Consider the following 72,089-nt stretch of genomic DNA (forward strand, 5'->3'; position numbering starts at 1 on the left):
ATTGGCAATAGTGATTTCGACTGTTGTGATATGATTAGCAAGCACATCTTATCAGGGGGAACACAGTAAGAGAGCAAGGCTCAAAGAGAACTATAACCGAAGGGCTATGCTATGTCACAGTAACAGGAACAGCTGACTAGTATAGGAGATTAACTCTCAGTACCAATTGCCTGCGCTGGTTCTCTGTTTTGGTTCTATGAGTTTCTTAAAATGTAGTTAGCATTTTTCCCTTGTGATAGACCTTATTCTTTTCACAGCTGTTCTCAATATATGTATCCTGGTTTTACTGACATAATGTTTTTAGAACTAAAGATTGAAATCATCCAAAAGGTAATAATGAGATGTATGGAACTACAACATGACTTACAGAGGTATAATTTTATTTCTATGTTTAAGAACTTGCACTGACAAGGAAGGAACCGGTATTTTTTTCCTTCTTCTTTCTACTTTAAGACAGGCTTTCTCTACGTAACTCTGCCTGTCCAGGAACTCACTAGGTAGAACAGGCTGGCCACCTGTAAGATTTATTTTTTATTAACTTGAGTATTTCTTATATACATTTCAAGGGTTATTCCCTTTCCCGGTTTCCAGGAAAACATCCCCCCCTCCCCTTCCTGATGGGTGTTCCCCTTCCCATCCTCCCCCCATTGCCACCCTCCCCCCAACAATCTAGTTCACTGGGGGTTCAGTCTTAGCAGGACCCAGGGCTTCCCCTTCCACTGGTGCTCATATTCATTGGTGCTGTATATTCATTGCTATCTATGAGGTCAGAGTCCAGGGTCAGTCCATGTATAGTCTTATGTAGTGGCTTAGTCCCTGGAAGCTCTGGTTGCTTGGCATTGTTGTACATATGGGGTCTCGAGCACCTTCATGCTCTTCCAGTCCTTTCTCTGATTCCTTCAACGGGGGTCCTATTCTCAGTTCAGTGGTTTGCTGCTGGCATTCGCTTCTGTGTTTCCTGTATTCTTGCTGTGTCTCTCAGGAGCGATCTGCATCCAGCTCCTGTCGGCCTGCACTTCTTTGCTTCATCCATCTTGTTTAATTGGATGGCTGTATATGTATGGGCCACATGTGGGGCAGGCTCTGAATGGGTGTTCCTTCTGCCTCTGCTTTAATCTTTGCCTCTCTATTCCTTGCCAAGGGTATTCTTGTTCCCCTTTTAAAGAAGGAGTGAAGCATTCACATTTTGATCATCCATCATGAGTTTCATTTCTTCTAGGCATCTAGGGTAATTCAAGCATTTGGACTAATAGCCACTTATCAATGAGTACATACCATGTGTGTTTTTCTGTGATTGGGTTAGCTCACTCAGGATGATATTTTCCAGTTCCAATCATTTGCCTACCAATTTCATAAAGTCATTGTTTTTGATAGCTGAGTAATATTCCATTGTGTAGATGTACCAGATTTTCTGTATCCATTCCTCTGTTGAAGGGCATCTGGGTTCTTTCCAGCTTCTGGCTATTATAAATAAGGCTGCGATGAACATAGTGGAGCACGTGTCTTTTTTATATGTTGGGGCATCTTCTGAGTATATGCCTAAGAGAGGTATAGCTGGAACCTCAGGCACTTCAATGTCCAATTTTCTGAGGAACCTCCAGACTGATTTCCAGAATGGTTGTACCAGTTTGCAATCCCACCAACAATGGAGGAGTGTTCCTCTTTCTCCACATCCTAGCCAGCATCTGCTGTCCCCTGAGTTTTTGAACTTAGCCATTCTCACTGGTGTGAGGTGAAATCTCAGGGTTGTTTTGATTTGCATTTCCCTTATGACTAAAGATGTTGAACATTTCTTTAGGTGTTTCTCAGCCATTCGGAATTCCTCAGCTGTGAATTCTTTGTTTAGCTCTGAACCCCATTTTTAATAGGGTTATTTGTCTCCCTGCGGTCTAACTTCTTGAGTTCTTTGTACATTTTGGATATAAGGCCTCTATCTGTTGTAGGATTGGTAAAGATCTTTTCCCAATCTGTTGGTTGCCGATTTGTCCTAACCACAGTGTCCTTTGCCTTACAGAAGCTTTGCAGTTTTATGAGATCCCATTTGTTGATTCTTGATCTTAGAGCATAAGCTGTTGGTGTTTTGTTCAGGAAATTTTTTCCAATTCCCATGTGCTCCAGATGCTTCCCTAGTTTTTCTTCTATTAGTTTGACTGTATCTGGTTTGATGTGGAGGTCCTTGATCCACTTGGACTTAAGCTTTGTACAGGGTGATAAGCATGGATCGATCTGCATTCTTCTACATGTTGACCTCCAGTTGAAACAGCACCATTTGCTGAAAATGCTATCTTTTTTCCATTGGATGGTTTTGGCTCCTTTGTCAAAAATCAAGTGCCCATAGGTGTGAGAGTTCATTTCTGGGTCTTCAATTCTGTTCTATTGGTCTATCTGTCTGTCTCTGTACCAATACCATGCATTTTTTATCACTATTGCTCTGTAATACTGCTTGAGTTCAGGGAAAGTGATTCCCCCTAAGTCCTTTTATTGTTGAGGATAGTTTTAGCTATCCTGGGTTTTTTGTTATTCCAGATGAATTTGCAAATTGTTCTGTCTAGCTCTTTGAAGAATTGGATTGGTATTTTGATGGGGATTGCATTGAATCTGTAGATCGCTTTTGGTAAAATGGCCATTTTTACTATATTAATCCAGCCAATCCATGAGCATGGGAGATCTTTCCATCTTCTGAGGTCTTCTTCAATTTCTTTCTTCAGAGTCTTGAAGTTCTTATTGTACAAATCTTTTACTAGCTTGGTTAAAGTCACACTGAGGTACTTTATATTATTTGGGTATATTATGAAGGGTGTCATTTCCCTATATTCTCTCTCGGCTTGTTTCTCTTTTGTGTAGAGGAAGGCTACTGATTTATTTGAGTTAATTTTATACCCAGCCACTTTGCTGAAGTTGTTTATCAGCTTTAGTAGTTCTCTGGTGGAACTTTTGGGATCACTTAAATATACTATCATATCATCTGCAAATAGTGATATTTTGACTACTTTTCGGATCTGTATCCCCTTGACCTCCTTTTGTTGTCTGATTGCTCTGGCAAGAACTTCAAGAACTATATTGAATAAGTAGGGAGAGAGTGGGCAGCCTTGTCTAGTCCCTGATTTTAGTGGGATTGCTTCAAGTTTCTCTCCATTTAGTTTAATGTTAGCAACTGGTTTGCTGTATATGGCTTTTACTATGTTCAGGTATGGGCCTTGAATTCCTATTCTTTCCAGGACTTTTATCATGAAGGGGTGTTGAATTTTGTCAAATGCTTTCTCAGCATCTAATGAAATGATCATGTGGTTTTGTTCTTTCAGTTTGTTTATATAATGGATCACGTTGATGGTTTTCCGTATATTAAACCATCCCTGCATGCCTGGGATGAAGCCTACTTGATCATGGTGGATGATTGTTTTGATGTGCTCTTGGATTCGGTTTGCCAGAATTTTATTGAGTATTTTTGCGTCTATATTCATAAGGGAAATTGGTCTGAAGTTCTCTTTCTTTGTTGGGTCTTTGTGTGGTTTAGGAATAAGAGTAATTGTGGCTTCATAGAAGGAATTCGGTAGTGCTCCATCCGCTTCCATTTTGTGGAATACTTTGGATAATATTGGTATGAGGGCTTCTATGAAGGTCTGATAGAATTCTGCACTAAACCCGTCTGGACCTGGGCTCTTTTTGGTTGGGAGACCTTTAATGACTGCTTCTATTTCCTCAGGAGTTATGTGGTTGTTTAACTGGTTTATCTGTTCCTGATTTAACTTCGGTACCTGGTATCTGTCTAGGAAATTGTCCATTTCCTGTAGATTTTCGAGTTTTGTTGAATATAGGCTTTTATAGTAAGATCTGATGATTTTTTGAATTTCCTCTGAATCTGTAGTTATGTCTCCCTTTTCATTTCTGATTTTTTTAATTTGGACACACTCTCTGGGTCCTCTCGTTAGTCTGGCTAAGGGTTTATCTATCTTGTTGATTTTCTCAAAGAACCAACTTTTGGTTCTGTTGATTCTTTCTATGGTGCTTTTTGTTTCTACTTGGTTGATTTCAGCTCTGAGTTTGATTATTTCCTGCCTTCTCCTCCTCCTGGGTGCATTTGCTTCTTTTTGTTCTAGAGCTGACATATGCTCTTTCCTGTTTCTTTCTGCAGGCACTCAGAGCTATGAGTTTTCCTCTTAGCACAGCTTTCATTGTGTCCCATAAGTTTGGGTATGTTGTATCTTCATTTTCATTAAATTCTAAAAAGTCTTTAATTTCTTTCTTTATTTCTTCCTTGACCAGGTTATCATTGAGTAGAGCATTGTACAATTTCCACGTATATGTGGGCATTCTTCCGTTATTGTTATTGAAGACCAGTTTTAGGCCGTGGTGGTCTGATAGCACGCATGGGATTATTTCTATCTTTCTGTACCTGTTGAGGCCCGTTTTTTGACCAATTATATGGTCAATTTTGGAGAAAGTACCATGAGGAGCTGAAAGAACGTATATCCTTTTGCTTTAGGATAGAATGTTCTATAAATATCTGTTAAGTCCATTTGGCTCATGACTTCTCTTAGTCTGTCTACGTCTCTGTGTAATTTCTGTTTCCATGATCTGTCCATTGATGAGAGTGGGGTGTTGAAACCTCCCACTATTATTGTATGAGGTGCAATGTCTGTTTTGAGCTTTAGTAAGGTTTCTTTTACGTATGTAGGGGCCCTTGTATTTGGGACATATATATTTAGGATTGAGAGTTCATCTTGGTGGATATTTCCTTTGATGAATATGAAGTGTCCTTCCTTATCTTTTTTGATGACTTTTAGTTGAAAATTGATTTTATTTGATATTAGAATGGCTACTCCAGCTTGCTTCTTCTGACCATTTGCTTGGAAAGTTATTTTCTAGCCTTTCACTCTGAGGTAGTGTCTGGCTTTGTCTCTGAGGTGTGTGTCCTGTAGGGAGCAGAATGCAGGGTCCACGTTGCATATCCAATTTGTTAATCTATGTCTTTTTATTGGGGAGTTGAGGCCATTGATGTTGAGAGATATTCAGGAATAGTGATTCTTGCTTCCTGTTATATTCATATTTGGATGTGAGGTTATGTTTGTGTGCTTCTCTTCTCTTTGTTTTGTTGCCAAGACGATTAGTTTCTTGCTTCTTCTAGGGTATAGCTTGCCTCCTTATGTTGGGCTTTACCATTTATTATCCTTTGTAGTGCTGGATTTGTAGAAAGATATTGTGTAAATTTGGTTTTGTCATGGAATATCTTGGTTTCTCCATCTATGTTAATTGAGAGTTTTGCTGGATACAGTAACCTGGGCTGGCATTTGTGTTCTCTTAGGGTCTGTATGACATCAGTCCAGGATCTTCTGGCCTTCATAGTTTCTGGCGAAAAGTCTGGTGTGATTCTGATAAGTCTGCCTTTATATGTTACTTGACCTTTCTCCCTTACTGCTTTTAATATTCTTTCTTTATTTTGTGCGTTTTGTGTTTTGACTATTATGTGATGGGAGGTGTTTCTTTTCTGGTCCAATCTATTTGGAGTTGTGTAGGCTTCTTGTATGCCTATGGGTATCTCTTTTTTTAGGTTAGGGAAGTTTTCTTCTATGATTTTGTTGAAGATTGTTACTGGTCCTTTGAGCTGGGAGTCTTCACTCTCTTCTATACCCATTATCCTTAGGTTTGATCTCCTCATTGAGTCCTGGAATTCCTGTATGTTTTGGACCAGTAGCTTTTTCTGCTTTACATTATCTTTGACAGTTGAGTCAATGATTTCTATGGAATCTTCTGCTCCTGAGATTCTCTCTTTCATCTCTTGTATTCTGTTGGTGAATCTTGTATCTACAGCTCCTTGTCTCTTCTTTTGGTTTTCTATATCCAGGGTTGTTTCCATGTGTTCTTTCTTGATTGCTTCTATTTCCATTTTTAATTCCTTCAACTGTTTGATTGTGTTTTCCTGGAATTCTTTCAGGGATTTTTGTGACTCCTCTCTATGGACTTCTACTTGTTTATTTATGTTTTCCTGGAATTCTTTCAGGGATTTTTGCGATTCCTCTCTGTAGGCTTCTACTTGTTTATTAATGATTTCCTGTGTTTCTCTAAGGGAGTTCTTCACATCTTTCTTGAAGTCCTCCAGCATCATGATCAAATATGATTTTAAATCTAGGTCTTGCTTTTCTGGTATGTTTGGATATTCAGTGTTTGGTTTGGTGGGAGAATTGGGCTCCGATGATGCCATGTAGTCTTGGTTTCTGTTGCTTGGGTTCCTGCGCTTGCCTCTCGCCATCAGATTATCTCTAGTGTTACTTTGTTCTGCTATTTCTGACAGTGGCTAGACTGTCCTATAAGCCTGTGTGTCAGGAGTGCTGTAGACTTGTTTTCCTGTTTTCTTTCAGCCAGTTATGGGGACAGAGTGTTCTGCTTTCGGGCGTGTAGTTTTTCCTATCTACAGGTCTTCAGCTGTTCCTGTGGGCCTGTGTCTGGAGTTCACCAGGCAGCTCACTTTCAGCAGAAAGTTGGTCTTACCTGTGGTCCCGAGGCTCAAGTTTGCTTGTGGGGTGTTGCTTATGAGCCCTCCAGGGCAGCAGCAACCAGGAAGATCTGCGCTGCCCTTTCCGGGAGCTTCCGTGCACCAGGGTTCCAGATGGCGTTTGGTGTTTTCCTCTGGCATCAGAGATGTGTGCATCGTGCAGTCTCTTCTGGTTTCCCAGGCATGTCTTCCTCTCTGAAGGTTTAGCTCTCCCTCCCACAGGATTTGGGCTCAGAGAACTATTTATCCGGTCTGTTCCTTCAGGTTCCGACAGTGTCTCAGGCACAGAGTCCTGCCGTTCCTGGGCTCTCCCCCACGGAAACCCAGAGGCCTTATACAATTTCCTCTTGGGACAGGGATGTGGGCAGGGGTGGGCAGTGTTGGTGGTCTCTTCTGCATGCAGCCTCAGGAGTGCCCACCTGACCAGGTGGTGAGGTCTTTCTCTCTCCCACGGGGTTTGGGAGCAGAGAGCTGCTGTGGGCCGGGATCCTCGGGTTTGGGACTCCCAGTCCACCTGTAAGATTTTAAAGATTTTTTAAATAGAATTCTTTTCAGGAAAAGCATTTTTGTCCTACTGACAACTCTATATGTACTCCAGTCTAAACATTTGCCATTTTGTTACTATAAGCCCTATCATACTTTCTAAATTAAGTAATTTTAAAGGGATGTATTTCGAACTTGATATATCAAGTTATATTTTATATAGATTAGGAAGATTTTATAAAATACTCTGCAAAAGAGATCATTATTTTTTTGTTTTTTTTTTTGTTTTTTTCAGTTTTTTTTAATTTATTTAATACTTAATAATAATTCTTTGGTTTCCGGGCAAACATCCCCCTTTCCCCTCCCCTTCCTTATGGGTGTTCCCCTCCCAACCCTCCCCCCATTTCCGCCCTCCTTCCAACAGTCTAGTTCACTGGGGGTTCAGTCTTAGCAGGACCCAGGGCTTCCCCTTCCACTGGTGCTCTTCCTAGGATATTCATTGCTACCTATGAGGTCAGAGTCCAGGGTCAGTCCATGCATAGTCTTTAGGTAGTGGCTTAGTCCCTGGAAGCTCTGGTTGCTTGGCAGTGTTGTACATATGGGGTCTTGAGACCCTTCAAGCTCTTCCAGTTCTGTCTCTGATTCCATCAACAGGGGTCCTATTCTCAGTTCAGTGGTTTGCTGCTGGCATTCGCCTCTGTATTTGCTGTATTCTGGCTGTGTTTCTCAGGAGAGATCTACATCCGGCTCCTGTCAGTCTGCACTACTTTGCTTCATCCATCTTGTCTAATTGGGTGGCTGTATATGTATGGGCCACATGTGGGGTAGGCTCTGAATGGGAGTTCCTTCAGTCTCTGTTTTATTCGTTGCCTCTCTCTTCCCTGCCAAGGGTATTCTTGTTCCCCTTTTAGAGAAGGAGTGAAGCATTCACATTTTGATCATCCGTCTTGAGTTTCATTTGTTCTAGGCATCTAGGGTAATTCAAGCATTTGGGCTAATAGCCACTTATCAGTGAGTGCATACCATGTATGTCTTTTTGTGTTTGGGTTAGCTCACTCAGGATGATATTTTCCAGTTCCAACCATTTGCCTACGAATTTCATAAAGCCGTTGTTTTTGATAGCTAAGTAATATTTCATTGTGTAGATGTACCAGATTTTCTGTATCCATTCCTCTGTTGAAGGGCATCTGGGTTCTTTCCAGCTTCTGGCTATTATAAATAAGGCTGCGATGAAAATAGTGGAGCACGTGTCTTTTTTATATGTTGGGGCATCTTCTGAGTATATGCCTAAGAGAGGTATAGCTGGAACCTCAGGCACTTCAATGTCCAATTTTCTGAGGAACCTCCAGACTGATTTCCAGAATGGTTGTACCAGTTTGCAATCCCACCAACAATGGAGGAGTGTTCCTCTTTCTCCACATCCTAGCCAGCATCTGCTGTCCCCTGAGTTTTTGAACTTAGCCATTCTCACTGGTGTGAGGTGAAATCTCAGGGTTGTTTTGATTTGCATTTCCCTTATGACTAAAGATGTTGAACATTTCTTTAGGTGTTTCTCAGCCATTCGGAATTCCTCAGCTGTGAATTCTTTGTTTAGCTCTGAACCCCATTTTTAATAGGGTTATTTGTCTCCCTGCGGTCTAACTTCTTGAGTTCTTTGTACATTTTGGATATAAGGCCTCTATCTGTTGTAGGATTGGTAAAGATCTTTTCCCAATCTGTTGGTTGCCGATTTGTCCTAACCACAGTGTCCTTTGCCTTACAGAAGCTTTGCAGTTTTATGAGATCCCATTTGTTGATTCTTGATCTTAGAGCATAAGCTGTTGGTGTTTTGTTCAGGAAATTTTTTCCAATTCCCATGTGCTCCAGATGCTTCCCTAGTTTTTCTTCTATTAGTTTGACTGTATCTGGTTTGATGTGGAGGTCCTTGATCCACTTGGACTTAAGCTTTGTACAGGGTGATAAGCATGGATCGATCTGCATTCTTCTACATGTTGACCTCCAGTTGAAACAGCACCATTTGCTGAAAATGCTATCTTTTTTCCATTGGATGGTTTTGGCTCCTTTGTCAAAAATCAAGTGCCCATAGGTGTGAGAGTTCATTTCTGGGTCTTCAATTCTGTTCTATTGGTCTATCTGTCTGTCTCTGTACCAATACCATGCATTTTTTATCACTATTGCTCTGTAATACTGCTTGAGTTCAGGGAAAGTGATTCCCCCTAAGTCCTTTTATTGTTGAGGATAGTTTTAGCTATCCTGGGTTTTTTGTTATTCCAGATGAATTTGCAAATTGTTCTGTCTAGCTCTTTGAAGAATTGGATTGGTATTTTGATGGGGATTGCATTGAATCTGTAGATCGCTTTTGGTAAAATGGCCATTTTTACTATATTAATCCAGCCAATCCATGAGCATGGGAGATCTTTCCATCTTCTGAGGTCTTCTTCAATTTCTTTCTTCAGAGTCTTGAAGTTCTTATTGTACAAATCTTTTACTAGCTTGGTTAAAGTCACACTGAGGTACTTTATATTATTTGGGTATATTATGAAGGGTGTCATTTCCCTATATTCTCTCTCGGCTTGTTTCTCTTTTGTGTAGAGGAAGGCTACTGATTTATTTGAGTTAATTTTATACCCAGCCACTTTGCTGAAGTTGTTTATCAGCTTTAGTAGTTCTCTGGTGGAACTTTTGGGATCACTTAAATATACTATCATATCATCTGCAAATAGTGATATTTTGACTACTTTTCGGATCTGTATCCCCTTGACCTCCTTTTGTTGTCTGATTGCTCTGGCAAGAACTTCAAGAACTATATTGAATAAGTAGGGAGAGAGTGGGCAGCCTTGTCTAGTCCCTGATTTTAGTGGGATTGCTTCAAGTTTCTCTCCATTTAGTTTAATGTTAGCAACTGGTTTGCTGTATATGGCTTTTACTATGTTCAGGTATGGGCCTTGAATTCCTATTCTTTCCAGGACTTTTATCATGAAGGGGTGTTGAATTTTGTCAAATGCTTTCTCAGCATCTAATGAAATGATCATGTGGTTTTGTTCTTTCAGTTTGTTTATATAATGGATCACGTTGATGGTTTTCCGTATATTAAACCATCCCTGCATGCCTGGGATGAAGCCTACTTGATCATGGTGGATGATTGTTTTGATGTGCTCTTGGATTCGGTTTGCCAGAATTTTATTGAGTATTTTTGCGTCTATATTCATAAGGGAAATTGGTCTGAAGTTCTCTTTCTTTGTTGGGTCTTTGTGTGGTTTAGGAATAAGAGTAATTGTGGCTTCATAGAAGGAATTCGGTAGTGCTCCATCCGCTTCCATTTTGTGGAATACTTTGGATAATATTGGTATGAGGGCTTCTATGAAGGTCTGATAGAATTCTGCACTAAACCCGTCTGGACCTGGGCTCTTTTTGGTTGGGAGACCTTTAATGACTGCTTCTATTTCCTCAGGAGTTATGTGGTTGTTTAACTGGTTTATCTGTTCCTGATTTAACTTCGGTACCTGGTATCTGTCTAGGAAATTGTCCATTTCCTGTAGATTTTCGAGTTTTGTTGAATATAGGCTTTTATAGTAAGATCTGATGATTTTTTGAATTTCCTCTGAATCTGTAGTTATGTCTCCCTTTTCATTTCTGATTTTTTTAATTTGGACACACTCTCTGGGTCCTCTCGTTAGTCTGGCTAAGGGTTTATCTATCTTGTTGATTTTCTCAAAGAACCAACTTTTGGTTCTGTTGATTCTTTCTATGGTGCTTTTTGTTTCTACTTGGTTGATTTCAGCTCTGAGTTTGATTATTTCCTGCCTTCTCCTCCTCCTGGGTGCATTTGCTTCTTTTTGTTCTAGAGCTGACATATGCTCTTTCCTGTTTCTTTCTGCAGGCACTCAGAGCTATGAGTTTTCCTCTTAGCACAGCTTTCATTGTGTCCCATAAGTTTGGGTATGTTGTATCTTCATTTTCATTAAATTCTAAAAAGTCTTTAATTTCTTTCTTTATTTCTTCCTTGACCAGGTTATCATTGAGTAGAGCATTGTACAATTTCCACGTATATGTGGGCATTCTTCCGTTATTGTTATTGAAGACCAGTTTTAGGCCGTGGTGGTCTGATAGCACGCATGGGATTATTTCTATCTTTCTGTACCTGTTGAGGCCCGTTTTTTGACCAATTATATGGTCAATTTTGGAGAAAGTACCATGAGGAGCTGAAAGAACGTATATCCTTTTGCTTTAGGATAGAATGTTCTATAAATATCTGTTAAGTCCATTTGGCTCATGACTTCTCTTAGTCTGTCTACGTCTCTGTGTAATTTCTGTTTCCATGATCTGTCCATTGATGAGAGTGGGGTGTTGAAACCTCCCACTATTATTGTATGAGGTGCAATGTCTGTTTTGAGCTTTAGTAAGGTTTCTTTTACGTATGTAGGGGCCCTTGTATTTGGGACATATATATTTAGGATTGAGAGTTCATCTTGGTGGATATTTCCTTTGATGAATATGAAGTGTCCTTCCTTATCTTTTTTGATGACTTTTAGTTGAAAATTGATTTTATTTGATATTAGAATGGCTACTCCAGCTTGCTTCTTCTGACCATTTGCTTGGAAAGTTATTTTCTAGCCTTTCACTCTGAGGTAGTGTCTGGCTTTGTCTCTGAGGTGTGTGTCCTGTAGGGAGCAGAATGCAGGGTCCACGTTGCATATCCAATTTGTTAATCTATGTCTTTTTATTGGGGAGTTGAGGCCATTGATGTTGAGAGATATTCAGGAATAGTGATTCTTGCTTCCTGTTATATTCATATTTGGATGTGAGGTTATGTTTGTGTGCTTCTCTTCTCTTTGTTTTGTTGCCAAGACGATTAGTTTCTTGCTTCTTCTAGGGTATAGCTTGCCTCCTTATGTTGGGCTTTACCATTTATTATCCTTTGTAGTGCTGGATTTGTAGAAAGATATTGTGTAAATTTGGTTTTGTCATGGAATATCTTGGTTTCTCCATCTATGTTAATTGAGAGTTTTGCTGGATACAGTAACCTGGGCTGGCATTTGTGTTCTCTTAGGGTCTGTATGACATCAGTCCAGGATCTTCTGGCCTTCATAGTTTCTGGCGAAAAGTCTGGTGTGATTCTGATAAGTCTGCCTTTATATGTTACTTGACCTTTCTCCCTTACTGCTTTTAATATTCTTTCTTTATTTTGTGCGTTTTGTGTTTTGACTATTATGTGATGGGAGGTGTTTCTTTTCTGGTCCAATCTATTTGGAGTTGTGTAGGCTTCTTGTATGCCTATGGGTATCTCTTTTTTTAGGTTAGGGAAGTTTTCTTCTATGATTTTGTTGAAGATTGTTACTGGTCCTTTGAGCTGGGAGTCTTCACTCTCTTCTATACCCATTATCCTTAGGTTTGATCTCCTCATTGAGTCCTGGAATTCCTGTATGTTTTGGACCAGTAGCTTTTTCTGCTTTACATTATCTTTGACAGTTGAGTCAATGATTTCTATGGAATCTTCTGCTCCTGAGATTCTCTCTTTCATCTCTTGTATTCTGTTGGTGAATCTTGTATCTACAGCTCCTTGTCTCTTCTTTTGGTTTTCTATATCCAGGGTTGTTTCCATGTGTTCTTTCTTGATTGCTTCTATTTCCATTTTTAATTCCTTCAACTGTTTGATTGTGTTTTCCTGGAATTCTTTCAGGGATTTTTGTGACTCCTCTCTATGGACTTCTACTTGTTTATTTATGTTTTCCTGGAATTCTTTCAGGGATTTTTGCGATTCCTCTCTGTAGGCTTCTACTTGTTTATTAATGATTTCCTGTGTTTCTCTAAGGGAGTTCTTCACATCTTTCTTGAAGTCCTCCAGCATCATGATCAAATATGATTTTAAATCTAGGTCTTGCTTTTCTGGTATGTTTGGATATTCAGTGTTTGGTTTGGTGGGAGAATTGGGCTCCGATGATGCCATGTAGTCTTGGTTTCTGTTGCTTGGGTTCCTGCGCTTGCCTCTCGCCATCAGATTATCTCTAGTGTTACTTTGTTCTGCTATTTCTGACAGTGGCTAGACTGTCCTATAAGCCTGTGTGTCAGGAGTGCTGTAGACTTGTTTTCCTGTTTTCTTTCAGCCAGTTATGGGGACAGAGTGTTCTGCTTTCGGGCGTGTAGTTTTTCCTATCTACAGGTCTTCAGCTGTTCCTGTGGGCCTGTGTCTGGAGTTCACCAGGCAGCTCACTTTCAGCAGAAAGTTGGTCTTACCTGTGGTCCCGAGGCTCAAGTTTGCTTGTGGGGTGTTGCTTATGAGCCCTCCAGGGCAGCAGCAACCAGGAAGATCTGCGCTGCCCTTTCCGGGAGCTTCCGTGCACCAGGGTTCCAGATGGCGTTTGGTGTTTTCCTCTGGCATCAGAGATGTGTGCATCGTGCAGTCTCTTCTGGTTTCCCAGGCATGTCTTCCTCTCTGAAGGTTTAGCTCTCCCTCCCACAGGATTTGGGCTCAGAGAACTATTTATCCGGTCTGTTCCTTCAGGTTCCGACAGTGTCTCAGGCACAGAGTCCTGCCGTTCCTGGGCTCTCCCCCACGGAAACCCAGAGGCCTTATACAATTTCCTCTTGGGACAGGGATGTGGGCAGGGGTGGGCAGTGTTGGTGGTCTCTTCTGCATGCAGCCTCAGGAGTGCCCACCTGACCAGGTGGTGAGGTCTTTCTCTCTCCCACGGGGTTTGGGAGCAGAGAGCTGCTGTGGGCCGGGATCCTCGGGTTTGGGACTCCCAGTCCACCTGTAAGATTTTAAAGATTTTTTAAATAGAATTCTTTTCAGGAAAAGCATTTTTGTCCTACTGACAACTCTATATGTACTCCAGTCTAAACATTTGCCATTTTGTTACTATAAGCCCTATCATACTTTCTAAATTAAGTAATTTTAAAGGGATGTATTTCGAACTTGATATATCAAGTTATATTTTATATAGATTAGGAAGATTTTATAAAATACTCTGCAAAAGAGATCATTTTTTTTTGTTTTTTTTTGTTTTTTTCAGTTTTTTTTAATTTATTTAATACTTAATAATAATTCTTTGGTTTCCGGGCAAACATCCCCCTTCCCCCTCCCCTTCCTTATGGGTGTTCCCCTCCCAACCCTCCCCCCATTTCCGCCCTCCTTCCAACAGTCTAGTTCACTGGGGGTTCAGTCTTAGCAGGACCCAGGGCTTCCCCTTCCACTGGTGCTCTTCCTAGGATATTCATTGCTACCTATGAGGTCAGAGTCCAGGGTCAGTCCATGCATAGTCTTTAGGTAGTGGCTTAGTCCCTGGAAGCTCTGGTTGCTTGGCAGTGTTGTACATATGGGGTCTTGAGACCCTTCAAGCTCTTCCAGTTCTGTCTCTGATTCCATCAACAGGGGTCCTATTCTCAGTTCAGTGGTTTGCTGCTGGCATTCGCCTCTGTATTTGCTGTATTCTGGCTGTGTTTCTCAGGAGAGATCTACATCCGGCTCCTGTCAGTCTGCACTACTTTGCTTCATCCATCTTGTCTAATTGGGTGGCTGTATATGTATGGGCCACATGTGGGGTAGGCTCTGAATGGGAGTTCCTTCAGTCTCTGTTTTATTCGTTGCCTCTCTCTTCCCTGCCAAGGGTATTCTTGTTCCCCTTTTAGAGAAGGAGTGAAGCATTCACATTTTGATCATCCGTCTTGAGTTTCATTTGTTCTAGGCATCTAGGGTAATTCAAGCATTTGGGCTAATAGCCACTTATCAGTGAGTGCATACCATGTATGTCTTTTTGTGTTTGGGTTAGCTCACTCAGGATGATATTTTCCAGTTCCAACCATTTGCCTACGAATTTCATAAAGCCGTTGTTTTTGATAGCTAAGTAATATTTCATTGTGTAGATGTACCAGATTTTCTGTATCCATTCCTCTGTTGAAGGGCATCTGGGTTCTTTCCAGCTTCTGGCTATTATAAATAAGGCTGCGATGAAAATAGTGGAGCACGTGTCTTTTTTATATGTTGGGGCATCTTCTGAGTATATGCCTAAGAGAGGTATAGCTGGAACCTCAGGCACTTCAATGTCCAATTTTCTGAGGAACCTCCAGACTGATTTCCAGAATGGTTGTACCAGTTTGCAATCCCACCAACAATGGAGGAGTGTTCCTCTTTCTCCACATCCTAGCCAGCATCTGCTGTCCCCTGAGTTTTTGAACTTAGCCATTCTCACTGGTGTGAGGTGAAATCTCAGGGTTGTTTTGATTTGCATTTCCCTTATGACTAAAGATGTTGAACATTTCTTTAGGTGTTTCTCAGCCATTCGGAATTCCTCAGCTGTGAATTCTTTGTTTAGCTCTGAACCCCATTTTTAATAGGGTTATTTGTCTCCCTGCGGTCTAACTTCTTGAGTTCTTTGTACATTTTGGATATAAGGCCTCTATCTGTTGTAGGATTGGTAAAGATCTTTTCCCAATCTGTTGGTTGCCGATTTGTCCTAACCACAGTGTCCTTTGCCTTACAGAAGCTTTGCAGTTTTATGAGATCCCATTTGTTGATTCTTGATCTTAGAGCATAAGCTGTTGGTGTTTTGTTCAGGAAATTTTTTCCAATTCCCATGTGCTCCAGATGCTTCCCTAGTTTTTCTTCTATTAGTTTGACTGTATCTGGTTTGATGTGGAGGTCCTTGATCCACTTGGACTTAAGCTTTGTACAGGGTGATAAGCATGGATCGATCTGCATTCTTCTACATGTTGACCTCCAGTTGAAACAGCACCATTTGCTGAAAATGCTATCTTTTTTCCATTGGATGGTTTTGGCTCCTTTGTCAAAAATCAAGTGCCCATAGGTGTGAGAGTTCATTTCTGGGTCTTCAATTCTGTTCTATTGGTCTATCTGTCTGTCTCTGTACCAATACCATGCATTTTTTATCACTATTGCTCTGTAATACTGCTTGAGTTCAGGGAAAGTGATTCCCCCTAAGTCCTTTTATTGTTGAGGATAGTTTTAGCTATCCTGGGTTTTTTGTTATTCCAGATGAATTTGCAAATTGTTCTGTCTAGCTCTTTGAAGAATTGGATTGGTATTTTGATGGGGATTGCATTGAATCTGTAGATCGCTTTTGGTAAAATGGCCATTTTTACTATATTAATCCAGCCAATCCATGAGCATGGGAGATCTTTCCATCTTCTGAGGTCTTCTTCAATTTCTTTCTTCAGAGTCTTGAAGTTCTTATTGTACAAATCTTTTACTAGCTTGGTTAAAGTCACACTGAGGTACTTTATATTATTTGGGTATATTATGAAGGGTGTCATTTCCCTATATTCTCTCTCGGCTTGTTTCTCTTTTGTGTAGAGGAAGGCTACTGATTTATTTGAGTTAATTTTATACCCAGCCACTTTGCTGAAGTTGTTTATCAGCTTTAGTAGTTCTCTGGTGGAACTTTTGGGATCACTTAAATATACTATCATATCATCTGCAAATAGTGATATTTTGACTACTTTTCGGATCTGTATCCCCTTGACCTCCTTTTGTTGTCTGATTGCTCTGGCAAGAACTTCAAGAACTATATTGAATAAGTAGGGAGAGAGTGGGCAGCCTTGTCTAGTCCCTGATTTTAGTGGGATTGCTTCAAGTTTCTCTCCATTTAGTTTAATGTTAGCAACTGGTTTGCTGTATATGGCTTTTACTATGTTCAGGTATGGGCCTTGAATTCCTATTCTTTCCAGGACTTTTATCATGAAGGGGTGTTGAATTTTGTCAAATGCTTTCTCAGCATCTAATGAAATGATCATGTGGTTTTGTTCTTTCAGTTTGTTTATATAATGGATCACGTTGATGGTTTTCCGTATATTAAACCATCCCTGCATGCCTGGGATGAAGCCTACTTGATCATGGTGGATGATTGTTTTGATGTGCTCTTGGATTCGGTTTGCCAGAATTTTATTGAGTATTTTTGCGTCTATATTCATAAGGGAAATTGGTCTGAAGTTCTCTTTCTTTGTTGGGTCTTTGTGTGGTTTAGGAATAAGAGTAATTGTGGCTTCATAGAAGGAATTCGGTAGTGCTCCATCCGCTTCCATTTTGTGGAATACTTTGGATAATATTGGTATGAGGGCTTCTATGAAGGTCTGATAGAATTCTGCACTAAACCCGTCTGGACCTGGGCTCTTTTTGGTTGGGAGACCTTTAATGACTGCTTCTATTTCCTCAGGAGTTATGTGGTTGTTTAACTGGTTTATCTGTTCCTGATTTAACTTCGGTACCTGGTATCTGTCTAGGAAATTGTCCATTTCCTGTAGATTTTCGAGTTTTGTTGAATATAGGCTTTTATAGTAAGATCTGATGATTTTTTGAATTTCCTCTGAATCTGTAGTTATGTCTCCCTTTTCATTTCTGATTTTTTTAATTTGGACACACTCTCTGGGTCCTCTCGTTAGTCTGGCTAAGGGTTTATCTATCTTGTTGATTTTCTCAAAGAACCAACTTTTGGTTCTGTTGATTCTTTCTATGGTGCTTTTTGTTTCTACTTGGTTGATTTCAGCTCTGAGTTTGATTATTTCCTGCCTTCTCCTCCTCCTGGGTGCATTTGCTTCTTTTTGTTCTAGAACTTTAAGGTGTGCTGTCAAGCTGCTGACATATGCTCTTTCCTGTTTCTTTCTGCAGGCACTCAGCACTATGAGTTTTCCTCTTAGCACAGCTTTCATTGTGTCCCATAAGTTTGGGTATGTTGTACCTTTATTTTCATTAAATTCTAAAAAGTCTTTAATTTCTTTCTTTATTTCTTCCTTGACCAGGTTATCATTGAGTAGAGCATTGTTCAATTTCCACGTATATGTGGGCATTCTTCCCTTACTGTTATTGAAGACCAGTTTTAGGCCGTGGTGGTCTGATAGCACGCATGGGATTATTTCTATCTTTCTGTACCTGTTGAGGCCCGTTTTTTGACCAATTATATGGTCAATTTTGGAGAAAGTACCATGAGGAGCTGAAAGAACGTATATCCTTTTGCTTTAGGATAGAATGTTCTATAAATATCTGTTAAGTCCATTTGGCTCATGACTTCTCTTAGTCTGTCTACGTCTCTGTGTAATTTCTGTTTCCATGATCTGTCCATTGATGAGAGTGGGGTGTTGAAACCTCCCACTATTATTGTATGAGGTGCAATGTCTGTTTTGAGCTTTAGTAAGGTTTCTTTTACGTATGTAGGGGCCCTTGTATTTGGGACATATATATTTAGGATTGAGAGTTCATCTTGGTGGATTTTTCCTTTGATGAATATGAAGTGTCCTTCCTTATCTTTTTTGATGACTTTTAGTTGAAAATTGATTTTATTTGATATTAGAATGGCTACTCCAGCTTGCTTCTTCTGACCATTTGCTTGGAAAGTTATTTTCTAGCCTTTCACTCTGAGGTAGTGTCTGGCTTTGTCTCTGAGGTGTGTGTCCTGTAGGGAGCAGAATGCAGGGTCCACGTTGCATATCCAATTTGTTAAACTATGTCTTTTTATTGGGGAGTTGAGGCCATTGATGTTGAGAGATATTCAGGAATAGTGATTCTTGCTTCCTGTTATATTCATATTTGGATGTGATGTTATGTTTGTGTGCTTTTCTTCTCTTTGTTTTGTTGCCAAGACGATTAGTTTCTTGCTTATTCTAGGGTATAGCTTGCCTCCTTATGTTGGGCTTTACCATTTATTATCCTTTGTAGTGCTGGATTTGTAGAAAGATATTGTGTAAATTTGGTTTTGTCATGGAATATCTTGGTTTCTCCATCTATGTTAATTGAGAGTTTTGCTGGATACAGTAACCTGGGCTGGCACTTGTGTTCTCTTAGGGTCTGTATGACATCTGTCCAGGATCTTCTGGCCTTCATAGTTTCTGGCGAAAAGTCTGGTGTGATTCTGATAGGTCTGCCTCTATATGTTACTTGACCTTTTTCCCTTACTGCTTTTAATATTCTCTCTTTATTTTGTGTGTTTGTTGTTTTGACCATTATGTGATGGGAGGTGTTTATTTTCTGGTCCAATCTATTTGGAGTTCTGTAGGCTTCTTGTATGCCTATGGGTATCTCTTTTTTTAGGTTAGGGAAGTTTTCTTCTATGATTTTGTTGAAGATACTTACTGGTCCTTTGAGCTGGGAGTCTTCACTCTCTTCTATACCTATTATCCTTAGGTTTGATATTCTCATTGAGTCCTGGATTTCCTGTATGTTTTGGACCAGTACCTTTTTCCGCTTTACATTATCTTTGACAGTTGAGTCAATGATTTCTATGGAATCTTCTGCTCCTGAGATTCTCTCTTCCATCTCTTGTATTCTGTTGGTGAAGCTTGTATCTACAGCTCCTTGTCTCTTCTTTTGATTTTCTATATCCAGGGTTGTTTCCATGTGTTCTTTCTTGATTGCTTCTATTTCCATTTTTAATTCCTTCAACTGTTTGATTGTGTTTTCCTGGAATTCTTTCAGGCATTTTTGCGATTCCTCTCTGTAGGCTTCTACTTGTTCTCTAAGGGAGTTCTTTACATCTTTCTTGAAGTTCTCCAGCATCATGATCAAATATGATTTTGAAACTAGATCTTGCTTTTCTGGTGTGTTTGGATATTCCATGTTTATTTTGGTGGGAGAATTGGGCTCCGATGATGCCATGTAGTCTTGGTTTCTGTTGCTTGGGTTCCTGCACTTGCCTCTCGCCATCAGATGATCTCTAGTGTTACTTTGTTCTGCTATTTCTGACAGTGGCTAGACTGTCCTATAAGCCTGTGTGTCAGGAGTGCTGTAGATCTGTTTTCCTGTTTTCTTTCAGCCAGTTATGGGGACAGAGTGTTCTGCTTTCGGGCGTGTAGTTTTTCCTCTCTACAGGTCTTCAGCTGTTCCTGTGGGCCTGTGTCTTGAGTTCACCAAGCAGGTCACTTGCAGGGGAAAAGCTGGTCCTACCTGATGTTCCGAGGCTCAAGTGTGCTCGTGGGGTACTGCCTAAGTCTTCTCTGTGGCGGCAGCAACCGAGGAGATCTGCGCTGCTCTTTCCGGGAGCCTCCGTGCACCAGGGTTCCAGATGGTGTTTGGTGTTTTCCTCTGGCGTCTGGATGTGCGCAGAGTGCAGTCTCTTCTGGTTTCCCAGGCGTGTCTGCCTCTCTGTAGGTTTAGCTCTCCCTCCCACGGGATTTGGGTGCAGAGAACTGTTTATCCGGTCTGTTTCCTTCAGGTTCCCGCGGTGTCTCAGGCGCAGGGGTCCTGCCGCTCCTGGGCCCTCCCCTACGGGAACCCAGAGGCCTTATACAGTTTCCTCTTGGGCCAGGGATGTGGGCAGGGGTGGGCAGTGTTGCTGGTCTCCTCCGCTCTGCAGCCTCAGGAGTGCCCACCTGACCATGCGGTGAGGTCTCTCTCCCACGGGGTTTGGGAGCAGAGAGCTGCTGCCGGCCGGGATCCGCGGGTGTGGGACTTCCTGAGATCATTATTTTTTAAAACAACAACAACAATAGAAACCAGCAATTGGTTTAAGTCTACATGATAAAGCTTCTCCATCATATGCACAAATAACACTTCTTAGCAAAGGAAGGAAGTATAAAGTATAGAAAGCAGGGAATAAGAGGAGGGGGCAGAGAAAAGAAGACACCCACATCCACCTACAGAGATAGAGGGGGGAGAGAGAGAGAGAGAGAGAGAGAGAGACTAAGAGAAAGAGAGAATGAGAAAATAAGAGAAATGGGGGAATCTTTAAAGAAATTACATCGCACAATTGTGGGAGTGACACAGGTTTGGACATTTAGATATGGGTTGACATTGCAATCATACTTCTGAAGACTGGAAATTCAAACAGAAATTCTGTGTGGCAGTCTGGAAGCTGAATTCTTTTGGTAACCTCAGTTCTTGCTTTTAAAGACTGGAATTGATTAGAAGAAATTCAGTACATTGGGGAAACCAGTCTGAGTCATTTAAAGCAATGGTTCATAAATATTAATCATGTCAAAAAATGCCTTTGTGGGTCTTCCCGGTAAGATGGCAGATCAGAAACTATCTGCTTCTAACTCTGTGTATAAGAAGAGTGATAATAATAGCAAAGGAAAGCCCAGTTTTGAAACGCAAGCAGGAACACACAAGATGGCATAGAATAATCCAGGGAAGCTTTGGCTTTCTGGGAAGTGCCATCCAGGGCCACACTTCTGTTATGGCAATGGCCCAGAATACTTAGAATTCTGATACTCGCTGGGAACTTTAGTGAGGTACATACTCCTGCACCCAGCCAGCCCTGGAAAATTTCATCATTCCATATATCTCAAGGATCACCCTCCAGTAGCCAAAGATTCTATTGTCTGAGAGTCAGCTGCTTTGGGATCACAGGGAGCCTAGGAACATGCTGCTGCAATACTGTGTGGGGCAACAAATTACGATCGAGTGCCAGACAGCCCTAGGCTGCAAAGACTCCCATTCTTTGCAATGAGGAATAGTCAATTTGAAGGTTCCTCAGAAAATAGGAAATAGGCCTACTAAAGATCCAGCAATACCACTCTTGAGAATATACCCAAAAGATGCCCCACCATGCCGAAGAGGCAGGTGTTCCACTATGTTCATAGCAGTCTTATTTGTGATAGCCAGAAGCTGGAAACAACCCAGATGTCCCACAACAGAAGAATGGATACAGAAAATGTGGTACATCTACACAGTGGAATACTACACAACTATTAAGATGAGGATATCCTGAGTTTTGCAGGCAAATGGATGGAACTAAGAAATATCCTGAGTGCGGTAACTCAGACCCAAAAAGACACGCACAGTATGTACTCACTAATAAGTGGATATTAGCCAAAAAAGTACAGAATATCCAAGATACAGTCCACAGAACTCAAAAATGTCAACAAGCTGAAGGGCCAAAGTGAGGGCCTCAGTCCTACTTGGGAGGGAGAAGAAAGCAACAACAAGGGGGGGAGGTAGGAACCTGGGAAGGAAAGGGGATGGGGGGATGAGAGGGGAACATGATTTGATATTGGGTGGGGGAAAGGACTGAAGCGCTTAGGGCCAGCAGAAAGAATGAAAACAGTCAACCTTGGGAGGTAGGAGGTGGTGGTGGGGGACCCTCCAGAATGTATCAGAGACCTGGGAGGTGAGAGACTTTCATGACTCAAAGCGGGAGACCCTAGATGAAATACTCTACAGTGGGGAGAAAGAACTTGTAAATCACACCTCCAGCATAAAAACGGGGTATCAAATGGGGGATAGGTTTGCTATCCCACAGTCAAAACTCTGACCCATAAATTTTCCTGTCTGAAAGAACTTCAAGGATGGAAATGGAGAAGAACCTGAGGAAAAGAAGGTCCAACAATAAGTCCAAAGTAGCATCCACCTCAAGAGGAGGCCCCAGGGTCTAGAGAGCTCACAGAAAGGGACCAATCATGACTGCCCTCAGAAAGATCAAACAAATATCTGAAAGAGTCAGATGCAGATATTTCCACCCAACCAATGGACAGAAGCTGCTGACCCCTCTGGTTGAACTAGGAAAAAGGTCAAAGAAGCTGAGCAGGAGAGCAACCCTGTAGGAGGACCAGCGGTCTCAATTAACCTGGACCCCCCAAGATCTCTCAGACACTGGATCACCAACCAGGCAGTATACACCAGCTGATATGAGGCCCCCAATGCATACACAACAGAGGACTCCTGAGTCTCGGCTCAGTCAGAGAAGATGCACCTAACCTTCAAGAGACTGGAGGCCTCAGGGAGTTTAGAGGTCTGGTATAGTAGGAGGGGACATCCTAGTGGAGACCTGGTGGGGTAGGGGAGGAGAAGGAGGTATGGAATGTGGAACAGTAGGAGGGTGGAGCCAGAGGCAATAAAATCTGGAGTATAAAAATGAATAGATAGATAGATAGATAGATGGATGGATGGATGGATGGATGGATGGATGGATGGGTAGATAGATAGATAAATAGATAGATAGATAGATAGATAGATAGATAGATAGATAGATAGATAGATAGATAGATAGGTGGGTAGGTAGATAGATAGATAGATAGATAGATAGATAGATAGTAGACAGATAGACGGATAGATAGATAGATAGATAGATAGTAGACAGATAGATAGATGGGTGGGTGGATGGATGGATGGATAGATGGATAAATAGATAGATAGGTAGGTAGGTAGGTAGATAGATAGATAGATAGATAGATAGATAGATAGATAGATAGATAGATAGGAAAAAATAAAGAAAACTACAGAGACTAGATCCCTTAGGCTGCAAAACTGCCTTTCTTCAATATATGGTTTGCTGCTTGTGAATTGAGAATGCTGAAAAAGGATTCAAGATTCAATCAATCACAGACTTTCACATTACATTCTCCTTCCTTTACAGGGTGGCTTGAGGCTGGACAGGGTCCAGAGGCAGGACACACTCAGGCAGTGTTGCGTTCACTCTGTTTCTCTCCCAATGCAAATGAAGCTGTCCTGTCTGCACCTTGTATTTGGAGAATTATCCCTTCACCTGTGGACTCAATAGTCAATCCATGATACACAAGATGTGGTACATTTACACAGTGGAGTAATACTCAGCTATTAAAAACAAGAACTACATGAAATTCTTAGGTAATTAAATGGAACTAGAAAATATCATCCTGAGTCACAAAAGAACACTCATGGTATGAACTCACTGATAAGTGGATATTAGCCCAAAATCTCGGAATACTCAAGATTTAACTCGCAGACCATTTGAAGCTCAAGAAGAAGGAAGACCAAAATGTGGATGCTTCAGTCCTCCTTAGAAGGAACAAATACAGAAGATATAGGATGGGAGGGACCTGAGAGGAAGAAAGAATGGGGAGGGGAAAAAGTGGGGCAGGATCGGGTACGGGAGGAAACAGGGATGATATACAGAGAATCAGGAATTTGAACAGAGATGTATAGCAATGGGGTATAGGAATTGGGGGTAGCCACCAGCAAGTCCCATATACCAGGAAAACAAGAGGCTTGCAGGACCCAGCAGGGGTGAGATTAGTTGAAATGCCCAAAAAGGAGAGGGAGAACCTGTAGAGACCATATCCAGAGGTTAGGCAAGGCCCCCAGTTGAGAGATGGGCCATCCACTCATCTAAACATTTTTAACCTATAATGTCTCCTGTCTAAAGGAAATACAGAGACAAAGAGTGGAGCAAAGATTGAAGGAAAGGCAATCCAGAGACTGCCCCACCTCGGGCTCCATCCCATATGCAGATACCAAGCCCAGACACTATTGCAGATGTCAAGAAGTGCTTGCTGAAAGGAACCTGATATAACTGTCTCCTGAGAAGCTCTACAAGAGCCTGACAAATACAGTCAGATGCTCACAGCCAACCATTGGACTGAGCATGGAGACCCAAACGGAGGAGTTAGAGAAAGGACTGAAGGAGATGAGGAGATGAAAGGGTTTACAACCCCATAGGAAGAACAATAATATCAACCAACCAGACTCCCTAGAGCCAGAGCCCCCAGGTACTAAACCATCAACCAAAAAGTACACATGTATCGACCCATGGCTCCATCCACATATGTAACAGAGGACGGATTTGTCCGGCATTAACGAGAGGATAGGCCCTTGGTTCTTTGAAGGCTTGAAGCTCCAGTGTAGGGAATGCCAGGTGGGGGGGCAGGAGAGAGTGTGTGGCCGGGTGGAGGAACACCCTCATAGAAGCAGAGGAAGGGCGGATGGGTGGGTGTTCCCGACTGGAAACCGGGAGATGCTATAACATTTGAAATGTAAATGCAAAAAAATAAATATAGAAAAAAAAGGAATGTCAAGAGAAAAGAAGAAACTGCCAGGCCCACAGATCACAGACTCTTAAGTTTACAGCAATGGCCACAGAGAAGCAACTAAAGTGTATGAAACTCTAATAGACAATGAACTTTGATTGGTGGCCAGGGCTTGGTATCAACCTAGAAATTGGGAGGAGATTTAGATCGTTTACTATCAATCCATCACTCTTAGAACCTGATTGCAATTTTATATTACCCACAAAGAAGCCTGTATGATTCTTTCCTTTTTTATTATTTGGGGTTGGCCTGGTGCTGCTATATATTCAAATGCTGTATGTTCTATACTCCACGATCTGGTTGGCCCATACCGTGTTGAGCGAATCATCACTACACTGGCCTTTGCTGTGTGAAACTTGCTCCAAAATTTAAAATAAATAAAAGCTTGATTGGACAGAGGCAGGGGGGGCAGAGAGACAGAGAAATAGAGAGAGACAGAAGAGAGACAGAGAGACAGAGAAAGATAGAGAGACTGAGAGAGACATAGAGGGAGACAGAGAGGGAGACAGAGAGAGAGACACAGAAAGAGAGAAGTCTGAGAACAGACCAAGAGAGAAGAGGAAAGGAGACAGAGGGAGGAGAAAGTCACACTGAGGGGAGAGATGTACCATGAGAATGTGTTCAGGAGAAACATCAAGTAACAAGGGACATATGGCTGGGATGTAAGTTAGAATAGTTCAAAAACCTGCCCAATCTAGGTTTATAGCTTGTAAATAAAATGCCAGGTTTGTGTGTTTTATATGGGCTACTAGAATAAATAGTTCCTTTTACGTTTAACTTTCTTTTTACATTATTTCCCATTCCTCTTTCTTGTTTGCAAAAAAGCACACCCAACTTGAAAAGGCATGGGCACCCTGAAAGTGAAGAAAGGGAGCAAAAGAATAAAATAAGGTACTGTGGGGTTGAATATGACTAATGCAGTAATGTACATATATGAGATATTATAAACTCTTCATTTTCTCCAATGTATAGATGCTAATCATTTTAAAATAGTTTTGAAACAGCATCTATGTAAGTGCCTGAGAAATTAGCTGATCACTACAGTTTACTAGATTTGACAAGTACAGCTAACTACTGTAATTTCTACCTTTAAAATACATAGAGTAGTATTTCATATTTTAAATTGTATGAAATTATGGAAAGCTTTCTAACTTGAATTGTACACTTGCTTTTTCTGTCATATTTATTTAGAAAATTTACCCACATGATGTGGTTAATATTTAATTAATTTTAATACACTGTAGAACAGAATCTAAGTGCCGGACATTGGTCTATAATCCCAAGTCATTGGAGGCCAGCAATCCAATGACTTTTTCCATCTGTGAAGAGTTCAAATCTAGCTTGAGAAGCCTGTACCATTTTTTAAAAATTATTATTAAAAAGGAATGGGAGTAAAATTCAGTGGTTATATGGATGGGTCCTGCATTTATTTCCAAGTTCTGAGCAAAGGAAGGAGGATGGGAAATAAATGTACTTCTTGTGATGGACAGTGCTTTTGTCAATTGTCCACAAAAATGCTTCTACGAGTACCTTTGTTCATGTTCTTGGTTGCACATGGCCTTGAGTCCCTTCCTAAGAATGTAATCATTGCTCATAGATGTACACTTCTTATGAACCTTCACTTGTTCTGCATAAATTGTATCAAAGCATCTTGAACAAGTCTCAACTCTCTCATAAAGCACCCTTAGAACACCTGCTGTTGGGAATTCACAATGGTTCGATTCTCAGGAAGGTGATGTTCTGATCACTCCCATAACCCACTGCTTAGTAACCTAGCAGGTATTGAAGCAGCATTCTATAAACAGCATATCCTTATTATGCAGGAGAAAGTATAAATAATCACAACAAAAACTATTAACATAAACTTCTCAACTTCTGCTAAGACCAAGTTTTGCTTCCATATAAGATGAAATCATGTTCATTTTTGGAGATGAGCATTGAGGCTACCGAAAAGCTTTCAGTTTTAATATATTTGACTTCAGAATTATAAAGGTCCAGTTGTTGCATACTATGTTATCATAACATTTCCTGTGCCATTTCAGTGTGGATGAAATGTTTGAAAGTGTGAAGATGATAAACTGTCACTAAAGAGACTGAGCATCCTTCCTGGGATTTAGGTTGGGCTTCATCTGATGTGAACTGCTTGTTCATAGTGTGCTATAATTACTCTTACTTTGCCTTTAATACTTGACAAGTAAGAAAAATATGCATTAACATCATCCTATATACACATACTAGTAGCATTTGGTCAGTGGTTTATCTTTGTCCCATATTGGGGTGTGTGTGTGTATGTGTGTGTGTGTGTGTGTGTGTGTGTGTGTGTGTGTCTGTGTCTGTGTGTGTGTGTGTCTGTCTGTGTGTCTCTGTGTGTGTGTGTGTTTACCATAGGAATTCCTTACTATGTTAAGAATTAATATCTTCCCATTTGAAGTAGATGATGAGATTTAAATTTATTTAAAGAAAGTTTACCTGATAGAAAATATCTAAGACATGACTTTAACTTCCTTTTAACAATTTTATATTAAACTCCAAAGATATGGTTTTTTGTTTATTTAGTTGTTAGGTGATCTTTTTTTTGTTGTTTTTTGTTTTCTGTGATAGGGTTTCTCTATGTACCCCGGACTGGACTTGTATAAGACGTCCTCCTGCCTGTGCTTCCAAATGCTGGAAATACAAATATAAAACTTATGTTACCATAAATAGTGGTAAATATCTAATTCCTAGGGACTTGATATTTAAATAAGTTGTAAGGAAATGTTCTGCTTTCATTTTATGCATGTGTACAGTAAGTTTTCCAAGGATCCTACACCAGATAGACTTTCTTTCTACCTGATAGCTTTTAAATCTATTCTATATGTGGCTAAGTGGTTCTTATTTGTATATTGTCAATAATTCTTCAATTGTATAAACTGTTTTATTGTTTGATTTTGTGTGTGTGTGTGTGTGTGTGTGTGTGTGTATGCATGTGTACACTTGCATTATATTGACTTACTATGCCTTTACCATAACATATCTACATAGTATTTTGTTGGTTGGAAATTGATCCCTAAATCTTAGTAAAAAGTAAGAACAACTCCATTGAGGTATTAAAGAGTAACATAACATGGATTAATTTTCAGAGAATTTACATTTTTAACTATTTTTATGTTCACAATCATTTATTTATTCTGACTATTATTACAGGCCTCTTTTTTTTCTCTCGGGTCTTCTACTATGTCTCCTGACATGGTTTGAAAATTTTTACCAAAACAAGCTTTTAAACACTCATTCACATTGGGTGTATTAGGGGTTTTTATTATTGGCAGAGTTTTCTTTTTTATAATAAATATATTTCAGATAGGATATTTTTCCAAAGTAAAAATTTAAAGAAAACATACGTATATCCTTTGGTTTTCTAAGGAGTACTTTATTGGCTAGTCATGGTTAATTTTACATGTCAACTTGACTGAACAACCAGATTGCACAGATATTTTTGACAGATTCTGATAGTGACTATCTGTATGAAATGAACATTTGAACTGGTGAATTTTGAGTAAAGTTAGATTATTCTCAGTAATGTGAATGAGTCTCATCTAATATGTGGAAGACCTTGCCTGAAAACAATACTAGTCTCTCCTGAGACAGTGGAAACTCAGCAGCTAACCACCGAAGACTCAGCTGCATCACTGACCATTTCCTGAATGTCCCGACTTGAAATTCAACAGCATCTCCTGTCTGGGTCTGCAGCAGACACTGTGGATTTGGAACGTGGACTAATCACACTAGACAATTTCTTGAAGCAAAAATCTATCCCCTGCACTGACTCCCTATTTCATCCCTCCCTCACTCCCTCTCCACCTTTGGTATAAAGGAATATGTAGATATGCTATTGTTTACTGCTTATGTGACTGTGTTCAACCCCAACAAGATAGGATTCCCAATCAACAGAATGAGAGGTGGATGGAACTGTACATATATTCATTCCAGATTTTTGCTTGTCAAACGTATGTGAACAGAATGAAAACAGAATCAAAAGACAACCTTCGAATGGGGAGAATAAATTTGCCTGTTACACATCTGACAGGGTTTTAAATCATGAATATAAAGTAGTTACCAAAAGAGCAACTTGTCTAGAGAAATGGCTCAGCCAGCCGTTGAGAGCAACTGCTGCTCATGCAAAGGATCTGAGATCAGTTCCCCGAACTCATATTAGATAATGCACCATCATAGGTAACACCGGCACATGTGCACCACGTGTGCATGTGCACACAGACACACACAGACACACACACCCACACACACACACATACACACACACATGCGTGCACACGTACAACTTAAAGAAATAAAGTACTTTTTCAAGACACAACAATAACAAATAAGCACAAATTTGAAAATGAACAAAATAACTGAATAAACATAGAGGGGCAATAATTACATACAGGATAATAAACACAAAATCGCTATGCAATAGGGAAGTTAGGATTAATGGTATGAAATAGAAGCTGGCAATTTGGTGTTTGGTGATAACATTGAATGATTTCAGGCAGAGTGCTTCAGGTTTCCCAACATCCATGAACCATCATCCCAGCTTGGGAGGCTTTTAGCGATATAGCTATCTCTGAGTAATTTCTGTTCCTGTAAATAATTCTGATAAAGCTCATTGTTTGGACTTTGGTAGTATATGTGTTTTGGTCTGTCACTGGATCTCTGTTTATTCACTTACAGAAAATATCCCTCACAAACAGCGGGACAAGGTAAACTTTTGCAGGAGGGCAACTTTTCAAAACCTCAATTATGCTCAAGAAACTCTTTGCCCAAATCTACAAGTGGCATTTTGTGTGTCAATTACAATCTTTGCCACATTAAAAAGAATGCCCTGGATAGTTTTCATTTAGCCTTTCTCTGTCAGTTTCTCTTGGTGTATGTGTTCAGAAATGAGAAGGCTCATACACTATACACTATACATTGTACACTATACACTGTATACTGTACACTGTACACTGTACACTGTACACTTTACACTATACACTGTACACTATACACTGTACACTATACACTGTACACTGTACACTGTACACTGTAGACTATACACTGTACACTGTACACTGTACACTGTACACTGTACACTATACACTATACCCTGTAAATTTGAGGAAGGAAGACAGGAAAATGACCACAGTGCTGATCTCAGTTGCTGACATTTCATATTCACCTGTGATTTGATTGCTACATTAGCTATATGTGGTACAGCATCTCACAGAGACACTTGCTTTATACAGACAACAGGATAACAGGACTTGAGCTGCTAGCAAGGAAATGCCTGATAGCATCTGCTCCATTTCCAAATCTCTGCAAGGCTTCTGCATTAGTTCATGTGTACAGAACATAGAAGTAAATGAGCCACTCTGACGATTTCTCATTGTTCCTTGCATCTCAAATGATGCACTGCACCATCACTAAATGAGGCAGTAAGCCATGTGAGTTTGGCAAGAAACATCAGAAAACAGAACATCCTAAGGCAGGTGGTCTCTGTGAGAAAGTTACTTATGATGAATCTCTTCCTTCAGTCAATCCCTTATCTTCCCATGGGCTTCCTGGGGAGGTGGTGGAGAATGCCCACAGCTACCGAAGTGGCCTCTTGTTGACAAAAATGATAGCTTCTTCTTCTCCTCGATTCCTCGCAATGGCTTTTAGCCATCCATTGTGTAATCACCAAGATGCTCATCAATTCTTTTTCTATGGAGAACACATCTGCCCTTCCTCGTTGGTTTTGAGAATGTGTTGACAGGTACTCAAGCAAATAAATATTTCTTATCCAAAATGTGACTCATTAAGTTGTCTAAAACTTGTTAACTTTTCAGCTGAGGTTCCTGTGTTATCATATGCAATTATTAATGTTTACCATGGGTAGTATAATTTGCATTGAAACATTTCTGGAAAACACATGAATGTAAGTTTCAGGCAAAAGGTGGTGTTTTGACTTCAGCACTGGGCTCAAGTCTGTCTTAGAGCATTGTGTGGAAGGATTAAACAATGAGGGATGGCAGTGTAGCATCTCAGCATTTGAGGGGGGCTCGGAAACACATATTGTAAAATGCAGAATGTTTCAAGACACAGAACAAATATCCAGTGGTTATGCTTTAGAGAATAATCTATGTCAAGGGAAGTAAGAGCTTAAAGTTCTGTGGAAGTTAGAAAAGGCAAGAGGCACTGATAAGACTTGTTGCCAAAGAAATAGTAATCGTTGCAACTTTCTGTAATAATTTTGATGTATTTATTGCCACAATAAGATATATTATACTGACTGAATAAGATGATACAAAACTTCGGCACTAAATCAAGTGAGCAGGAACTGACTGTAGAAAGAATCATTGTCACAAAGGAAAGAGGTAAAGCATGCCACATGTCTATAAGTGCAAACATTTGTGGCTTTGAATTAAGAAACTAGTATGACTATTTTCATGGAAAACTAGAAGCCCTTATTTTGTTTTGTTTTTCTATTTTGGTGATATAAACTAGAAAAAAAATAAACTACCTGATTTAGTGCCTATTTGGAAACTAACAAAATAGCTCAAATTAACCTCGTTTGATTAACTCAAAGGAGGTGCTAGGTTTCATCAAAAGTTTCTTGGATCACTCACCTTTACTCTTAGGCTAGTGATGTAAACAGGATTACCTACTAGGATACTAATTGCGTATTTGTTTTTCTTAATTTTCTCTCCTATCACTCAAGCTCATTGCCAAGATTATAAGTTCACTGACTCAAATAATATTATTGTAAGAACTAGCCCTTGGGTTAATGCTAAAGAGGTTAAATAAAGAATGAAAAAAAAGTTCTCCTACAAATCAGGAAGGAAACAAGATCAGCAATGATTTGTGGTTTCTTCAACCCATTCACAGTAAAATCCCCAAATGAGAACATCTTAGATAGAGTAGAAGTGTGATCCACATGGCCGGGCTGCCATTGGCTGAGGGATCCAGAGTCTAAAGAACTTCCCAGCACCACCTGCTTTCCTGCATGGTGCTCATAGCAAGCCCACACACACTTGGCTGTACTTCTGAAGTGCACAGTTGGGAGGAAGTAGTCATTGCCATCATTTAGAGAGTTCTGTCTGGTGGTGTGACTGCATACAGTGCACAGCGATCTTTGTTACCCTTCTGCGTTTCTTTTATTGAAAATAGATTTTTTTAAAGTACAACACATTCTGATTGTAGTTTCCTCCACTGCAACTCCTAGATGCTTCCTACCCACCCTTTCATACAAATCCATACCCTGTCTCTTGTTAGAATCTGAACAAGCATCTGAAGAACAATAGTAAAATAAGATAATGTAAAACAAAATCAAACACTAGAATAGGCAATACTCTTTAAGTACATTGTCTGTGGAACAGTATTGATCTTTACAGTGAGCTATGCCAGGTGGTCTGTTTAATCGCTCACCTAGCTCTGTTTCATTAGTTATGTGAAAGAATCAGAGGTGAGAAATCATCCTGAAACAAGACTGAGTAGTTTCATTAAAATCTGTATAATCCCAATGCCAGGCCAGGCCTTTGCCTTATTTCTAGGCTAATGTCAGAAAGTAGGTAATGATGGGTTGGACTCAAGGGTTCTCCATTTAGCATCAACTGTGCAGTGTGCTATGGGGAGCATATGCCCTTTGCACTGAGCCATTTAGCATCTGAGTAAAGGGTGAGACGAGGAAGAGATAAGAAGCTGAGATTGAACCTTTTTTAAGGACCCTACCCCTCTCATGGAAGACACTCAAACTGAGAGAACAGTCTTTAGAAGCAACAACCAGGCAGCTAGAAATGGGCTGGTCTCCACAGCCTGGTTTTGTAGCTTCAGGTACTCAGAGACTGAGGGAGGAGGAGGGATTGGCTTCAAGGGCAGAGAAGTAATCCAGGTCAGGGATTAACAGAGAAATATTATAAGGAACTCATCTCAAAGACAGGGAGAGATGAGATGATCAGACAGACAAAGACAGAAGGGAGGCAGATAGAGTCAAGAAGTGGCAGGCAGGGCAAGGCAGGAGATCTCAGCCAGAGGCATCACTCATTCCTCAGTTCAGTGAGAGATGTGGTGACTGTTTGGAGATACACGACCATAGAAACAGAATTTTAAAATTGTTTATTTGACCCTGTATTGCTTGGGCTGCTAGAACACAGACAAACAGGTTAGGGTGGAGCGCTCATGTTAGTCTTGTCTATCCCGCCCCACTGCTTTAATCTTCCCCTGCATTCTCCTCCCTTTCTGGTTATCTCATACTTTCTTCCTGTCCAAAGCTGAGTTTGCACCTCACCTCTGGTAACTGTTTTGTGATTTCTGCATCCATATGCCTCTGACAGAAATGCTGACGTGAAACATGCAGTTTTGATTTCTCCTTCGCTGTTTTGTCACATCGGTTGTTTTCACGCATATCTAATCCCCCCTTTTAATTGTAGCGAGCTAACTTTCATTTCTGAATGCAGCCTTGTACCCAGTAAAGAACTGTGAACGTAATGAGTTTAATAACTGCTCACTGATGAAGGTACTGACACTACATTTAAAGGTGAGCTAAACACAGAATTAAACTTAAAGAGCAGTAACACAATTCTAAAAGGAAGTGTTTGGTCTGTTGCCATTGTATATACACTGGTTCAAGTAAATAAATGGTGTTCTGCTGCATTTTGATGCTCCTTTCATCCAAAACAACATCTTGAATTTGCGATAATCACAATGGACAGAAGGTAAGAAGTGTAGGGTTCTGTTTTATTTTGTTTTTAAGTATTCCTAAATGCCTCTAAATTACAAATAATTGGGAACTACGGTATTTTGAAGTTATATAAACTAAAGGCAATATTTCAATGCTAATTCACAGCATTTTAGAAATTGCAATAGCAACTAGAAAGAAGTCGAACGGGTATATTTTGCATATTTCTAAAATGTGAAAATTTCCAAGTTATTTTAAAATTTATAGGGAGTTAAATTTCATTGCCATTATAAAAGAATTTTTTCATGGGAACTTTAAAAGAAAATATTGTATCACCAAGAGCTGAACCACCAACTCTAATCCACTTCAGAGAACACAAGAAAAGGAACTACTTAGCAGACAGAAGTTGTCTATACTTAATAGAGCATTTGGTCTCATCTTTTCCTGGTCTCTGCCACTCCATTTCTCCAGGTTTCCTCTTACCCTCATTCCATGCTCGACTCATACAGGGTCCAAGCTTTCAGCTGCCTCTTGCTTTGGCTTTGTCTGCCTAGAGGCCTCCCCATTCCTTGTTTCAGAGATTCTCCCTCCTCATAAAGAACAGTCAGCAGTTGTCCCTGGATCTCTCATCTCCAAATGACTCTTTCTTAGCTCAAATGTTACATAAAAAAGAATTTCTCTTACCACTTGGTCTTCTTTTGCTGTTGACTTGGTCTGTTAAAAGAACACCCTTATAGAAGAAGGGGAGGGGAATGGGATAGGGGGCTTATGTCTGGGAACCGGGAAAGGGGATAATAGTTGAAATGTAGATAAAAATGTCCAATAAAAAATAAATAAAAACCAAAAAAAAGAAAAAGAAAAGAGAAAAAGAAAAAAGAAAAAGTGCATGCTGACAGGAGCTGGATATAGGTGTCTCCTGAGGGGCACAGCCAGAGCATGTCTAATCATTGAACTGAGAACAGGATCCCCACTGGAGGAATTAGAGAAAGGATTGAAAGAGCTGAAGGGGCTTGTAACTCCATAAGAACAACAATGCCAACCAACCAGAGCTTCCAGGGACTAAAACCAAAGACTACACATGGTCTGACTCATCGCTCCAGCTTCATATGTAGCAGAGACGGCCTTGCTGGGCACCAATGGACAGAAAAGCCCTTAGTCCTGCCAAGGCTGGAACCCCCAGTGTAAGGGAATGTTTGGGGGGATATGAAGGGGGGTTGTTGGAGAATGGAATATGCTTATATAGGAAGGGGAGAGGGATGAGATAGGGGGGCTTATGTCCGGAAAACTGGGAAAGGGAATAACATATAACATTTGAAATATAAATAAAAAAATATCCAAAAAAAGAAAGAAAAAGAAAGAAATAAACCACACCACAAACAGCCTTTTCCTAATCCACAGGAACACATGCCAGTTCAGGTTGTTAGTCCTTTTCTCAGAATAAATCATAAAACTCAACCCAGCTGGAAAGAAAAAAAAAACTCTCCCCAAATGTGATCCTCATAATTTGAATGTCAGGAGTCATTGGCAGGATGATTATGAATTAGAGGTCAACATGAACTCTACCACATAGCTAGAAACCCAGTCCTAATAACAACCAAAAACGACAAATAAGCACTCTAATACTTAGTTTAATGGCTCTTGTCATTGTGACTTTTATTTGTCCTCATTCTTGCCTCTGACTTTTAATATTTTGTAAAAACAAACATTTAGAATTTAGAATCATCTGACTTTTAATATTTTGTAAAAGCAAACATTTAGAATTAAATAATAAAAACAAAAAAAGTGCACCAACCCACATCAGACAGGGCACCTGCGGGCTACATGGCACCCACAGGATGTTCTCATCTCGACAGACTCTCTAGCCTGGAACTCCCAAAATCTCTCCCCCTGACTCGCCATGTTCCCATTGCGGGTCACTATCACATCCAGATTCCACAGCTGTCCAAGGTGTCCATACCGTTCTCTGGAACTCAGTTGAGTCACCCATGAAGAAAAACACCATACAAACTTAGTTTAGAAACAATAGGTAACTCTATCGCTGGGAGCAACTACTAACATCCTAATTAGTAAGCCAAACTATATTAAATTCTCCTGTGGCCTCTAAATTAAATCTAACTTGGGGCCTCTAGTTCGTTACATCTTGTACCTCAAAATCTCCCAGTCCAAAAAGCCCCAAGTCCCCTTTCTTCTGCTCTCTCACACCCTCTGACCCAAATTCCACCCCATATCTTGACCAGTGATTGGTCCCCTAAAGTCTTTATTCATTAGGGAAAGTTTATTCTGTCTCTACAGAACTAAAATGAATGAAAAACAAAAAAACAAGACTATTACATTTGTAAATGCATTCTTCAATCGAACAAAAAAAGGCCCCAAAAACAAAAAAACCCCAGATTCAATATTATTTTTATGTAATGTATTTTCACTTAAATCAATGAATATTTAATAAAAACTGCAAGCAGATAATAAACTTTGAAAATTTGTTTTTCCACAATATCGGCATAATTCAACAGTTAAAGGGGGTTCTAAGAGGAAAAAAATGAGGCATAGGTGGAAAATTCAAATCATGTTCAACAGAATAACTCTCTTTAAATACTTTAACAACTTTAGCATTTGGTGAAGGATTTCAACACAGTTGTTGTGTTAGCTTGATGCAATAACCTGAAAGAAAACTGAAAGTGAAAAAAATTAAACTCAGACGCTGGGTAGCTTCCTATACAAAAGACACAATGATTGTATTGAAATTTCAATTTTCTCCTAACAATGCATCCCTGTGAGAAATAGTGGAAGATTTGTGAGAGGGAAAAATAGGTATTCATTTTCTAAACAAATTGAATTATTTTCAAGTTTTAGAGTATGGTTCCATAATGCAGCAATATTATTTACAGTAGAGAAATGAAAGATAGTTGCTTTAAATAAGTAGCCTTTGAAATCACCCATGATAGCTTCTTACAACATATACCATGGGTTTTAATTCAAAACAGGACCTTCAACAGGGAATTGTATAGGCAGTTAGAGGGAGTGGAGTCTTCCTAAGGAATATAAAACTTGGGACAGAGGAATCCCATACCATGATCTAATTCTGTCCTCTTGATATCTTGAAAGGAAATAATGTTGTGGTGGCATGATTATTTGATTCACAATTAGTGAAAATTCAATTAAAGTTGTATAATCTCATAGATGGTGATGGCTATTTTCATGTTTGAAATATTAGTACCCAAGACTGGAACTACGTTCTCAATGAAGATATAAAGTCTCCTTCTACTCATTTGAAATAAACTGAAAAAACTTGTATGTAAGTTTTCACAGTGTAAGATAGCTGCTCCAGTCATTATTCCCAGACCCTAGCCCATTACCTGTGACTGCTTGCTGTCCAATTCATTCTATACAGGGGCTGGACAATTGAGCCATATGTCCTCATCCAAATGCCAGCATCAAATGCACTCTCTCTTCCTCCATGCCCTGGTTCCAGGATTTAGGTTAATACAGGTTACTAATAGCAGTGGTGGGTGGAGACATTCAGCCCAACACTACTGGGAATGGACAGCCATGTTTGGTAAACTCAATGTGTAAATTATTGAGTTATTACATTACATTCTAACTCACTTTTTGAACACTAGACAGATTCCATAAATAGCATACTGACAAGTCATTTAACTTGAATTTCACTTGCTCTCATATGAGATGTCTGAGTACCCAACAAGAAAATGAATATAGAATCAGTTAGGAAGTCTGAACTAAGGCAAAATACAGACTGCAGTCTTAAGGTTTGTGTGTGTGTATGTGTGTAAATTATCATTCATGTACAGAGATTGTTTCTCAGTCGAATGTGAGCAACTGAATTTTAATTTCTTGCCTTAGTCAATCTAATGAAGCTAGAAGCTTTGTCAACACTCTTTCTAATAAGTCTGTATTGTCAAAAATTTTTATGCTAAATGTCTAATATATTCAGAAATTAGCTAAAAAATTTCCCAATATTTGCAAAAACATTGTTGGTTGTAATTATGTGGCTAGGTGGTTTACACAGAATAATATACTCATTGTCTTAAAATTCTTCTGCCATAATAATTTCAACTGACTTGTTGAAATTCTATTTGCTCTTTTAACCACCAATAGTTATCTACATAATGACTGATTTTTTTTTCAGTAGTTTTCACTATGATTTGAAAACAGTGCATGCTAAGGATTAAGAAAAGTTTTAGCGTTTTCATGAAGTAAGTGAAGAGAGAATTCTCATTTACTTTTGAGAGACCGGGCACTGAAGCAAGAAATAATTGCTCCACTTGAGTGAACCAAGAAGGAAGGCTGCCTTTACAAGCATCATTTTTCCATAATTACCTAAGTTTTTCCCTGCAAGTGTATGTCAGACAGAGGCGAGTCAAATCAGAAGACCATCATACAAACTTTGATGGGTTTGCTGGCTCAGAGACACTGATATTCAGGAGTAGAGTGTCAGTTGTGTCAACTGATAGGACATAGATCTCTGTATAGACATTTCCACTTGCTCCTTGCTAGTGCATATTTAATTTTGACAATGAACAGAAGTCTACCTGGATATCTTTATTATAGTTTAAGAAAATTGTCTCACTTCATTAACACTCATTTTCTCAAATACTGTACACACACACACACACACACACACACACACACACACACATTTGTTTTTTTTCACCAATATAACAGATTCCTGATGTTTACATACTGGTTATGTTAGCACCATGAAGCAGTTTTTAAGATGCAGTTGATCTGTGGACGTTTAGGCCAGTTCTGACTACCCTACGAAAAACTCAAAAATGGTTTCTATTGTCACGCAGGAAAAATACTAAAATAAAAGTTTAAAACCTGAAATTCTACAATATTGAATATTTCTTATTTTTTTCCTAATAGAGCATGACATGCTTCTTCTCTATGCCCTTTTCTCCAAGTTAGCCTCTCTTGTATTCCATACCCTCAGTATACCTGCTCCTAACGTGTGCTGATTTTTCTTTGATCTTCTTTGTCTTATCAGAGTTCCTTTTTGTTCACCTACTTTCTTAACTTCTTTGCTCAAATGACATTCTGTCAGGTGTCCCCCTGTCTTGACTGTGCTTTATCAAGCAAATGCTTTTCTGTGTGGTACTTTCCAGTCCCCACACAAATGGTATCTTTTCTCTTTAAATGTTCCAGTGCTTATTTCTCCTATCTAGAATTTGGGTGCTGCAGGCTCCTGTTGGCTTTGTTTCCTACCCTTTACTACAAAATAACAACAGTACAGAGATGATGCCCCCAAACACATTTGAACGTATCTAAGAGGGATGGAAAAGGTAGCGACTTAAATAGAGAAACAGCTGAATTGGGACTCAGTTTCGTTCTTTTATTAGTAAAACATTGCAGCTGGTCTAACAGGTGCTAACACAAATGCTTGAAGCTCACAGATAAAAGGTTTCATGGTGATGTGCAGGGGTGGGCTCATGCTTTCTCTCTGCAGTATGCCCCAGAGGTTACACACATAAATCATGAAACACACGGCGCCCCCCAGCACAGCAGCTGTGAGTCAGGCACTGAAGCCTCTGTTTGGAATTTCGACAGGTTTACTAAAGGACCACATGTCAGAAGACACTAAAAATTCCAGGTAATGATATTTTTCAACTACATCGTTTAATCCTTTCCTCATTTCTCTTCAGGTATATCTTCTTCCTACCTTCCTGGAAAGTTCCAATTGTCCCGGTTCTAGAATAATCCTGCACAGTTGTTCCTGTTTCCTATCTGAATGTCATTTGGTAAGGAAAGACGCCAAATTGCCTCACTTGCTTCACTTCCTGAAAATAGCCTGACCCACCATGAGTGTCTAGAGGAAAGCAGTCATCATCTGTCGGCCCTCAGATGTCAGTGACATCAGGCAGCAGGTTCTCTCTGGGCTGGCTCTCCACTATTTCACACAGGTGGATTCTGTGTCTGATTGGTGAAGGAGTCATGGGTGACTGGGTGATGCTGAAGTCTTGAGTCACATATGCCTCTTATCACCCTACCTGTCAATAAGGTCATTTCATATCATGAATAAAAATCAGGAGAAAATAAATAAGAAAAGGTAACCAAATGAACCAGGGAAGTTAGAAATGGTATATTTTAGCATGGAGAGTGCAAGTTTAATTCTCTTTATTTAGAATTTAAAAATCAGTGGCAAAATAGGCATAATTTTACATTTTATACCATAAATTTATAAATTTTATTTCAATTTTAAGTGAAAATACCTAATATTGACTATTAATTGTTCACATGTTCATCGAATACGTGTGTGTAAAAACAGGAAAATTACAATTTTTCTGATTAAAATAGCTCACACATTGAAAATCAAATAATGATTTTTCGAAATTAATATCATGTACTGATTTTGGTGAAGCTTCATATTGCATGCTCTTCAAACATAGTCATATAGGTGGCTATATTTGATAGACAGTTTCATAATCCATCAAGTCCATTGTTAGAGTGAGTAATAGCCAATAATGCCAGTGAGACACACTGTACATTGAACCATACATCCTGTGGGACAGGATCACTGCAGTTGCTAAGTTAGATGCACAGATGACTATATTAAGTTGTCTTATGAAACTTGTTTATGCTGTTTGTTACTGTAATATATAATTTAATTAGTTGTAGAAAAGAACAAAAGGACTGATAGAGACAAATGTGTGAGTGATAAGATTTAACTGAATACATTCAGAAGACTTGCTAAGGAATTTAAGATGCCCGCTGTAGAATTAGGTAAGACTCAAATAATCAAAAAGATTTGGGAAGCGGAGGCCATTTCTTAAAATGATTTAGAAATCAAATCACTGCCCAATTCTATTGAAAGACTTCTTTCAGTTTAAATTATCTTAAATGAGAAAACAGGGAGGTGTTATAATGTGACTCACATAAAAAGGCAATTGTAAATTCAATTACATAGTATACTTGTGTTAAAACAAAAGTTTGTATAGTAACAAATACTCTTTTGTTTTTTGAAAATGAAATGCATTTTCATCATTTTTCCTACTATAAATGGCTATTCTTTTCGACAATTCAATAGAGTTTTTGTCTGCCTATATTGATTTTCTATTGGCACTTTGAATAACACGAATTTATTTCTTCACATCTTCAGGGTGGAAGTCTATGCCCTGGGTTTCATGTAGCTGAAATCAAAGGATCATGTCGGTTTGCCATCTGGGGTCTCAGAGTCCCCTTCCAAGCTCACCAGTTGTTGGCAATATCCATTTCCTAACCATTTTAGGTTCAAGGGCCCATTTTCCTGTTCACTGCTTGCTAGGGTCACTTTTGGTCCTTGGAGGGTCCCACAGTTCTTTTCGCTGTGACCTTCAAAGGTTATTTGCTGTGTGGGCATTTGCTTTCTATCGAATAAATCAGCCAGAGTCTTTCTGACTTTCTCTTCTAACCAGCTAGATGAAATGCTCTGCCTTTAAATAATTCATATGATTAAATTGTGCCTGTCTGGATAGCCTACATCTCTTTTGTCTCCTTAAAACAGCCTTATTGTACAATTGATATACAAAGAAGTGTACAGATTTTGTATGCACAATTTGATGATTTTGAATATGTGGGAAAAGCCCTGTCTTGATGTGGTACTGATTATCTCTCTATTCATAGGTATGCCCTAAATATTGTATAACCCACTCACTGCAGAGAAATTATTTTCACAGTGGGATATGCACAGAGCTTTGGACCAATGCAGATATATGAATTCTGCCTACCATGTCCCATGACAGGCTGTTTGATCAATAGAATATCTGTATGCCCCCAGTTGCACTATGGGAGTAAAGCCTCCATCTCCAGCTTTCCTTTCTTCTCTTTATCATTGCATTATTCCCTTTATGACAACATGAATGTCTTTAAGGTCATAAGAGACTCAAGATAATAGTCAGTGTTAGCTCATTTCAAGACAGAGAAGTTCAGGTTTCTGTGAAGAAGAAAACACTGTGGGAGGAATTCACTGTAGATATTAGTCAGACAGCCTCCTTACTCAGTGACACCCACATCACTTTACTTTAGAACAAGAATTAGTTAAAAGGGGAGAGGAGTCTATTTAAAGTGTTATCAATTTGGGTTGGAGCTAGAAGATCAAAATCATGTTTCCTAAAATAATTACTTCTCTCTGAGGAAAAATACTTTACAATATAAATCTAGATAATAACAGTCATACTCTAATGTGGAATCATAGAATTGACGAAGAAACTGAGAGGAACTTTGTGATGAAAATATACTGGGGTTATAATTTGATATAATAATAATAAGAGACTTTGTGGATGGCCAGTGTCTGAGATCATAGATATAGACTCTTCTGTGTTATCTCCCTACCTGTATCTGTGCTTTTCAGTTTGACAGAAATCAGGCAGCTTCCCCTTCTTTGTGATAGGATAGAATTGCACTGGGTGGGATATGAGCCTCTGCAATCATTTACATTCTATATTTTCTCTTTTATCTTGAAAGACGAGTGAGTAAGAATAAAATGATAAAACTATACTATGAAGGTATGTGTTGTGGGCTTTTAATCACACTTTGCAAAGCAAATCCTTTCACTGATGAAAATAAATGTGGTTCATAGGGAATTAAACATCAATGGGATTATCTCATTCTGTGTCCATGTTAACATTGCTATGATAGGCAGCTGAGTTCAAACTCTATTAGAAAAATGTTTAGACGATTCTAGGAGTCAAGTAAAGTAGATGTTATTGAGCCACTTGTCAATAGTTATTATATTTTGTCTGCTCTCAAAAATGATATTATCCTTTCTGGAAAATACCCATCACTTACTTCACTGATAAACACATTATCTTATTCAAAACACAGCTATTTACTGTACATAAGTGACCTTCCAAATCACACATTGTAGTAATTATTCCACAGCCTACCTGGAATATTGTTAGCAAAGCTATACTGCCAACAGTCCAGGATTCAGTAATGCTTACAAAATACTGCAGAATGCCATCAGATTTGAATTCACAGAAGTAAAAAGAAAATTTCCCTATTTTCAACATTCAAACTTTTATTGTCATTCTATGATTCTTATTTTGATATGAAAGTAAATTATGCAATTCCAAGATAATATCAATTCTATTACATAAGAATAACATGGACTGGAAACTATGTATTACATTTGTAAATTAATTAAAGGATAGTTTGCAACAAAACTGTTTGAATGATCTTTCAAAATGTGGAAAAACATTTTTTAAGCACAAGAGATTAAATATGTCTTAGCACAACTTTAAATAACAGAGAGGGAGAAAAACTAGATATGCAGATACTCTTAATCAAACTTTTGAAAGAATAGGCTTGTCTGAATTTTGTTTTCTGCTACTATAATAAAACACCCTTACAAAACGAGAGAGAGAGAGAGAGAGAGAGAGAGAGAGAGAGAGAGAGAGAGAGAGAGAGAGATTTATTTCAAGGGTATAATGCATCATACCAGGAAAACCCAGGCATCAGGAGCTTGAAGCAGCAGATCACATTGTGTCCACAATCAAAGTAATGTATACTATGCTCAGCTCACTTTGTCCTTTTGTTCAGTGTTGTGTCTCAGCCCAGGGAATAGTTCCACCAATGGCAAATGGATCTTTCCACCTCGGTTAATTTAACCAAGATAATTCCTAACAAGCATACTCAGAAGCCACTCTCTGTGGTGATTCTAGAGCTCATCAGATTGCCAACTGAGATTAACAATCACAAGGTTCTGTTTTCTCATGTCCTTTGATTGTGTTCACTAATCTATACGATCATATAATTCTATATTGACACACTTTCATGCTACATACCATTGCTACAAACATGTGTTTGACAACAAAGATATTTCCGTTTGTCAAAATTAAACAAACTGCACATTTTTAACCAGCACAGTATTCCATGTTTTAATAATATGAAAGGGTGAGTTTTCTTTGGTAACACGATTCTTCTGAAATGATCCTAAAGCACATTTTGTTTCCCAGAAAAATTTAAGGATTACCTTAAATAACTGAAAGCTACTCAGAACATAGGACAAAGACAACTTTTATATAAGGCAGACAAAAATATATAGAAATAGAAAATATGTATGTGCATACATGTGCATGTCAGAAGCACAATAATAGTGTTTATGCTAAATTAAATCATATAAATGTATGTGTCATAATGGGATACATAATATCTCTTGTGCCACCTGTTTTAAATGTCTGGGGCGAAATGGAAATTGTTAGTGAGCCTGCACGAAGATTAGAGAAGACAGCTGAAAAAAAGGAGCAAAGTGAGACAGTGCTCAGGACTGAGAAAGGACTTCAATTGTGACTTTGATTCAAACACGGCAGTTGCCCAGGAAGAGACAGGAACTTTATTTTTAGCTCTGCTGCAGACATAGCCAGGGGCTCCTGGAAAAGTTACACATGCAATTTATGACATTCCAGTAAGCTTTGTATATTTGACCTGAGAGTTTATAATCACCTGTGGTTTGTGGCAGCTGAAACTTGGGTACAGTAAGCAAGGTGATTTTCTTTTGTCTTTCATCCTTTAAGAGACACCAAACTTAAAACAGAAATTCGGCTAGTAAAAAAAAAGAGAGAGAGAGAGAGAGAGAGAGAGAGAATTATTAGCCAGGTTCAACTGTAAACACGCTATCTTGTGAATAATGTCTGTGGATTGACGACCTCACTGTGCTTTGTAACACTATACCCATCCCTCTCAGAGCTTTCAGAAACAGACAAAATATGCTCCAAGGTTTAAGGCAGAGGTAGATAGGATGGCACAGTTGGATGCCCTGATGCTAAGAGATAACTTACCTGTACCAAGGGAACACTATCACTGAAAGCAGGGTTCCGAAGACTTATTTTTATAATAGATCATTTATGCAACATATTTATATTTATAAATAATCTTGCCTTTCAAGTAAATAGCAACTGCTCAGTATGAACACATATTATGCTTATAGAAAAGCACAGCAATGATTTGTCTTCTGTTCTCCTATATGAAACATAATTCATTTTTTCTGTGAAGCCTCCCACAAGAAAGTATATAGACTTGTACAAAGGCAAATTATTCTTGGTAGTTATGTTCTCCATAACATGCCCAGATTCCTTCCAAATAGCACCTCACACCCACTCAAAACACAAGAAATGTATCCTTAATAAAACAGTGTCAGGAAGGAAGAATAAATGGGTGAGTGGATAGAAGGATGAAAAGAGAAGAATGAATGAATTAATGAATAAACAATAAACACAGCTCAACATTACATGTTGATGAGAAGGAAGAATATTGTTTTATACAAACTCAAAGATTAATGTTAGGGCTTCTTATTGTAGCCAGAAGATAATAGACTCATGTATTACTAATTTTATATTATTCCATTAACACTATTGGCAAATTGTATTAATGAACATAAAATGACTAAACAAACCAGGAAAATAGTAGATTAGCCAGTGACCACAGGAGTAGAAGAGTAAAATGGAAAGTGGTTTTTTATATTTTATATGTATAATATATGTTCACTAAATAACATTAGACATGGTTAAAACAAATAACAAAAAATGATGGACAGTTTCCAGAAGTAAGTATATAAAATAAGACACATACATTCAAATATACCCAATATATATATTACTTCTGGGTATTTGCAATGCTGCATGGTGAGATCCAGAGTCTTTGCTGATCTCTTCGGGGCAAGGAGTCACTTCACTAGGACCTGGTAGATGTGAGTATGTGTGTGTGTATATATATATCAAGAAGTAAAGTTCAACTTCTAGGCAATAAAATTAGGGGAGAAAAGCACAGCTGAGCCTTTCAACTTAGCCTTTCCTGTTTGACCCAGTGGAGCACATGGAAAGTGGAACTCATGGGCATGCACAGAAAGAGGTGAGTGAATGAGCCTGAGGTGCATGTGTCTGGCAATTCCGATTTCCACAGCACAATCAATATAGTGGAGCATGGTAAATTTAGATCTCACCTCTAACAGGTCTTTTCACCACAGTGAAGTGAGGTATTTTATTTGTCTTTAGTTTTCAAAATTCTGTTGTGTTGCATCTAACACGTGTGCTCTTGAGTTCTTCCTGCCTAGATTTTGCTCAGCTTTTTAATCTATAAGTTTAAACCTTTTATTGCAAAGATTTCAATCCTTTAATCATTATTGCCTTAATGGCTTTAAAGCCCCAAGATCTTTCTTTCATTTGCCTTTCAGTCATTAGATGCTTTAGTTAATTCCTCAGAACACATTTTAAAATCTGACATGGTGGTGCACTCTTGTAATTCCAGCTCCAGTGAGGTACATCAGGTAGATCTGTGGGGCTCTCTGGTTAGTAAGCCTACGGTAAAGTGAAGCAATGTCAGTGAGAGACAGTCAAACAGAAAAGCAAGGTGGATACTTCCAGAGAAAAGATGCCTAAGATTGTGGGCTTTTCATATGCAAGTGCACACAAACAAATGCACATGAATGTAAATTTACTTTCCTTTTCTGTCTCTGTCTCTATAGGACTGCCTCCCTCTCCCTCTCCCATTCCCTCTCCCTCTCCCTCTCCCTCTCCCTATCCCTCTCCCTCTCCCTCTCCCTCTCCCTCTCCCTCTCTCTCTCTCTCCCTCCCCCCTCCTCTCTCTCTCTCTCCCTCCCCCCTCCTCTCTCTCTCTCTCTCTCTCTCTCTCTCTCTCCCCCCTCTCTCTCTCTCTCTCTCTCTCTCTCTCTCTCTCTCTCTCTCTCTCTCTCTCTCTCTCTCACACACACACACATATACACACACCAAACTTCTAAATGGTGATATGGCTTCAATATTTGATCCGATAATGTTGCAGCAAAATACATTTCTATGTGGAAATGAAAATTAAATCCACAATAAGCTATAAATTTATGTCAGTACAACCAACACATACAAATATGTTAACCCAAATGTTGGGCAAATAGAGAAAATATTCCCCCCCTTGGAAACTGTAGGACAGTAAAAACAGCATAACCCTCCTCACAATAGTTCGACAAATATCTGAAGATTAAAGAAGTCTATCAGCTTAGAATTGTACTCCTGAGAAGTGAGAAATGACATCACACCGGATGTTTACAGAACTGTGACTTCCACTCATTCCATGCCCAGACCTGGATGATTAGATACAACATCTACTCTTTCCCAAATGTAGATCGGGTCCATTACGATAAAAATATCACTCTTAAAGAATTTGGGTTGGGCACAGTAAATGCCTGAAGAGCTGGGTTAAGTTACAGAGGAAAATAAAACAAACAGAAATCTTGTCAAAGGTCAAAGTTTATATATTGAACTGCATGACCATAAACTTTCTACACCAGAAAAGAAACTCATTAACACACACTGACCCTCCATGTCACTGGAACACACACTCACCCCTCCATGACACAACTAAAAATTACAAGTTTATTCTCATGAATCTTAAAAATATAAAAAAGTAAAAACTATCTCATCTCTCATGCCCTTATGCACTCACACAAGAAAAATGTGTCTCCTTCATTAATAGACATCAATTATTTTTGGTGACTTTTGGTGTCGACAGCACCATGATAAGAGCTTCTAAAAGATGCAAGATGGCTGAAAGCCTGGGTCTGTAATGGTGTAGCTGTGTTACTGCAGTAACTAGATATTTGGTTGGCTACTTCAAGAGTATATGTTCCATGAAACTTGACAAACTTTTAAATTATATATTTCCTCTAAACATTGTATTGCAGAAAACCTAAAACTCAACTCAAAAAACAAATAACTCCTACAACAAGGACTGACAGATAACATGAAGAGCTCTATAACGATGAGTGGGACTTAGGGTACAGCATGCTGAAAAAGTTAAGGTGCTTGACACATAAACTAACCTGAGTTCTATCTCTGCCTCCTACTAAGGAGGAAAAAACTCAACTCCAAGACTGTCTTTTGATCAACCTCTCACTCCTGACAACACACACATACACACACACACACACACACACACACACACACACACACACGCACACACACACACACACACACTGTGCCGTGCATATGCAAATGTCTTGCCCACCATAAACAAGTAAATAATCAATAAAGAATATGAGGAAACTAATTTGAATAGTCCCTGAAAACATCAATATTGACTAAGACAGAGACAATGTAGGTAACTAGATATTTAAGAGAAGTATAGCAAAAGGAATTCTCTTATATTTTTGGTTGTGAGCCTAGCCTTTAACGGCTGAGCCATCTCTCCAGCCTGCAAAGGGAATTCTCAATGGTTCAAAAGTCTATTTGCTGAATGAAAACTGGCTTAAAGACAAAACAGCAAAAAAAGACAATGCAGACTAACTGAAATACAGTAACACAATATTCATGAACATTATGTAGAAAACTGATCTGCTTAAAACTATTAACTATGGTTATATTTTAAACCATCCAGAAAAGAATATGGTCATTAAGAATTTCATAATTAACTAATAATAGAGCTAGTTGCTGTCAATTAACTGTATGGTTATTGTTGATATGCTCAAACTAATATAAAAACTGTCACTCAACCTATTATTCTTATTTAGACACATTGGGGGACAAGGACTGACAAAGGAAGAAACAAATATAGTTGGCTCTGTTCTCTTCCATGAGGCACAGAGTTTATGATGGGTTTTATTTGTGGGATACAACAGAACATGGATAATGCTAATAATGTTGGTATTTTGTACATTTTCCACTAAGAAAGCTATGTGATTAATTTTCAGTTCTTGAATGGCCAGGGAAATGTCTGCTCTAAGGCTGTTGTGTTTGTGGTTCAGAAGCCTCAAACCCCAAAGATTCCCTAGAGACAATTCTCATTTCCCCCAAGCAACTAAACTTTCAATGAGTCCCTCCTTATATAATTTGCTCATTTTCCCTCCCAAGACTTTATACTCCCTTTCCAAAGGCCTTATATTTTCTTATAATTTGCCATGAGTCACCCAATGGAAATATAGTCACATATTGGTTGTCTTCACTCCCATAATAATACATACTCCACATGGACAACTATGTTTATGTATTGTTCATGGCTAACTCTTAAACAGTGTCTGACATACAGAAGGTTTTCATGAAATATCTGGTGAGTAACAAGTACATGTTTAAGATTTCTGTGAGGAGCTAGAATAATTTTTGAAGGGGTAGCAGGCATAGGTCCTTACCGATTTTGCCATTTTGCTGTTCTAGAGTATATAAAAAAAAAGACAGTCACTCTTTCCAAATAAAAATATAGTGTGTGTGTCTGAGAGAGAGAGAGAGAGAGAGAGAGAGAGAGAGAGAGAGAGAGAGAGAGAGAGGTATATTGCATGTTCAGAAATGGACATCATAGGACAATTTGTAGAATTGGTTCTCTCCTTTCTACTATGTGGATCCTGGGAACCAAACTCAGTTTTTCAGACTTAGCAGCAAATGACTTCCCCTAATGAAGCATCTCACTGTTGCCCAAAGTCCATTTTTCTTTAGAGATAAATGAAAAATATAAAAGGAAAAATATCTAAAATGATATTGAGTCTGAAATGTATTTGGGCAGTCTCCTAGAGAGAGTCTAAGTCATATGATTTTATTTTGGTACCTGAATTAAGAACTAAGTCCCCCTCGATATGAAGACGTTCAGAAGGCAAGCTATTGAATCAACAACTTTAGTTGTATATGCTTCACAGAAGAGTTACTTTCCAGAGCATTTTAAAAATGGAACTAAAGAAAAAATGATTAAGATAATACTGGGGTTATTTTTAAATGCTATAAAAATCAGTCTGAGAATTGATTTTTTTCTATAACATAAGTAATTCAGAAAACAGGAATTAACAATCCATTAATGACCTATAATACTACTTCTCAAAATTACTCTTACTGTATGTAGTAGCTATTCTTGGTTGTCAACTTGACTATACTTGGAATGAACTATAATTCAGAACTGGAAGGCTCACCTTTCATCCTGATCTTGGGTCTGGAAGATACAAGTTTCTGACCTGTATTTTGGTATGGAGATCTTGTGGCAAAATGGCTATGAATCCCAGGAGCCTAAGACAAGGAGATCTCTGAGTTCAAGGTTATCTGGGATAAAGCAAGTCCCAGATCCAGGCGTGATGGTACACATCTTTAATCTGGGACATACCTTCTGCTGGAGACCTACACAAGGATATTGGAAGAAGGAAGAGTCTCCCTTTTTCACCTGCCTGCCTTGTGGGACTGAGTCACCCGCTAGATCCTTAGCCCTCCAATCACAGCTGCTGCTGATCATTGTTGGGGAATTGGACTACAGACTGTAAGTCATCGACTAATTCTCTTACTATATAAAGACTACCCATAAGTTCTGTGACTCTAGAGAACCCTGACTAAGACACTGTATTGTGATAATTCTTCTATTTGTGTTCCTATGTGTGTGTAAATATTTGTGTGAAATTGTGTGTGTGTGTTGTGCGCGCGCGCGTGTGCGCGTGCATGCACGTGCATGTATGTGAATGTGCTGGTAGTTTGTTTTGATTTTTTTATAAACTGCTTATTTTCAAATTGGAAATTGTGAGACTCTAACTTTCAAAAAGTGAGAATATAAAGCTTTCTTTATGTTTTCTCGCAAATTGTTTACATTTTGACTCTGGTAACCTCTTAGTCACCACTGACCAAATGCAGTTTGGCACTCTTGACCTTGAGGTTTCCTGTTACTAATCCTCTGAGACAGGTTGTCCCCAGAAAACATTTCTTTTGGCCATGTGTTTTGTTTAAGTCCCTTCTCAGGATAACCCACTGTGAATCTATCAAACCGAAGAAGGTGAAAGCTGAGCCTTGGGAAACCATATCACATTTTTTAAGATGCCCCTTGAACCTTGATGTTCTTGTAGAAATTTCAAGCTCAACGTGAACAGCCCTCAATGTTCCAGCATATTTTTCTCTGCTGTTGATAAAAAAGAACATTTAAATTAATAGGCTTTGTAAAAGCACTATGAATTATACAAACACATATAGAACCTGTTAAAAAATAGGTTTCCCAAATCACGTTCCATAATTATATGTGATTGAAAATCTATTTTTATGCATTTTCTTCTTTTATTCTTTCTCATGAATTCCATGCGCAGTACCCAGTTTATCATGGCAGTGTTAAACTGTGGTTCATTTCCAAGTCGGTCCTCAAATAGAAGAGACCAAAGCACACATTGCTTACCTTGAAATTTTCCTATTTTATTCATCTCAAGCATATGAAGTGTACCCAAGTGAGGACAGAACAATAACAGAAAACATTCCCTGCAATACAGCAGACGGAAGTCACAATGGTCAGGGTTAATTCTCACAGCATCCCACTACGGTGGCATATACTGTTTTCACAGTATAAATATTAATACTGGCTTAGTACAACTAAAGTCCTCCCCTCTGCAGGAGCATGCATAACTGATTTGCTCCCATTTCATTGTAGCCTAGCATATGATCTGTATCTACCTTTGAGTTCCAACTGACTTTTTTTTGCAAATAAATTTGTTTTTAAAAAGCTAATTTAAGAAAAAACATACAATGATTTAATCTTTAAAAGTAGGTACAATCAAAAATACAGTTAAGTACAAATATTGGGTGCTCACCAATGCTTCATATCAGCATTTACATTAATCAAAACTGTCACCATGTATCTATTGCAATGACATTGGTTCTCTATGCCTTTGACTTTGGGATGCCTTTTTATTTGGGGGGAAATATATTTAAATATAATTCCCTTCACATGCATTTTATATTGATTATTAAGTGTCCTATAAAATCAGCATAACTTCTTATCCTCTTTGAACGTAAGCCAAGATGAAAACAGGAAACAGGATACTAAAGCAAAATTCCTATGGAGAAAAAGGAAAGCATGTGTGATTCAAATTAAAAATCTATGAGTAGTAAGGATGAAATGGCTTTTAGAAGATCATCAGAGCATAGGGAGACCTGGACCTCAGGGAAGTATTGTAGCACTGCATACATTTTGAGAAGGCTAAGCCATAATCCTGTGTCAGAAACAGACAACATTTGACTTGAGAACTGGTGTTATATTCTCTCTTGTCCTGCTCATAGCCCTGTTTATTGAAGAGATTCCATATCTCCAGCATCCCTGGAGCTTTCAAGTCCTACTGGTAGCTTTGCAGAAGAACCATTCTTCCAGTTTTTACAAGACTGTCTCATGAGGAAGCTCTGTGGATGCTAGAAAGAATTCTGCTATCTAGGGCTCTCCACCACTCACTCTTCCAATGATTATTGTTGAGTCAAGTTATGTGTTTAAAATTCATCACATTCAGAGGCGAAGGATCATACAAATAGAACAGGAAGCCATTGGGGGAAATAAAGAAACAGTAAAAATAAAACAAAGACATAACCACACTACTGCTGAGTAGCCGGCTTCTGTGAATTTGAATAACTTAACAAATGTCACAGGAGAGATGGAATACTTGTGGAAAATAATGGGAAGGTAAGGTGACATTAAATTTGAGCTCGCAGGATACATTTCCTTTAAAAAGGGATAAAAGAATATTACAAAAGATACAAAAATTTACATGCCCATATGAACATCAAGAATTAAGATTACTATCAGCTAGCATAAAGGTTTATACAGGACATACAAGATATAGAAGATAGTAGAAGATACCACATGCACTTAACTGCCCTGGTTGAGAAAAGTCAATATTTTGAAAGAAATGTTTCAACAACATAAATTTGGAAGATTTTTGGACAAACTCTAGGTCATATTATACCCAAAGAATGGATTAGTTTAAATGTAATGATGAAAACTGACATGTGTCCTAGGAAACACATTGAAATTAACTAATCTTTTGGATAAACATACACATAAAAAACAGACATTGGTCACTTCACTGGGAAATAATCAGATTTTCCTCCAATATAATATCAGCCAAACTCATTCAGTCTCATGATATAATAGGGCAATACTCAAGTCTTGAGAGGCAAAATATTGACATAAAATGCCATTATACCAAATTAACTGTTAGTCCCTGGCTAGAGATGCTTACAGACAAAATGAGTCAGTGTCTGGAAAACTAGTCAATGAATGAAAACCTGAAGATCTTTGTGATAAAATGTGCTGTTCTGAATCCCCATCTGGCATTCATAAGACAGTATCTAGCAAATATCAAGTGAAAAGTAGTAGAGATTCTGGGGAATGACAGATGTTGTAAATCATGATAAATTCTGCATTAAAATAGTAAATAGTTTAAAAGTCAAAGAAAAATTAAGTTGGAAAAGAACAGGGTCCCCAGTGGAGGAGTTGGAGAAAGGACTGAAGTAACTGAAGGAGTTTGCAACCTTATAAGAAGAACAATATCAAATCAACCAGAGCTCCCAGGAACCAAACCAAAATACCAAGAAAAGACAGGAATGGACCTATGGCTCTATCTCCATATGTAGCAGAGGATGGCCTTGTTGGGCATCAATAGGAGGAGAAGCCCTTGGTCCTGTCAAAACTAGATGTTCCAGTGTAGGAGCAGGGAGGTGGGCGCGGGAGTGGGTGGGTGGAATCACCCTCATAGAAGCAGGGGGAGAGGGGATGGGACTGCAGATTTCTGGAGGGGAAACCAGGAAAGAGGATAACATTTAAAATGTGAAGAAAAAATAATGCAATAAAAGAAAGAAAAAAGAAAGAAAGGAAGGAAGGAAGGAAGGAAGGAAGGAAGGAAGGAAGGAAGGAAGGAAGAAAGAAAGAAAGAATGAATGAATGAATGAATGAATGAATCTTAGGGCTTTACTGCTGTGAACAGACACCTTTACCAAGGCAAGTCAATTAATTAGAAGGTCATACCTTCTAATAGTGCCACTCAATAGGCCAAGCAGATACAAAGGATCACAGTTGGCATTTTTGTGGGAAGTTCTTGGAAGTCCTATGTATGAAGCTATGAAAGTAAGGTTAAAGAAGCAGAGGTGGCACCATGGATTGGGGGCTATTGGGAATAGCAGCAACACCTACCAAGGAAAGATACAACCAGTGAGCAAAGCCAAATCAAGACAATAGAAATGTAAGATTTTTCAGGGTCTGTGTACTGTATGTATTACACATGTTTCCTAAATACTAGATACAAAACTATACAATTTAATACCATATGTCCTAGATTCCTCGTTTACTTGGTTCCCATATTTCCCTGGTGTTTTTTTAATTTCTGTTTTATTTTTGAGATTATTATATAATTACATTTCTCTTTTCAAATTACTCTCTCCATATTCTCTCAAGAAAACCTCCTGCTCTCTTTAAAATTCATGTCTTTTTTTCATTAATTGCTATTGTATGTACATATGTATTTATGTATTACTAATTTACTAAACCAGCAAGTCTCTAACGACATCAATAAACCTTTGTCCTTATACCCACATATAACTGCATTGTCTGCCCCTTGTTGTTTAATTAATCCTTCCATTTGACATGGGGATCTTTATGCTGCGACATTTTATATTTAAGCATGCATCTGAAATGTCTATTTTTGTGGAGACCTATAGTAAAATGTTTGCCTTATCCAGATGAGATGCTAAGCTTAGACTTTTTTTCATACAGAGAATGCACTCTACCACTGGGCTGCATGCCTATTGAATGGGCTTGGACTTTGGGTCAGTACTGAAGATCCAGATGTCTGAGACGTTAGTACAGTTGGTCACGAGCCTTTATATGGAATGTGATGGTTCGAATCTCAAATGACCTATAAAGGCTCTAGAGACTCCACTGTTAACCTGTGGAGGTATTTGGAGGTGACAGAAACTTGAGAGGCGGGAACTAGGTAGAAAACTTAGGCCACTGAGAATATCTCCTTAAAAAGTGTATCTTTTCCAGAGCCCTACTATCATCCTTTGTTCTCTGGGTACCACATTGTGAGCTGTTTTCCTCTTCCACCTCAGTCCACAATGTGGTGGCCTGAGTATGCGTGGCTCATAGGGAGTGATACTGTTAGGAAGTTGGGCCTTGTTTGAGTAGGTGTGGCCGTGTTAGAGGAAGTGTGTCACTGCGGGTGTGGGCAAGGAGATCCTCCCCCTAGTTGCCCAGAAGCCAGATTTCTCCTGGCTTGCCTTCTGAACAAGATGTAGAACTCTAAGCTCCTTCCCCAGCACCATGCCTGCCATGATGTTAATGGACTGAACCTCAGCACCACTAAGCCAACCCCAACTGAATGTTGCCCTTTATAAGAGTTGCCTTGGTCATGGTGTCTCTTTACAGCAATGGAAACCCTAACTAAGATACACAATATACTTTATAACCTCTGTTACTGAAGCAACTGGACCAAATGATCATGGACAAAAACCTCTGGAACAATCAACAAAGTTAACCTTTCCACACTATAGCTTGTCTCTCATGAATATTCTATCCCAAAAGCAAAATTGTAACTTTAATTTTTTTCAAACCTTATTATTAATGATGACTCTTAAACATTTAAACCTTCCTGTTAGCCCACTACCCACCGGAGGAAGTGGGAAAGAAAGGATACAGGGAAAGTGGAACTGTTTAGAAAGGTTCTTTGGAACAACTGCCATCTGTGTTGTCTGGAAATTGGCAGCTCAGTTCAGGTTAGTAGGCAGCAGAAACAATCCATTCACAAGCATTTCACAGATACTCCAGCCAGTTCAGCGGAGTCAGGACATCAAATGCAAATCAGCAGTGGTAACACTACCTAGAAGAGATAGCCAGGCCTCATCCTAGGCTTAAGTCAGCAGGGGGGACCAGCAGGAACATCAGAAGTTCTCAGCTGTACCTCTCTAAGGGAAGAGAAGACCAGTGAAGATGTGAGACCCACAAGCTTACACAGCTAGGTGTACCAGCAAGCCAAGCTCTGTCTCCATCACTTCATGGAGTCCTATTTATCCCCTTCAAACATCACATGTCCACTGTGTGCCTTTCCTCAGCACAGGTCTTGCCTCTGCACATGCATCCAATCAGTCTGAGTCCTTAGAAGCTGCAACAAACTGCAGCACACACGACCAGGAGTTTTTTGGTGTGTTTTTCTCTTATGGAGTCCTCACAGATGAAGCTCAACTACACAGTATAAGGCAGACCAATATATGTGAGTCATTAGCAAAGAGTCCTTCATCTTGTGTCATTTCTCATTCTTACTTTAGTAGAACATCCTCTCTACTGTGTCTGCTTCAACAAAATGTTCCTTCACGAGTCTGCTTAAGCATCATATCTGTGACCACTTTAACAAAATGTTCCTTCAAGTGTTTACCCCAGCAAAACACCATCCAACCGACTTTCCAAAGAACCCTCAAGTTTCCACTTCACAAAATGCTTATCTGTGCCTGGGAGAAGTTTTATTTACACACACACTTGTTCATTTCCAAATTTTGCATGCATATAAAATTGTTCCAACTGCTTTATCTAGTTCCTTTTCCATAAAAATAATACAAGAGAAGATCTAATTTCAAAAGGTTGTCTGCGAAAGAAATTTCATAAATGAAGGTTTATTCGTGCAAAACGTTAAATGTTAGCTTTTAGTAGTTCATTTCTTTGTTGTGAATATTAATCGAGTTAATTTTAAAGAAGTCAACTAGAGAAAATGCACTACCCTGACCTTACACACATACTTTCGTGAGGAAGTGTACATGAATGGTATTTACAATAGATTTTTAAGTTCAAATTGAAACAATAATAAACAGGATATTCTTTTTACTTCTGCTTATATCTGAAAGGGGCTAATTTTAAAATATCTTTTCTGTGGCAGGTGAATAGAGTCTAAAACTCCCACCTGTCTGTATTATACAAAAAAACCAGGTACTATTGAGTTTCCAACTTTCAATGTTTTCTGTGTATCTGGGTATGACTCATTCTATTTTAATACCTGTCAGACTTATTTAATATTTGTTGATTACAAAGAGCCAAGCACATTCAGCTGAAGCAAGTATAATCAATTGTTTATTCTTTCTGTTTTTATAATTAAACATATGATTAGGTATGGAGGCAGAATGGAGAGTGAACTGCGTGTCAAATGATGGTACCATAGAGCATTCACATTTGAAGCATATTTCAATTTCCAAATGATTACATCTCGATGATTAAGATAAACTTGAAGAAAAAATAGCATTTTTAGATTTAATGATGACCTCATATTCTTCTAAATGTAATGTGTTGTCCTGAGAAGGACAATGAAGGATATTCAATCACAAATAATTCATCTTGGTGTGCTCTTAACTATGCTCCTGAATTAGTTATATTAATAATACTCTACGATGGTTTTTATAATGCCTAGGAAGAATGTAGTATACGTCCTTAGCATCTTATATATGTTATCTTTATATACTTGCTGCACTGCGGCCCTGACTGGTGCTCTGTTCTAAACCAAGGGTTCTATGTAGTAGAAGTCTCATAACATCTTCTCTAGACACATGTGTGCACTCCCTAGATATGCTGTGTCTGCATGCCAGCACAGACGAGCGCACCATGAAATAGACTCCTCCTTTCCTGTATATTTGGGAGAAGGAACAACTCAAAGTACATTGATGCTGCTTTTCTCAAGTCTTCCCTTGGTAGCAAATGTAAGAGTCAGGTTATTTTTTAATGAAGATACTGAGTTGACTCAGACATTGGGATTAACATTGTCCTGGACAGCATTTTCACGCTAACCTCTCACCTAATTTTGAAATGCTTAGGGGATGCCAGGAAAATGGAGTTGTAAATACATCTATTTCAAGGCACTATAACCAATGCATATACACCACAGAAATGCAGAAAATGGAAAATCTCACTTTTTAAAATAAATCTCAAGCTCTCCTTAAAATTTTTCTCGTATTTGCTAGGCGATACGTAGAAACCATAGAAACAGTTAACCTTCAAAAGTCTTTGCAGTTTATCTACAGAGAACATCAGAAGAGTAAGTAGCTCTTAATACAAGGTAAAATAAATAATTTTCTCTTTTCATAGTATTGTACTGATCGATGGTGGCACACACCTATAGTCCCAGTACTCAGGAGGCAAAGGCAGTGTATCTCTGTGTGTTCGAGACCAGCCTGGTCTACAGATTGAGTTAAGAAAGCCATGATTACCTGTCTCACTTCCCCCAAAATTGTTGGTTATCTTCACAATGTGAACAGAGAACTATCTAACTTTAGTTCCTGGTAGAGTTTAATACCTATACCTATACTTCAAACTTGTGATGTATTCAGTATGTGCTTATCAATTCCATCATTTTAAGCTTTATAAATTTTTATGTTGTTCCCTCAGACCCGGTCATATTATGTACCTCAGGTAGGCCTTGAACTCCCAATTCTCCTTCCTAGTTGTCCACCTGCTGGGGTTAGAAGCATGCACCAGCACATCCAGCTGTTATTGAAAGTTTTCGCTATTATAAATTCAAAATGAATTACTCACCTCCAGAAAGGAAAAAGGAAGAGAGAAACATCAAAAAGATGTAAAGTTTTGAAGTACAAATAAAATTTCACCCACATGAACCCATATAGTCTGCAGTTGTTTCCTTTTTAGACACACAAATACTCTTTACATAAACATGTGACATTCTTTACCTGAAATATTGAAAAAATTTGATCTTTATACACCATTACTTTTTCTGCTCATCTAAATATCAACTTCAAAAATATATGTATGCATACATACACACATTTACCTATACATGTAGATATATTTTGTGTATATAATCTTCCATATGTATGTAATATTCCATAGAATATATACAATGTTTATATATTTATATATAACATATGTAGATTTAAAGATATATATATATGTATATATATGTATATATATATAAATAACATGAATGTTTTTCATGAAGCCACTTCCTTCATGTCAATCCACATTTTATTTTTCTGACAATGGATCTGAGCAGGAGAACTCAGGCCATGGCTCGCTGTTTTTCTCCATTTGTCTGTGAGTGCCTGCTGCACAAGCGCGACAACCAAAGTTTAGATCCCAAGAACTAATGTGAAAAGCCACAACTGTGAAAAGCAGCATGATCTATAACTCCAGCCTTTAAAAGGAAGACAGTAAGTACACACAGGAGAATCTCTTGGAAGCTTTAGGACAGCTATCCTAAAGAGTGCAGCGCACAATAGAAACAAGATTCTGTCTGCAACAAAGAAGAAGGCAATATATATAGATATATAGATATTATATATATATATGTATGTATTTCATAAGGTTGTTCTCTGACCTCAATATACACTACCATGCCACATGAGTTCTAACATACATAAAAACTAGCACCCCCCCACACACACACACCATATATACACACATGATAAATAAGCAAACAAACCAGTGAAAAGAGGTAAGGCACACTTAAGCTTACATTTTCAGATGCTTTAATCTCAGGTTATCTAATTCCACTGCTTTTGGGCTTGTGGCAAGGCCACGGCATGAAGAAAGAAGAAAGGGGCAGTGATGCTCACCTCATCGCAGTCAGAAAGTAGAGAAAGGGAAATGGGAAAAGGCCAGGGATCTATGACAAACCAGGCAATATGCTATACACAGGCATTGCCTCATAATAGCTCATTTAACTGTGATTGGATTCATCCATTGATGAATTATTCTCATGACCCAATAACTTCTCAATAGCACCGCCATCTTGAAACCAAGTCTTCAAAATATACGCAAGCAATGTGCATGCTGAAATGCGCCCTCTCCTTCATCTTGTTCAGTGGTATTGTTTTGTAGATTTTGTTATTGTTTAATAAAAATGTCTGTTTTGAGCACTCCATGTCTTTCATCCTCCCTATACTGCTGAACAATTTTCAAGCAGTGTTCAGACCGAGAACTTTAAGTAATCTAGTGCTTCACCCTTTGCTTTTTCCTTATCTTTCTCCTCTGATGTGGCCTAATTCCCCAATGACCTTAAACCTGCTCATCAGGGAAAACTGGAACAGTAATATCTACAGAAGTCTTGTCAAGAATCCCTAGATACAACAAAGTAACCCCCAGTATATTCAAAATGAAAAGGGAATGAAACATATATTCCTTTTTATTTCGAGTGACATCTGAAAAAAAAATCAATTACTTTGTACTGCCTGGCAAATTTTTGCCATGTAATTCTGTGCATTGCATGAGGAAAATAATTTCACACTGGGCACCATCTGCAGAAAATATAAATGTGTTTAAGCCATCCTTGAGTTGGTGAGTAATCTGTAGTGAGGATGTCTAATAAAATCAATCTTTGGGACTCCAGACTGTCATTGATTCTATGACTATTTGGGCCAATCTAAAATTGAATTTTATTCATCTCTTATCAGGTTTAAGTCAGCATCACTTAAACTCACAATATCTGCTACTTTATGTGACTTCACAAAAAAGACATACAATAATGTCTTAATCTTCATAATAGTAATGAGAAAACAAGTGTGGAAATAGGTTACTTACTGAAGTAAGATTAAATAAACATGCTAAAGGCAAACTGGAAAAAAAGGCACAAATAGAATGGATTTAAACCATAGCAACACTGAATAAATAAGAAGAAACTGATAATTTTACAGACTATTTTAAAATAAACTGGACATATTCATCATTAAATGTGCTTGTTAATATTTTGGAGGTCCAATGTTTTTATAATACTATTGAAATTATAGAAAGATTATTGAAATTCCTCTATCCTTTGACTTAGTACTCAGAATTAGCAATTGTGCATAATTGTCTATATTTTAAGATATACAAGGCTTTATTATTTATAATAGATAAAGACTATATCCAATATTAGATTAAATTATTTCCATTGGGCACTTACATTATTATACACATTTTAAAACTGTATTTTCTAAGAATGTTTAATGGTGTTGGCATTCTCTGAAGGTGAATAAAAGACAGCAGAAAAGTCATTAAAATATATCTGTTCCTCTATTTTTAAACAAATACTAAATTTCAGAATGATCGATACAAGAATGCACATCGAGAAGGCAAGCACTGTAGGAACGCATCCCTACATGGATAGAAAAGGTATGTCTGCCTGATAACAGAATGCATTATAACTTTTGTTTCTATTCTTCAGAAGGTACAGATTACTATTAAGACTAAAAGAATTATTAGAATGAAGGCAGAGAAAAGAAAACCAGTGATATTAACTATAAGGAGAGGAGAGAAAAGTAGAAACAGAGATGGGTGGGGAAGAGCAGCAGAGAGGCAGAGGAAACAAAGGGACCAGGGACGAGCAGGCACATCGTGCATGCTTTCAAAAGACCCAGAGAGCCTTCAGGAAGAGGTGTCCCCAACTGCAACAGATAAAGCTCTTTATGTTCTAGTTGTTAAATAAAACTATGTCAATACTGTGTTTGACTTCATGCCACTCCTATAATTATTAACAGACAATGCAGACTTTGGATAAACACTATGAATTATGAAGAATATGATCAAATTCATACTCCATTACCTCTGCTAATACTAATTATTTATAATAACACGTATTAATAGAGACACTCTATCTCAAGCATCACAGCAAGAATACTGGTGAGGAAAAGTCATCATCCTTGGTAAACTGACACTCATTCACCTTAGAGTATATGATAGACTTACTAGGTGCTCTGTTACAAATCAGAGGTTCTCATGCCTGATTCACTCATTATGAAATCTGAGAGACTGTCATCTGCTTGGTCGGACAAGTTGGAAATCCTAAGTCCCTAGGTTCTCTGGATGGTTCTAAACATTGCTGTACCTTTACTCAAGAGGTTCAATGAGATGATTCTTCCCTGGTCATTTTCCCTACGTGCTCTGAGTCAGACATGTGCTCTGAGTTCAGTATCGCCATGTGAGGTTGTTTGTATTTTGTATGCTATTATACCCAGATATACTATCAAATTTTTGCTGTCAAAATTTATTTAGGAATCATTTAAAATAATAGTAATGTCAATGGATGTAACGAGGAAGCACCTGCTCCAAGAGACCCATTTCCCTGGCTTTTTAATATTGATACTGAGGAGTTCTCAGTGAATCAATTTGTACAACTCACAAACTCACTTTCCGGTACCTACAGAAGTGTTGTGTTGCCTGAAATGAGATTGTGAAGATCTTTGAATCAATGTTACATGATTTTGTGTTTATGGGTGTATGTTTGCAGTACTGGGGATTGAACCTAGGGGCTTGGGCATATTAACCAAGTACTTTATTACCAAATCACAACCTTCTTTGGCTTTTTACATGACTTCATTGCATTTCAAGTACTCCATCTGCTAGATCCGACTGTCTTGTTCTAATAAGATTTAGAGATTGATTCTGAAAAACCTCCCTCTGATCTCTTCCTGCAAATAAATTTTCAACTCCACAGCAGCTTCTTGGGGATCCCCATCTGAAGCAGTGTCAGATGTAGATTGAAGATGTGACCCTAAGAGAAGAATTTTAAAACGAAAATCAAATACTAAAATCCCTGGCTATCAAGAAGTAGCCTGATCACTGCATTTAATGCATAGATGTCTTTTGTAGATGATCTTTGCCCCACTGGTAAATTTCCATTTATGAATTGTACGATGCAGAAATGAGTTTTAAGAGCAGCAGACTAATACTTATTATAAAGTCTATGAAGTTCTGTGGCTGTTATTAGAGGGAACTGAGTCTTTAAAAATGATAAGGTAAGAAAAGTGGTGAATCATTGAGTTCCAGTGCAAAGTATAGATGTTGTCAAGATCAGCATACACTGTTTCTCCTCCAGCTAGAGAGCTTTCCCGGCTTTCCACTTTCAGATCACCCACTTTAATTGCCATAATCTCACTGAAGTTATGAATACGTGAAGTGTAATGGTCTGTGGATGTTCTAGCAGTCCTCTTAAGCCTCAGGGTACAACTATCTTCCTATTAGTCCAGACTCATTGCATCATGAGACAAGGAGGTAAGGATGAGAAGTCAATATGCTAGAATTAGAGACGATGAGACACAGAAATGATATACTTAGAACCAATTGATCTTCCCAAAATTACTTAATCATTTTAGCTTCATTTGTAGACTGTAAGATATTTGAATAGCTATAATAGTATGTTTAAAATGAAAAGGAAAAGTTTATGCCCATGAAATACTTGTACTGAGATTTATGGTACTAAATTACGGGCTGTATAATATTAACTATCATACTAGATTCTGTAAGTCATACATGGTAAAAAAAATCATCATCTTTTTTTGCTTTTTTAATTTTTTATTGGATATTTTCTTTATCTATATTTCAAATGTTTTTCCCCTTTCTGGTTTCCCCTCCAGAAACCCCCCATCGCATTCCCTTATCCCATGCCTCCATTGCCCTGCCTCCTTGCCCTGGCATTTCCCTACACTGGGGCATTGAGCCTTCATAGGACCAAGGGCCTCTCCTCCCATGGATGCCCTACAAGGCCATCCTACGCTACATATGCAGATGGTTACTCTGTGGTTAGTTGTTTAGTCCCTGGGAGCACTGGGGTGTCTGGTTACTTCATATTGTTGTTCTTCCTATGGGTTTGCAAACCCCCTCAGCTACCTCAGTCCTTTCTCTAACTACTCCATTAGGGACCCCGTTCTCAGTTCAACAGTTGGTTGCGAGCATCTGCCTCTGTATTTGTCAGGCTTTGGAAAAGCCTCTTAGGAAACAATTACATCAGGCTCCTGTCAGCATGCACCTCTTGGCATCTCCAATAGTGTCTGGGTTTGATGACTGAATGTGGGATGGATTCTCTGTGTATGGCAGTCTCTGGCTGACCTTTAATTCAGTCTTTACTCCACACTGTGTCTCTGTATTTCCTCCTGTGTGTATCTTGTTCCCCCTTCTAAGAAATACTGAAGCATCCACATTTTGGTCTTTCTTCTTGGGCTTCATGTGGTCTGTAATTGTATCATGGGTATTCCAAGCTTTTGGTAATATCAATGAGTGCATATCAAATGTGTTCTTTTGTAATTGGGTTACTTCACTCAGAATGATATTTTCTAGTTCCATCCATTTGCCTAATAATTTCATGAACCAGAGTTCGCAGGGTCTAAACCTCTACCCAAATAGTACATATGGGCAGACACATGGCTCCAGCTGTGTATGTAGCAGAGGATGGCCTTGTTGGGCACCAATGGGAGGAAAAGCCCTCGGTCCCACCAAAGCTGGACCTTCCAGTATAAGGAATTGTTAGGTTGGAGAGGCAGGAAGGGATAGGTTGTTGGGGACAGGGAACACACTCACAGAAGAAGGGGGAGGGAGAATTGATAGGGGTTTTATGGGCCGGAAACCAAAGAAGAAAATAACATTTGAAATGTAAATTTTTAAAAATCTAGTAAAAAAAGAGGAAAAAGCAATAAAAATTTATACAAATTTAAAAAAAGAATTTCATAAAGTCATTGTTTTTAATAGCTGAGTAGTACTTCACTGTATAAATATACCACATTTTCTGTATCTGTTCTCTGTTGAAGGACATCTGGGTTCTTTCCAGCTTCTATCTATTATAAATAAGGCTGCTCTAAACATAGTGGAACAAGTGTCCTTGTTAAATTTTGGAGGATCTTTTGGCTATATGCCCAGGAGTGGTATAGTTGTCTTATAAAGATCAGGAATTCAACGCCCAAACCTAAACATAGTAAAAGCAATATACAGCAAACTAGTAGCCAACATCAAACTCAATGGATAGAAACTTGAAGCAATCCCACTAAAATCAGGGACTAGACAATGCTGCCCACTATCTCCCTACATATTCAATATAGTACTTGAAGTCCTAGCCAGAGCAATTAGACAATAAAAGGAGGTCAAAGGGATACAAATTGGAAAGGAAAAAAATCAAAATATCACTATTTGCAGATGGTATGATAGTATAATTAAGTGACCCTGAAAATTTCACCAGTGAACTCCTAAACCTGATAAACAATTATATCAGCAAAGTGGCTGGATATAATATTAACTCAAACAAATCAGTAGCCTTTCTCTACTCAAAGGATAATCAGGCTGAGATAGAAATTATCGTAATGACACCCATCACAATAGTCCTAAATAATATAAAATACCTCGGTGTAAGTCTAACCAAGCCCGTGAAAATCTGTATGACAAGAACTTCAATTCTCTGAAGAAAGAAATTGATGATGACCTCAGAAGATGGAAAAATCTCCCATGATCATGGATTGGCAGGATTAATATAGTAAAAATGGCCATCCTGCCAAAGGCAATCTACAGATATAATGTAATCCCCATCAAAATTTTAACTCAATTCTTCATAGTTTTCTGTTCTTTTGAGACAGGTTTTCTCTGTGAATCACAGAGACCTGCCTACCTCTTCCTCCATAGTTCTAGGATGAAAGGCATTCACCACCAATGCCCAGCAATTACCTATTTTAAAATACATTCATTCACCTAAGAGTACTTGACACCGTAACTAGATACTCACCCATAAAATGGAGATAGTTATGTCCATTTCACTTGTCAGTGAACTCCAGAAAGCCTACCATCTGCATGTCAGACAAGTTTGAAATCCCAATTTCCTAGGTTCTCTGGATGCTTCTCATCACCACCAGGTCTTTACTCCAAAAGTGATTTCTACCCCCTGGATATCTCCCACATGTGCACCGAGTCAAACATCTTTGAAATTTGTTTTTAAATGTGTTGGTTACATTTTTTAAAAAGATATTCTATTTTTATCAGTGATTGGTACCATTTAAAAAAACCTTCATCCTTCTTTAATTTCTGATACTTAGTTGCAGAAGAATTTCTTTTTACTATAAGAATGTTTTCAATTTGAATACTCTCAGAACCAATTGACTTACTGTTCAAAAAATAGGGCCACCTTAGAGATGGATTATAGCCAAGGCTCTCATCTGAACAGCTAAGCCTTTCAGATCCTGATTTGTGGACAACACGGTGGATAGAGATATTTGCAGAGATTTTCTCTTTATGAACTCTAGAGTACAGAGTGTATCTTGACTGTATTATACATGGGATGGATTTTCCTCCTCATAATTTTTTCAAGATACCATTGAAGAGTTTACAGAATTAATAGCAGGAATTTTCATCAAATGTACTGTTTTGTAGACTAAGAAAGGCCAAGTGAAATATTGCAAGTGTAGATAAATCATGGGAGTTTTACTACACCGTATCTTTTTGTCAGCCTTACAGTAATTTCTATACTAACCATTCTCCCCAGGGGTAGGCAAAAATATTAAACATTAGCAGCTGAGAAATGCATACTCAATTCTGTAACTTCTGTGAACAGAATCCATTTCTTACTCCTCCATTTAAAAACTCTTGTTCAAGGCCTGGAGAACTGGCTAGGGAGTTAAGAACATGTGCAGTACTCTCAGAGGATCACATGTGGGCATCTAGACTCTACATATGGTGCTTCACAGCCCCCTGCGGCTCCAGGGGATACAGCACTCTCCTCTGGACTCCATGGCACTGACATGCCCAAAACCACATGCAGACAAGCGTACACACATGCAGGCATACACACAAATAAAACTAAAGTAAGCCCTAAAGAAAAATTAAAGCCCTGGTCAAGATCTTCTTTCACCATTCTGAAATTTGTTCACAGAAAAGGATCTCAAATTCACTAAACCGCTATTCAGCTTAACTTCCATACTTCTTGAAGCTATCCCCTCATGTTAGAGGCAAGATGATCTTGGTATGCTTTCTGATCAATTTTGGGACCTTAAACTTGAATGCTTCATGTTAGTATTTCTAAAAGTATCTTTCTTGACAGGAAAAATTAAAATAAGCTAACCAACAAAAACCTGCTTGAAGCTTTTTGCCATCTTGAATAGAAGTTTACAAAAAAAGGCCACTATGATATATTTTAGATACTGAGGATTGTTCTGTCATCTTTACGGTCTCTTCTTTGAAGATAGATATCTGCCTTACACAATGGCCCCAACATTTATTCCATACCCATGGGGAGTAGGGAAACATAGTCCATATTTCTGTTTCCCTTTTATAGTTGCAATAAAATATGATTTGGTACTTCTCTGCCTTTTCTATATATAGGAATTACCAGGAGAATTACTTTAAAAGTTCAATCTCAGCCTCCTCTAGAAGATAATTTATTCAATATATCAAGATAGGCATTAAGTAGTCTCTTTTTGGGAGTAATTCCAGGCTAGGAATATAAGTCATCGGTAGAACACTTGCCTAACAAGAATTCTTATAGTGATGACCATCAAAACAACTAAAAATCTAGAGTTCCAGAGTCGCATTTACAATTTTACAGAACTGGAAACTTGACTTGTTTTCCTCCAAACTCATAGCTGACCATGGTGAAAGCAATACATTATTCACAATACATTTGACTATAATGGTAATGCACAAATTAACATCAGAAACAGGACAATCAAAAGGCCAACTGCTAAGTCAACTAATACTCAGCTATATGGAAATGAACATGAGATACAATCAAATTATATGAAAGATTGCATTATAAACCAGGAACTTACATGAGTACTGCTCATGAGGTAGAGCAGCTTACAGAAACTTCTAAAACATACTGTCTCCTTCCACCTCAAATTCAATTCTTAAATATGCATGACCAGAATTGCTAATATTTCAGTTTCCATATACTGAGATGTGAGTAGGTTTTCACGACTAACATATAGTAAGTAGCTGCACTTCGTGGTATCTATTTGTCATCCCAGTACCATTTTGAGAAAATGAGTTAAAACAGCCATTGTATCCCATGGTCACCAGCATCAAATAACCTGTAAGAAAATTATCCATGCTATATTTATACTTTGATTCCAGAACTTTAGAGACTAAAACATTAGGAGATTCAGTAATAGAAAAATATTAATATGGAGAATATTTAATTTCACCAAACTTGATAATACACAAATACAAAAATCTTTAAACTGTCACACAGGTTGATTTATATTTGGAATGTAAGGTATATTATTATCCCTTAAGAAACTCAACGGAGGAAAGATTTGCTTCTCAGAAAATGAATAAGATTACATACGATACTGTTTACTATTCTAATATGAATTTATTGAGGGATAGTGGTAACCAAGAAGTCAACTGGTACAGACCTCTGTTTCCTCGCTATTTCAAATATTAGCAAACTCTAGAAAGCCTGGACAAAATATGACCTAAATTAAAAGTGGTAACACATATTTTACTATGTTAGAAACAGAGTCAAACTCTTTCATCAGGGGTGTTAGATGACTTCAGGAATTGTTTGACTAAGAGCATGCATGAAGGATGAGCTAGAGTTCCTTGATAAAGGCTACAAAAGTGCTGTCTATTCTACTTGGACCACTTAGTGTGGAAAATCAGCAGTGCTATAGAAGAAAGTACTGTGGACCTCAGTCTTCTATAAGTCAAGAAAGTCTAAATTGACCATGCAATCATGTGGAGAAAATATTAGCCAAACAAACTTGGAAGTTCTTGCCTACTAGGCCACTGAACAGACTTGTGCACAAGAAACTCAGGTGATATTTTACCCAGCTACCAGTTGACTACAATCACATAGGAGATCCCCAACAAGAACTGTCAAGATGAGGAAAGAAATGAAATAACAGAAGAGAAAACCAAATAAAAAGAAAAGTAATAATCTAGGCAAAAATAAGACATATGAGAAAGGGTCAGGACTATTTCTTGTTAAGTTTGAAATGCTTTTGTTTTGTAGATAAATAGAGGGTATCAAAAACCTCTTGAACTCCAGAGCAGACTTCCCAAATGGATTCCACAGAGTTCCTATATTCTTTGAATTCTTACTAGAGGTTCTACAATCGAGAGTAATTTTAAAATCAACAGAATATTTGAACTTTGTCTGCACGCTTTTACTGTCTGTAGTGTTGGCTGAGGACGCGTTATGAGTTATATTATCAGCTGCATGTCCAAGCAAATATTAGAGCCATGTTCATTTGGTTGAGTTCAGCCTCCATGTAAGGCCATGAGATACTGTTGACTCCGTGTTTTCTGTATTCTAAGAGAAAAATGGTTTGGGGTCGAGAATAATAACCCATTCTTCCCAGCACATCTTCCTTAATTTCCTATTAATATTTTACCAACTGATATGGGTAGAAAGAAGTTCCAAAATGTGATGAAATTTAGAGGTAATTTTCATTTTAAAGGGAGACATATTACACTTTCATCCAGAGATATCCGCCTATTTGCTGTTATTATGCCTGAGTCATGCACTGAATATGAAAAGTAGAGATTAATGTTACTGTGACAATACTTTAAAATCCCCCCTTGGGTATTTATTAGGGTTTTCTACTATACATTTTGTTACTGTTTCCTAGTCTACAAATGTCTTTGATGATCCAATATGATCATTTTTGAAGACAGAATAAAGAATAATTTTAGACTTGCTCTTTACAAATACATAGCTATTTTCTGAGACAGTTCCATAGTTCTGACAAATTTGAACCTCTCTGTGTCGAAAGGCTAACATTGAACTAATGATCTTCCTACCTGGCACGTGCTGGCATTGCAAATGTGTACCTCCATGCCTGACTCCTTGTGGTTAATGTTGATAAAGTTCACAGTGAAGAAATTCCAGTTAGAAGCTACATAATACATCATTATGTACGTAGAGAAAAGGAATAATTACACATTGTTGTGGGAATACAAATTAGAGTAGCCATTAGAGGAGAATCCAGGTTCTCTAAAACCTGCCAAATGATCAAGTAATTACATTTCTAGGTTCACATAAGAAAGCAGATAAAATCAATGTAGCAAAGAGATACCAACATGTCTGTTTACTGTAGCAATAATTAAAATAGCTATGAGATGAAATCAAAGTAGGTGGGCATTTATGGATAAATTGATAATGAAAAGGTGCTGTAATTTACAAATTCATTTGGAATAACAAAAAAAAAAACACTGGATAGTTAAAACTATCCTCAACAATAAAAGAACTTCTGGGGGATATCACCATCCCTGACCCCAAGCAGTATTACAGAGCAATAGTGATAAAATTTTATTTTTGGTATTGGTACAGAGACAGGAAGGCAGAGCAGTGGAATAGAATTAAAGATCCAGAAATAAACCCACACACCTATGGTCACTTGATCTTGGACAAAGGAGTTAAAATCACCCAGTGGAAAAAAGATTTTCCAAAAATGGTGTTAGTCAACTGGAGGTCAGGATGTAGAAGAATGCAAATCAATACATTCTTATAACCCTGGTACGAAGCTCAAATCCAAGTGGATCAAGAACCTCCACATAAAACCAGATCCACTTGAACTAACAGAAGAAAAAGTAGGGAAGAGCTTCGAACACATGGGCACTGGGGAAATTTTCCTAAACAAAACACCAATGGCTCATGCTCTAAGATCAAGAATCAACAAATGGGACCTCATAAAACTGCAAGGCTTCTATAATGCAAAGGACACTTTCAATAGGACAGAACAGCAACCAACAGATTTGGAAAAGATCTTTACCAATCCTACATTAGATAGTGAGCTAATAGCCAAAATATACAAAGAACTCAAGAAGTTAGACTCTAAAAAGTCAAATAACCCTATTTAAAAAAGAGGTATAAAGCTAAACAAAGAATTCTCAGCTGAGGAATATTGAATGACTGAGGAGTACATAAGGAAATATTCAACATTCTCAGTCATCAGGGAAATGTAAATCAAAACAACCCTACAATTCTACCTCACACCCATCAGAATGGCTAAGACCAAAACTCAGGTGACAACAGATGCTGGTGAGGATGTGGAGAAAGAGGAGCACCCTTCCATTGTTGGTGGGATTGCAAACTGGTACAACCACTTTGGAAATCAGTCTGGAGGTTTCTCAAAAAATTGGACATTGAACTACCTGAGGACCCAGCTATACTTTTCCTGGGCATATACCCAAATGATGCTCCAACATACAACAAAGGCACATGCTCCACTGTGTTCATAGCAGCCTTATTTATAATAACCAGCAGCTGGAAAGAACCCAGATGCCCTTCGACAGGGGAATGGATACAGAAAATGTGGTACAGCTACACAATAGAGTACTACTCAGCTATCAAAAAAAAATGACTTCATGAAATTCATATGCAAATGTATAGAACCAGAAAATATCATCCCGAGTGAGGTAACCCACTCTCTCTCTCTCTCTCTCTCTCTCTCTCTCTCTCTCTCTCTCTCTCACACACACACACACACACACACACACACGCACGCACGCACACACACTCACTCACTGAGAAGTGGATATTAGCCCAGAAGCTCAAATTACCCAAGATACAATCCACAGACCACATGCAGATTAAGGGTGACCAAAGTGCAGATGATTCAGTCCTTCTTAAAAAGGGGAACAAAAATATTCATAGGAGGGGATATGGAGACAAAGTTTTGAGTAGAGACTGAAGAAATCGCTATTTAAAGCCTGCCCTACCTAAGGATGCAACCCATATATATACAGCTACCAAACCTAGACAATATTAATGAACCCAAAAAGTGCTTGCTGACAGAAACCTGATAGAGCTATCTCCTGAGAGGCTCAACCAGAGCTTGACAAATACTGAGGCAAACGATAGCAGCAAACCACTGAACTGAGAATGGGGTCCCCGTTGGAGAAATTAGAGAAAGGATTGAAGGATTTGAAGGGATTTAAAACCCCGTAAGAACAACAATACCAACCAACCAAAGCTTCCAGGGACTAAACCACTACCCAAAGAGTATACATGGACCAACCTATGTCTCCAGCTGCGTATGTAACAGAGGATGGATGGCCTTGTTGGGCACCAATGGGAGGAGAAGCCCTTGGCCTTGCCAAGGCTGCTCCCCTTCCCAGTGTAGAGAAATGTCAGAGGGTGAGGAGGAAATGAGGTTGGTTAGGGAGGGGGAACATCCTTATATGGGATACGGGTCTTATGGTTGGGAAACTAGGAAAGCTAATAACATTTGAAATGCAAATTTAAAATATCCAATAATAAAAACAAAAAGAAAAGAAAGAAAACAGAAAAGGTGCTGTATAGATACAATAGTATTCAAATTCACAAAAGATTGAAATCTTGATTATTTACATCTAAAAAAATTGAAGAACACTCTGTTAACTGAAATATCTCAAGTACAGAAATATATCATATGCTCCTTTTTTTAGAAGTTTCAAATTAGTCAAATTTAGTGTGCAATAGACATTGCTAAGAGTTTGGAAGAGAGAGAAGGGCAAAATGAGATTGAATAATGAATGTAAAGTCATGTTTTAATATAGAGAATAGTTTCTAGTACTTGGCAAGTTAGAGAAAGGATTTCAAGTATATATACACTCCTGCTACAGCACTCAATTTTATGAAATAATAGCACTACTGGAAGAAATGGCCTCTAGTACAAGGATAGGATGTGCCTTTAGTACCCAATTTTGGTTCATGGACAAGTCAAAAAAATTAAAAAACAAAACAAAACAAAACAATCAAATCTAAAGTCTATGACTGTGAAGATCCAATGGACCTAATACATCTACAGTGTATTTTATCCCTAACTACAGAAGGCAAATTCTCTTCTTCAGTATATGAAAAATTATCTACAATTGACCATGAAGTAAACAATTGGAAAAATCTCAAAAACTTAAAGATTAAAATCTCACATATCTTTTCTTTTACAGGTTTTTTTTTCTGGAGCTGGGGACCAAACCCAGGGCCTTGCGCATGCTAGGCAAGCACTCTACCACTGAGCTAAATCCCCAACCCTATATCTTTTCTAATTAGAATGGAATATAGCAAAATTGTTGTCAAACACAATTTTAAGTTATGCAGATACATAATGGGTCAATTGTACACTTTAAAGCCAATAGCCATCAAAAACATCAAACACAAATTAAATGGTTTCGTTAAAGCAAATGAAAAAGAAAACATGTTACTCTAAAAGAAGAAACAATACTATGCAAGGCCCTTATGAAAATAGATAATTCAAAAATAAAGAAAATTTTCCAATAGCCAGCCTTATTATGCAAGGAAGGAACAAAATAGTGACCATCCATAGAGAAATA

The sequence above is a fragment of the Rattus norvegicus genome, chromosome 11 (genome assembly GCF_036323735.1).
Source record: "Rattus norvegicus strain BN/NHsdMcwi chromosome 11, GRCr8, whole genome shotgun sequence".
NCBI lineage: Eukaryota > Metazoa > Chordata > Mammalia > Rodentia > Muridae > Rattus > Rattus norvegicus.